We start from the raw sequence: 72,089 nt of genomic DNA on the forward strand, positions 1-72,089 counted from the left end.
AATGAGCTCCATGGACCAGAAGATTTATTCAAAAGCCTAGAAAATGTATTACAAGTAGAGTCAGACTCCTGCAGGGAGAGGGGCACAAATAATGGGTTACCAGTGAAGCTAGTCAGTCTAGGGGTATATATACTAGTATGCTACAAGCCTGCTCTATATTTACCTATGTCACCACCTGATTAATTCCCTCATTGTTCTTGCCCAACAATGAACCTGAACTTTCTCTGTTCCTTGTTGTTGCAGGACCTCTCTTGGTTTCACATGCCTCCTGCTCTGAGTCCCAAAATACTTTATTATTTCTGCATGATTGGTTTCTGTGATTAGGCTTGCTCAAACTGCTGTGTCTGCCCCTTCATATATTCCACCTGCCTTTGTTTCCCAATGGACCCCTTTCCTGTCTACCTGTGTGTCAAGCTAACTTCTCTCAAGGGGGTTAAAATAGGTGAGGGAAAGCAAAATACCTTGACCTCACTCTTCTCTCTCCCTTCTATCTCTCACCAGGATTCTTCATTTGGGCTGAACGCAAGTAAAAGACAAAGGGCAATATGTAGTCTATGTAGTTTAGCCTCCTGGAGCACAGAATGAGATGGAGAATAGTAGAAAGTGGATGTAGAAGAGCAGAGGAAGTTATTCAGGTCAGCCTACTACTTTTGTATCTCGATATATATAGTTGTGCATCACCAGGTGGAAAATTTGTGCCCCTGAGACAGAGGTCACAAGTAGTAGGCTGGATAATGGTCTCCAAAGGCTATCAGGACCTAATTCCTAGAAACGTAAATGTTACTTTATTTAGAAAAGGGGTCTTTGCAGATGTGATTAAGTTAAGAATCTTATCCTGGATTATTGGATAAGTCCAAATGCTATCACAAGTGTCCTTATAAGAGAGAGGTAGAGGAAAATTGATGCATATACAGAGGAGAAAATGATGTGCTGCCGTAAGTCAAAGAATGCTGGCAGCCACCAGAAACTGGAAGAAACAAGGAACAGATAATCCTTTAGAGCCTCTAAAGGGAGTAAAGTCTTTCTAATAACTTAATTTGGACCCAGTGATACTTATTTTGGTCCTCTGTCCCCAAGAACTATGAAAGAATAAATTTATTTTGTTTTAGGCCAGTCAGTTTATGGTAATTTGTTATGGCAACCACAGGAAATGGTTTCATTTTGGGCTCAATCCCCAATAGGGGATGTGCAGGAGGCAGCCAATCAATGGTTCTATCTCATCATTGCTGTTTCTATCTCTCTCTCCCTCTCCCTTTGTCTCTCTGGAATGAAAACGTATTTAAAAATATAAAAATAAAAAATAAATAAAAATCCTCTCTTACAGTGCTCAGAGAGGTAGCTGTCAGTGTGGTTGAAGGTAGTCTCCAAAGCACATGTCAATATTTTGATTGGGAAATCACCTTCACTAAGAGTCGTTACAACAAAGGCAGTTAGTAAGGCAGAGAGAAAATACAATATATCAACTGATGGGTATTCAGGCAATGGATGCTATTGGTTTCCATCGGTATAAGATAGCAGCCATGTTCTCTAGATGCCATAAGCAATTAGCTAACAAGTAAGGATTCAATACACCTATAATTCATCCCTCCCAGATTATTAGAATGTTATGAAAATATTTAAATAAGTATTCTATTTTTCACTTTAACATTTTTTTAGTGTTTTTAAAGTGAATTTAATGCTGATCAGTAGATACTGAGCAGAGAGAACTAAAAATAATGGTTTATGCTAAGGTTACCAGCTGTCCAATATTATAAGATAGGTTATGCTTTCTAGCATAATTTTGGTTAGGTCAGCAAAGCTACTCTGATGCAAGTTATAAGTGTGGAAACACCTTGGGATAGAATTTTAAAAATCAAACAAACGAACAAACAAACAGAGAGGTTACTAAGAATTCAAGAGTTTATTTACAGGTGAAATAGCTGTGGAGGTAAAGGGATGGAGAAGACTGAGGAAAAGAGAAGATTTAGAAATAACATGGAGAATAGGAATGTGTTAAAGAGATAGCTGTTGGTAATTTGAAAAATATTAACAAAATATTAGGTACCATGAAAAAAAAACTGCACAAAGCAGATAAATCACAAGTAATTTAGAATATTATAAAAGAATGTCAATTCTAGCATTGCCAGGAAAAGCTGAAAAGGCAAGTCTAATGATTTCTGGAATGCCAGGAATTAAAAAGAGCAGAGAGTAAAAGGACAAAATTTATTATCAGTTTTCTGAGAAGAGTGAAGACAGGGTTAATACAGAATTTTTTTCCAGGTAAGGGGCACCAGGCTAGTAACCCTGATTTTACTACCAAATAGATATAGCGTAGGAGTGATAGAACAGGATTCAACCCTAGAGACCTACTCTAGGAGTGGGATGATAGCTCTTTAGAGTTAAGGGAATAGTTGATGGGATGCAAATTATGATGGCTTTTTTTTGTGTGTGATATAAAAACTATACTGGGACCACCAAATGGGATTTAAATTGAGCCAGCACTGCTTAGAGTTATTTTACTATTTAAAAAACAGATGTGAAGTCTAAGTTAGAAATGTTCCCTTTCACATATGAGGAAAAACATATAAAAACATGTAACATAATAATGTTAAAAATACATAAAATATATATATAATTATCTAATGTATATGTTATATTTCCAAAATTGTTCTTAATCATTAAAGAGCTGTGCCCAAGTCATCTAAAATAGGTCTTTTTTTTTCCTTATTCAGGAATTTTATTACTAATTGGGTATATTCAGGTACCTTAAATTTGACTCTTGCAATTTTTTTCTCATACTAAAAAATGCATCTGATTGTGGTTGCTTTTATTCCTTTCTAAATAAAATGTTTGTTTACATTAATACTGACTAAATTATAACTTGCTTTCTTTTGCACAAATCTGTCACCATGTAATAAGAGGCTTGCCAATTCCAGTAATGTGTAAAGTGCTGTATTATTATTTTATACTAGTACCCTGGTGCACGGATTCGTGCACATTGAAAGGAAATTAATTACAAGGTGGCTGGCAGAGCGGGACTGGGAAAGACGGGCCAGACATGCCCTGGAGCCAACCTCTCATGGTCCCTCCCCTGCCAGCCACATCTGGGGCAGTGCTGTGGCTCGAAGAGTGTCTGTGGAGTGAGCGGGGTCCCTCTGGCAGGTTGGGGTCCCTCAGCCTGGCCTGTGGGGATCGGGCTGAAACCAGCTCTCCAACATCTCCTTGAGGGGTCCTGGATTGCGAGAGGGCAGTTCTTGGGTAATGGGCCCAGGAATCAGGCTTCCTCCTCTCTGGTTCCAGGGTGTGTCACCCGAGAACTGCTGTTGCCAAGTCACCACAGCTCGGCAGCTCCTGCATTTGAGCGTCTGCCCCCTGGTGGTCCATGCACATCACAGCTACCAATTGGGGCATCTGCCCCCTGGTGGTCATTGCACATCATAGCTACTGGTCAGATGGTCAGACGGTCGTTTAGCCTTTTATGTATATAGATATGTAAAGAATTCTAGGATTTGAGTGGAAGCAATAATAACAAAAATAACAGTAAGAATTGAGAGGTGATTTTACATTGCAAATAACCTTTTAAAAAGTCACCATATGAAATTCAAGTTGATAATACTTAGCAAAAATAAAGAGCACAAGAACAATGATAATTTTCACTTGAATTTTTGAGAAAATATAAAACCATTTAGTATCTTATATTTTTAAGGTATCAACTAACTATTCTGTAAAAAGCTAATTTAAGAAGACAGCTTAAAATTGAGGTAGAAGAACAAAGTTGGAGAAATCACACTATCTGATATCAAACTATATTACAAGGCCATAGTAATTGAAAGAGCATGGTGCTGGCATAAAAACAGACATAGAGTTCAATGGAACAGAAGTAAACCCATGCCTTTATGGTCAATTAATGCTTAACAAAGGAGGCAAGAACATAAGATAGTCTATTCAATAAATGGTGTTGGGAAAATTGGACAGATATGTGCCCCCAAAATTAATAAAATTAGAACACTGTCTTATACCATACATAAGAATAAACTCAAAATGGATTAAAGACTTAAAATGTTAGACTCAAAACCATAAAAATCCTAGAGGAAAACATAGGCAGTAAAATCTGAGATATTTCTCATAGCAATATTTTTTTTCCTGATATATCACCTCGGGCAAGAGAAACAAAAGAAAAAATAAGCAAATGGGATTATATCAAACTAAAAAATAATTCGCACAGCAAGGAGAACCATCAACAAAATGAAAAGACAACCCACTGAATCGGAGAACATATTCACCAATGATACATATGATAAGGGATTAATATAAAAATTTATAAAGAACTTATAAAACTTAACACAATAAAAAAAATCCATTTTAAAAATGAGCAGAGCCTGAGTAGACACTTCTCCAAAGAGGACATACAGCTGGCCAATAGACATGAAAAATGCTCAATGTCACTAGTCATAAGAAAAATGCAAATTAAAACCACAATGAGGTGTCATCTCATTCCTATCATAATGGCTATCATCAATAAAAACAAATAAGTGTCAGTGAAGATGTGGAGAAAAGGGAACCCTTGTGCAATGTTGGCAGGAATGCAGATTGGTGTAGCCACTGTGAAAAGCAGTATAGAGTTACCTAAAAGAATTAAAAATAGAATTGCCTTATAGCCCAGTAATTCCAATTCTGGGAATGTATCTAAAGAAATCCAAAACATTCATTTGAAAGAATATATGCACACCTATGTTCATTGCAGCATTATTTACAATAGCTAAGATTTGGAAGCAGCCCAAGTGTCCATCAGTAGTTAAGTAGATTTTTTTTTAAAGCTGTGGTACATATATAAAGTAGAATACTACTCAACTATAATAAAGAAGGAAATCTTACCCTTTGCAATCGCATGAATGGACCTGGAGAGTATTATGGTAAGTGAAACAAGCCAGTCAGAGAAAGACAAGTATCATATGATTTCACTCATATGTGGAATCTAATAAACAAACTAACAAACAAAATAAAAACAGACTCATAGATACAGAAAACAGGCTTTTTCTTAAGAGTATAATAGCTACATTAAGATACATCCTTGCCCGTTAAACTTACAGAACTCATGAGTATTCACTCAAACAGCTATCAGAGAGGAAGGGGAGAAGGGGGCTGGGTGAAAAGGTGAATGGATCAAGAAAAAACAACACATAGACACAGGAAACTGTATGGTGCTTACCAGAGTGAAATAGAGGTAGGGGAAGGTAGAAGAGGGTTAAGAGGTGATAAATGGTAATGAAAGGAGACTTGGCATGGTGAACACATAATACAATATATAGATGGTGTATTATAGAATTGTACACCTGAAACTTACATAATTTTATTAAACAACTAGAGGCCCGATACACGAAATTTGTGCAAGGGACTCGGCCCTCAAAGCCACTGCGGCTTGCCTCAACCCTTGCAGCCCCCTTCTTTGTCCAGAAGGTCATCCGGAATGACGTCCCGAAGATCATTCAGCTGTCCAGTCTAATTAGCATATTATGTTTTTATTATTATAGATGTCTCCCCAATAAATTCAATTAAAATTTTAAGAATTAATTTTTAAAAAAGAAGACAGCCTGAAAGAGAACCATGCTCTAATTTTATGTTTTTATGTATGCAAAAGACAGTCAAAAAGTATTTGGGTAAGATTAGTGTACTAGTGGTTGCCCAACAAAATGATTATTTGGCTAATGGCTAATACATTCCTTAAATTTGTAATTAAAACTTCAAAGACATTTTGACAGTGGATAGTCAATGACAAGCATACTCACAGCATAATTAACAATGAAATAGTTATGAGTTATTATAGCATTACTAATGGCCTGTTAGATCACTTTATATTTATTCTCTACAATGCCTTCCATAGCATCATGAAAAAGCAGATAGTTATTGAAAAAACAAAAATTTAATGCTGAAAATGATCCCATGCCTTACTGGCTTTTTGCTTATTTCTTATATAACAAAATAGTCTTTGCATCAGATATTTACATGGCTGTCTCCTGAATCATTTGGATTTCAACCTAAAAGTTGCTTTCTTTGACTACCAATCAATGGAGTCTCCCATTACTATTTTATTTTCATTTTAGCACATTTATTAGTTCGTAAGGCTGACATAACAAAATACAACCGACTGGGTGGCTTAAGCAACGGAAATTTGTTTTTTCACAGTTGTAGAGGTTTTAAGTCCAAGATCAAGCAAGGTGCCAGATAGTTTCCTCTAAGGCCTCTCTCCTTGGCTTGCACATGGTCACTCTCTTGCTGCCCCTTCACATAGTCATCCCTCTGTGGACAAGCATGGTGCCAATCTGTGTGTCCTAATTTCCTCTTCTTATAAGGACACCAGTCAGATTGGATTTTATTAGAGTCTACTTTACCACTTTAATGGCGCCATCTCCTAATTCTGAGATACAATCCCATTCTGAGTTATTATAGCATTACTAATGGCATGTTAGATCAACATGCGAATAGTGGTATCAAGGTATCAGCCTTAAGGTATCAACATGCGAATAGTGGCAGGAGGAGGAGGAGCACAATTCAACCCAAAGCAGAACTTAAAAATATGTAAAATTATAGAGGCCTGGTGCATGAAATTCGCGCACTTGGGGGGGGGGGGGCGGTCCCTCAGCCCAGCCTACATCTCTCGGAGGTGGGAGAGGCTCCTGCCACCGCCTGTGCGCTCACCAGTTGTGAGCCCAGCTTCTGGCTGAGAGGTGCTCCCTGCTGTGGGAGCACACTGACCACCAGGGGGCAGCTCCTGCATTGAGCATCTGCCCCCTGGTGGTCAGTGCACGTCATAGCAACATCGGGCCAAAACCGGCTCTCTGACATCCCCCAAGGGGTCCTGGATTGCAAGAGTGTGCAGGCCAGGCTGAGGGACCCTACCGTTGCACGATCAGGGCCAGGGAGGGACACGGGAAGTTGCCCAGCCGGGGAGGGACCGCAGGAGGGCTACAGGGTGTGTCCGGCCCGTCTCACTCAGTCCTGATCAGCCAGACCCCAGCAGCAAGCTAACCTTCCAGTCGGAGCATCTACCCCCTGGTGGTCAGTCCATGTCATAGTGAGTGGTTGAGTGGCCTTAGCATATCATTAGCATATTATGCTTTGATTGGTTGAACGGCTGACCAGAAGACTAGACACTTAGCATATTAGGCTTTTATTATATAGGATATTTATTTTCTTTCCTCTCTCATTAGAATGTAAGCTCTATAACACAACTCAACAATTGCTCATGTCTGTGTCCTCAGCACTTAGATCAGAAGCTGGCACACAGTGGCCACTCTGTATGTATTTATAGAATGAAGAAACAGGTAAGTGTATGATAAAGACATCTATACTAATAAAAGAGAAATATGTAAATTGACCATCACTTCGCAATGCCCACAGCCAATCAGGAGTGCATATGCAAATTAACCCAACAAATATGGCGGAGCCCTCGCCCCCCCCGCCCCGGCCACTCTGGGCCTCTGGGCAGCGCGCCTCCTCAGGGCCTCCCTGCCGCGCTCCTCACCTATCAACCATCCTTGCAGTCTCCCTATGGCCCAGCCCTCGGCCTCAGAGGCAACCCTCTGGTGCCTGAGGTCATAGCTCCCAGTGTCTGGCATCTCCCTCTACCCCACCCCTGCCCCGCTGTTCTGGTAAACAAAACCCTAGCATTGGAGCAGCTCCACAGACGTGGACGCGTGTGGGAGCTTGCTCGGTGCACGGTTAGTGCACCCCGGGAGCCCCGGGCCAGCCAAGGGGCGATGGTGGCAGCTGTGGTGGCAGCGGCAGGCAGCTCAGCTTTGTTTTGAATAGATGAAAGAGGCCATCTACACAGTGACCCAAATTATCAGATCTCCCTCCTCCCTATCTCTAAATCAAGATGGGAGGGGCAATGGGCATGGAGGGAGGGTTGGCAGGCAGGAGGTGGAGGGTGGAGGAGGAAGAGGATGAGGAAGGGGGCCAGTTGCATCCCACTTTCACAATGGGAAACTGAAACGCACTAGCGTACCCAACCTCTCCAGTCCTCCCCGCCTGCCTCGCTCCTGCCACTTCTTCCCCTCCGCACCTCCCCGGGTGCGCCAGCGCTGCACAGAGGAACTCTCTGGAGGAAGTGGCGCTGGAGCACACAGGGCTTGCCACCGCCGCCGCCATTGCACAGGCTGCCAGAGCGAGCCTGCCGCATGCAGGCAGCCAGGAAAAGGAAGGCCTATTCTTGCATGAATCTTCATGCATCAGGCTTCTAGTTTAATTATAAAATCTTTCGTATCTATACTATTATTATAACTTCAATAATTTGATATTCAAGAGTCATGAAAAGAAAGCATTTCCTTTTTTTTTTTTAAATCAAAGGATGCTAGTAGAAGTTATTTTCCATATATATCCAAGACTCTTAATTTATAATAAAAAGATACCTTATGTTTATTAGTTACATCTTGGACACAGAAAGCAGTAAAAATCTATGCCATAACCTTTAAGACAGATAATGTGGCAAATATTTCAATCTATTCAAAAGGAATGAGTATCCTTGGGAAAGTTGAGGCAGAAAAAAAGAAAATTACTTTTCTCTACTAATAGTGATTACCACATCTGTGAGCTAAGAAAACTAATTCATGATAGTGACAGAGGTAGCTAGTTGCTTCTTAATACCTACTTTTCTATTCTTCTTTATTAACAGCATCCCATGTTTTAGGTGAGAACATTGGTCACCCATCTAAATGACTACATTTTCAGCATCATTTGCTTCTGAATTAATGGCCATTTGATTTTGTTCTGGCCAATGAGATAAAAGAGAAAATGTTCAGTGATACATCAGAAAAGTCTCCTTAAAAAACAAAAGAGGGTTGAGCTTTTTTTTTCTTCTTCTTTCTTCCTTCATCTCCTTGCCTGAAAAATGATTATGAAAGTCAAGTTCTAACAGCTACCTTGGACCACATTATAGGAATAGTGAAGTTATTGGTGGGAAGGCGAGTCTGCATCCTTCATGATTTCGTGGAGTTGCTATAGCAGCACTGGATCTTTTTAGTTTTAAATTAATAAATGTGTGAGAGAAACTTGTTTAAACTATTATTTGGGGATTTTCAGTTACTTTACTAATATAATGATCACCATTCCTTTGTATAATATTCATTAAAAGAGTGTATAATCTGCAACTGGTTACTGTTTATGAACCTTATCAATTCTTGCCTTGCCTAAAGGTTTTTTCTTAAAGACACCCCTTTTATGACTGTAACATAGTAGCATAGACTTTCCTAAAATTCCTAGTTATATCACACTGTACAAAACTAATCAAGTTTAGCATTTAACATTTTTTGTCCTTGAGGATACTCTGATGCACACTCACAGCATCATGAACTAACCCTTCTAGTAGTATTTATCATGTTCTATTTACAATTGGCAGTTAATTTTCCTGCCTGCCTCACTATATTGGGGGTAGTTTTGTTTACCATTGTGTCCCTAGAAATTGCACAGGTCCCGGCCAAGTACTAAATGTTCATTTAAAGACTAACTAGGATGGCTAACATTTTATCTATTCATTTACTTTCCTTACATATCTACTCCAGGAGAGTGGATTATTACAATTCCTATAGATGAAGTTGGACTTTATTACTGACTAGAGGCCCAGTGCACAAATTCATGCACAGGTGGGGTCCCTTGGCCTGGCCAGCGATCTGGACCAATCAGGGCAATTTTGCCCAGTCCTGATCGGGCCAATAGGGTGGGCCAGCCATGGGGGGGAGGGAGGGACCGCAGGAGGTTGGCTGGCTAGCTGGGGGAGGGACTATGGGAGGTTGGTCAGCCATGGGAGGTTGGCCGTGGGAGCACACTGACCACCAGGGGGCAGCTCCTGCATTGAGCATCTGCCCCCTGGCAGTCAGTGTGTATCACAGTGACCAGTCGACTGTTCAGTTGTTAGGTCGCGTAGGCTTGTATATATATAGATACTGTAACTTTTACAGAATTGTAGTGCTTTAGCAAGTGGTTCTCAAAGTGTGGTCATGTATCAACATCAGCAGCATTATAGCACTAATGGAACTGCATTATATGGTCATGTTCTAATGGAATTGCATTATATAGTCATGTTCTAATGAAACATGCATTATATAGTTATATAGTCATGGGAAGACAGTGTGACATAGCATTTAAGAACAAACTTTGAAATGAAAAGGTCTAAGATAAAAATTCCAGTTTTAATACTATATCAGTGAATTAATAATTCTATTTTATAGAAGTACAAGAGGCCCGATGCACAAAGATTTGTGAAAGAATGGGCTTTCCTTCCCCTGGCTGCCAGCACCACCTTTGCTCTGGCTGGAGCTGCCTTTCTGCCTTCCCATGCTGCCCAGAGGCCGGGAGCAGCTGGGGCAGCGCTCGGCGCCTGCATATGCAAATTAACCTTCCATCTTTGTTGGGTTAATTTGCATAGTCACTCCTGATTGGCTGGTGGGTGTCACGAAGGTATGGTCAACTTGCATCTTACTCTTTTATTAGTGTAGATTATTAGGATTAAATAATTTAACAATTAAATAAAAAATAGATGCATTATATTATAAAAGTGCTAAGTTCTTAATATGGCACATAGAAGATGCACAATAATTATTAGCTATATTAAGTATAGTTTGCTACTAGGAGTTTGACATAGAACTGAGTGACATACTTATTTCATCATCCTATTTAGTACAGGCTGCTATTTTTTCTTGATTTGTTATTTTACCACTTTTTTTTTTATCAATTGTGTTTTCTATGATGTACTGAGTTAAGTAGGAAAATTTGGCAACAGCCTTAACTTCCTATTTATGGGTGAAAATCAATAATCCATTGTGGGTTTTTCTTATAATACAAACTGACATTGACTTTGCAAAGTAGTATATCTGCTTTTCTGCCTAATTTCTGTTTGTATCAAACAAGATTATAGTTAAACTTTATATTTCAGACCTTACATTTTGAACACATATAATTACTATAAATTTTTTTTTTTCTAATGAATATTTTTTCTGGAAATTAGGCATTCATTTTTACTATGAAGATAAATTCATAATAAATTCAAGTCTATAAAGGAATTTTTACTTTTTATTCCTCAAAGATAAAGAAAATATAGCTCTTAGTAAAGTGGCACGTTAAATCTCATCTCAAACATTGTATTAAGTGAATATCAGTCATTGAGAGCTGAATCTGTTTAATATAACTCTCTCAAGTGAGACAAAAAATAGGGACATAGAAGAAAACTGCTAAATTTAGCATGACATGTGAATAAATATCTGTATCTAATTTGTACTTGCTTTTGTGCATTCATTTTACCCTTCAATGATACTGTAATCCTATATTTAGGGAATCCAATCATATGATGAAACATCCAAAATTAATTTGCACTACTTTTCACTAAAATTAGTAAATAAATATGAACCACAATAACAGTTTTATATCAAATTGCCACCATGATTATATGGGAATTAAATTTGTTAAAAAATGTAGATTGAACTTTGTTCTTATTGGTTTACATTTAAAGATTCTTTGATCTGCGATAACAGAAATATTTATTAACATGTTGCATTTTAAAGTGACACTGCCTTTCATTAATCAAGTGTCTGTGTGGTTGATTAATTTGTACAAGGTTTAAATTGCTATGAAAATTTATCATTCACAACCATGATCTCCATTTACATATATGTTAATTATGGTAAATGTAATCTTTTTCTGAATCCTCTGGGCTGCATACTAAAAAGACAAAGTGATCAGAGTGACTACTTTTTCTATTACAAAGTGAACTCTTACTGTTGTAGTTGTCAAAGCTAGGCTAAACACATTACAGTATTTTGTGCTAAAGGCAAGTCCAAACTCTAAAGATGGTATTTCCTTCTCAAGTAATTTCCTTATTTACACAAACAGAATTACTATGTTTATTTACCATAGTATTCAGTAATATTTCCACATGTTGCCAGATTTTTATTCGTTCTGAAGCATTCTCTTATATTAACTCTATTATTAAGAAGAGTAAGATATAATTTTAATATATCTGTATGTCAGAATAACTTGAAGTTAGCATGAAAAGTCTTTGCAATACAATTAAATTTCATTAATTGTTAGAAACAGAAACCTTTGAGGTTATAGCATTTTAGGACTACTTGGGAAGATTCTGTACAAAAAAAAAAAAAAAAAAGGTAACATATGAAAGTCACTGTAAAAGAGATTAGATTGATCTTTGGTTATTTTAGAAAAAATGCTTGTTCCTTGAAAAAAACTGAGTTGTTCATAGTTTTAAAATCATTTTCTAGCTAAGCATCTAAATAGTCAAGATAAATGCAAATGTTACCATCCATGACACTGAATTCCTATTGTACATTCTTTTCTATAGGGTCAATCCCAGAGTATTGTGTGAAGCTGGAAACATAGGAGGTGTGGGTCTGGCCTTACACAGCCCCACTATTGGTCATTTCCTTAGGAATGTTTTTGTAAGTTTTCCCAAAATCCAGAGCATGCTATCCAAAAATTATTTTATTATTTTTTAAGAGGTGTTTTACATTTGTCCCCCTATAGTGACCTTCTCTCTTAACAATTATTGATTTAGAGAAAATTATAATATAACTGAAAATGATATAGTGACCAATGTTTTACAGTGAATGTGATAGGCCTTGCTAGGCAAGTATTGGAAAATTTAATTATTCCTATTAAATGCCTATAATTTTATGCTTAAATTGTTAGTATTTACATAATATATTCACTTCAAGAGAAGCCTCATTTCTTAGTCACAACTTAATAAAATTAAAATATCCATCTTGGAAACCTTTGCAAGCATAGCACCTCTGACTACCTGACAAGGCTATTTCTAAAGACACTTATTTGGCAATTTTTTAAATAATCAGCCTAATCACAGGAGAAACAAACTAATATGGCACCTGTTGTAATGGATGAATGTTGTACCTTTCATCCCCTGATCTCAGACCTTGCAAAGCCTTTTTCAAGGTAGCATCATTTCCCTCACCATGGAAATGCATCCACCCCTAAGCTGGAAATAGCAAAAGCATAGGGCAGAAGATGAGGAATATATTATCCAACTAAAATTACAGAGAAATTTTAAGTAGGCAGAATATAATTGCCCAATTTGGAAATTAGCCAGGACACAGGGTTTAACATCATCTTTACTCTTTTGAAAAGTGCCATGGGATTTTTAAAAACTGCTGGTGGTCAAGACCTTGGTTTTACCCTCATCCATTAGACGACACCTCCAGCAGTGCAGTGCCCCCTCATACCATGCTGGGGCATCAGTTCAGTACTGACTCAGTGAAAATTGTGCCACCTACTGAATCATCCACAGCTCATCTTAGAGTGCCCTGGCTTTTAGATTTTCTCTGGAGAGCTGTTATAAAAGATGGGACCAGGCTCAATGATGCTTAATTTATGAGATTTCAAGGTTTTCAATAGTTAAGATCTCTGGTTTTATTTTCAATTTAAACCAAAAGATTTTTTAGGATTTTTCCATACTTATGGCCTATAATGATGGTCTTATTACATTCTACATTATACACACCTCTCCTTGAACACGAGGGAATAAAGACAATAACACACATCCCTACATAAATACGTACTTACATACATGGATACATTCAATGAAAAGTAGATTCCCCCATTTGTAATATAGTTGATTCTTTTAAAATGAAAAACATATAACTCTTTTAATTAAAAAATTCCATGTAAATTATATTCCACAGAAGCTTATTTTTCTATCTGGAGTTTTAAGAACCGAGAAACAAACATTTTAAAAAGTGAATGCAAAACCTTGAAGGAAGTGAACTTTACTGGCCAAAATATTAAAGGGAATTTTTGTTAAAAACAAATGCCATTATCCAATCTTTCCAAATAAAACCTTGCCATCTTCAAAAGAATCTCAATACAGCTTGACTATTCCAAAAATAACTGAAAGAGAATCAAGATTTTTATACAAGATTCAGATGTGTTTAAACGTAAGTGGTAAAACACTGCTACTTTCTGGTCTTTATGCTTCATTTTACTAATTTTCTCAATCTGCATTAAAGTGTGTACACAGTATATAATTTGGAGGGGGGGCCTTGCTATCTTTAGAAACCTTGGTCTTCAAAATGATTTTCAGAAATTCTTTTCTGGCTGCTAAAAGTATCAGTATCTTGGAATTGAGAAACTGTTTCTGAAAGTTTTCTTGAGGTGTTACTTCTGGAAATGACATTGAGTAAATCCTGTTGTTGGTGAGTGAGAAGAGATAGTTGGAAATGGTTATAAAGAATAGACTGAGACAATAAAGCTGATGCTGCAAAATAGATTCCAACATATCCCTGTGTTTTCACTCACACTAGCTAGTGTCAAGGATTCTCAAGTTAGCACACAAACCACATGACACTCATATGGTCTTCTACTTTCCTTTTCGGATCTAATCAGTTTTCAACTTTCTCTTTCACCTATTTTTCCTCTTAATAATCTATAATGGGCAAACCTTGTTAAATATAAAATCTTTCTCAAACCACCTACAGTATTTTCCAGAATTCCCCTACCTTGTTCTGCAGTGACTTGATCATTCTTTGTTAATAAATTAATCACTCAAATATCGAAGGGTTGGAGATCAGGGAAACAGAAACTATTCCAGGGAACTTAAATATAATTTGGGGAATTGCTACTGCTGTGATATCGTTAATATGCCTCCTTAAGTGACTAGTTTGCTACCAGATGGAAAAATCACTTTTTTTCATTATCAACAAGAAAATCACAGATGACAGATATTTTTCCATTGTTAAAAATGAAAATCTGAGACACAAAAACTCTATTGGTGCTCCTAGCTGATCCATGAAAAAAGTTTGTGTAAGTTGTAGGCTATTATGGCTTTGATATAATGTTTCATGTTGAGATGACCATAACTTCCTATACAGTTGAGTTTATTTAATTTACAATCAAGTAAGATTATGCATATGATGGGTTTTGATAGTCATTACTTCAGCCTCTTCCTCTTAAATTACAAAAATAAATCTATATAACAAAGAAACAGATAAAGGACATATAATTTGCTACACCCAATGTAAACGAAGTATTTTCCTCAGTAATATTATTATACTCCTAGAACCAAGCCATCAAAATTTTATAGGAATTCCTAATCATAAAATCTGACAGATTAAATATTGTTTTCAAGTTAAATGTTGAATATACACATTAGTCATTCAAGCTGTATTAAAGGCTCATGAATGATTTGATTTTAAAATGAAAACTTGCCAAATTAATAAATTCCTATATAGATAGTGGGTTAAATGGTGGCCCCCTAAAAGATATGTACACTCAAATTCCAAGAAACTGTAAATATTACCTTATTTGGAAAAGGGATCTTTACAGAAGTATTGAGATGAAGAGATCATCCTGGAGGACTTAGGTGAGCCCTAAATCTAATGACAAAGTGTCCTTAACAGAGGAGAGACACAAGGCAGAAGAGGAAGAAGCAAAGATACAGAAGCAGAGATTAGAGTGGTGTGGCTATAAACTAAGCAACGCCAAGGTTTACAGTCAGCCACAGAAGTTAGGTGGGAGGCATGGAATGGATTCCCTCCCACAGCCTCTGAAGGAGCATGGCTGACACCTTGATTTCAGGCTACTAGCAACTAGATCTGTGAGAGAATGAATGTCTGTTGTTTTAAACCACCCAATTTGTTGTAATTTGTCAGGGGTGCCTCAGGAAGTGAATACTATATAATCTGTATTGAAATACACATTGTGGTAATGGTGATAGTAGCATAGGGAGAAAACAAACAGAAATCAACTACTGAAACTATCAAACAGAGGAGTGACAGTATGAAAAGTTTATTTCATGTGTGTAAGATAATTTTATCAGAGTCCAGTGTATTAAATTGCCTAATTCTCCTACTATAGCTTACATCCAAACAGAAGAGTTAATTATTTACCTCTACTTTTGTCAAAGTAAGTACAGGGGTGAATTATATTTAAAAAATTTTATAAGCTGGACCACAATTATCCCAAAGGCACTGAGACAAAAATGAGATATGTTCCAACAATGGAAAGCAAATAACAAAACCTAAAAACCCATGTGTTTGGACTGTGGCGTGAGAGGATTGGAATGCCTAGAAAAGAGACCTAAGAAATGGGCAAGAACCAAACCATCCAGATCTCAGTTCCTGAAGAGATAACAGCGGCCTATCCTAAGCTAGTGAAGCAGTAAGCTATTATGGGTCACAGTCCATATTTTGTTGATTTTTATATCCTCAAATCCTAACAATGTCCCTAGCACATAGTTCATATTGTTATATAATCTGAATGGGCAAATTTATTTCACAAATAAGATTTCAGAGTATTTACTTGACAACAATTTTTGAGCATCCTCAAAAACCTATTCAGTGCTATTTCTTCCCACTATATGGTAAGTTACTTAAGAACCTTTTACTACTATATCCTGGCAAGTAGTAACAAATGCTAAAGAAATAATGTTGAATGAACAAATGAAACACCCAATTATTTTTCAGTGGAAGAGTGGGTGCTCTTTTGGTAATATCTAGGAGAGTATCAGGAAACATGGAAAGGTCTGGGCTATATCATATGCAGCTGGTGTAGTTAGTACTGGCTTTAATGGCATCCTAACTATCTTGTTCTTTATATAGTGTATTTGGCTCTAAGGATAGATTTTCCTTGGCCTGCTCATTTTACCAGGCCTCATATCTCCACCAAGCTTAGGATATTGGCTGCCTTTATCCCTAATTACGACACTAAAATTTCATATGATTGACAAACTAATTAATAGTTTGTCAATCATATGAAATAGTTATAAATACTCCCTCAAGGCATTATTCTAGGCAATACTCGATTAGTCTAATTCTAGCAACTGTATGCTCATCAATGAAATAAACTTACATTGTAATGTATTTTATTTATACTTTTCACTAACTAAAACTTTCAATTTGTTGAAGTAAATGTTTTATAATAATGGCATTACATAAGGAAGACCAGAATTTCTAGAGCATGACCAAAATTTCTCTTTTTTTATTTTTTGGCAAAAGGAAATCATTCCTTTATAATTCAAAGATTCAAAGTTACAGAATTCACAGATAGAACTGTTATATTTGAAATTCAGTAACATTTAGACAACAAAATAATTTTTCACATTTGTATAAGTTGTTGAGGTTTATTTCAGTTGAAAATTGATTCAGCCTTGTTTATTATAGTCTCTCTAATGTAAATATTAAAAAAATTTGAAAGATATGTATATAATATTTGTATACATGTATACACACATGTATGCTTAAAGAAATACTTAAAATACTACACAGAACTTGTTTTCCATATTATAGCATGAAACAGTCCTTTCCCAACCACCAGAAAATCCTATCCTTTTGTAGACAAAACACTTATTAGAATTAGAAATGTTCATACAAGAGTACCATCTATTTATTCCTGTATATCATGAATTATATTCAAGCTTAAATTCAAGCTTTAAGATAACAATAGTGTAAACTCTAGTGTGGGACAAAAGAAGGGAAAAATCCCAGTGGTTCCCAGAGGTAGTTAGGGAAAAAGAAAGAAAGATAGGAGAATAAGGGAATCAAAGGAAAAAAGAATGAAGATTCTGGATGGGTAAATCTCCTCTTTACTTAGCTTTTCAAAAGGTTTGTGATAAACAGCTTTTGTGTAAATGGATTTGATGGCTCTGGGCTGAAGGTGACTGACAGCTGAATCTAGGCCCCCTAGAGAGTGTCACCGGGGATTGCCATTGTTGCAGACTGTTTCTTCAGACTGACCCAGAAGAATCATTATCTTAAGGGGACTGACAACAGCCACCCCTGGGCAGCCTGGGAGCTAGAAGTAAGCAACTTAGCCTCTCTCTTGAGCAGTAATTACAAGGGTAAGGAGAACAAGGGGTGTTGAGCGTAAGTCCTTCTCCAATTTCCAATAAATAAATAAATAAATAAAGTATATAGGTCCCAAATATTTTTTCCAAGCAAACATGTCTGAGAACCCCCTTCATCCTTTGTTTCTTGGAAAAATAAACAGACTTTTTGTATCCTTCTTAGGAAATGCTTAACTGAAGAGGGTTTAATAGGCAAATGGTTCAAAGTCTTTCTGCTTTAGTCAAGTTTATGGGTTTGCTAAGGGACTATCGTTACTAGACAACTAAAATCTGGGTGTGCTGCTTTAATATGCAAAACAAATTCCTTCCATACCATGTTGCTCAATGACAAGTTAACAGAGGTATTTCACCAGGCGGCCTAGACAGTAGGCAGTCATTTTCGTCCTCTACGCGTCTAGAAAGGCGCCACACGTCCCCGCAGGAGAGTAACGCTGTTACCATCACCAGACTAGATACTTGAAAAATAAGGAAGCTGACAAACCTATCAAGACCTTATAACCACAATTAAGCCATTTTTTAAAATGCCGCACCTCAATAGCCCCAGCCTCCGTCCATCTCCGCCTCCTTTTCCAGCAGAGGGCGGGACTTCCTGCCCCAGTGGAACCAATCAGAGAAGGGGATGGAAACTACAGGCCACTTCTAAGGGAATGGGTTCTGTTGGCTCTGCTCCTGTTTGGCAGAATGCTTTTCTAAATTAAAGAGGCAGATTAAACAATCATTTAAAAAAATACGTCTTATTCTGCCTCAATGAAAATCAGCAAGTTTTCAGTTGTGCATGACTTAATTTGGAGAATAATCTTAAAACTATATGATAGAGTTTTTCCTGCCTATTCATTTGATTCTCCTTTTCTACTCAGTCTGCTTGGGTTTGTATTTAACTTTTCCTTACTCTTTTCTGTCTCTTGCTCATATATCCTTATTTCTACGTCAAAATACTCTAGAAAGTAATTTCCATGAGGCTAGGGACTCAGCATAATGTCTGGCATCGTAAAAAAAAAAATTAAAGTTAAGAAAAGCAATATATTTGCTAAATTTTGATCCCTGCTTTGAAATTAATTGTTCTTAATTTCCTCTCATTTTTTTTTTTTGCCTAATAACTTAATTTTAATATTTTTTTCTTTAAAAATAGTTAAGTTGTCTAGGAATGTTTAGGTTGTCTATGGTTATATTTATATGTGATAGTGTGCAGACATATTTCCCTTTTATTTTAGATTTGTAGATGAAATTGAGGCAAGATTGTGAAAGAAAGATTCTTGAACTTGGGACTAGACTCTTGATTCCGTCATGTTCAAGCCTGGCAAATTATTTAACATCTCTGAACCTCAGAGGACTCACCTATATTCATTTTCTAACAGGATGGTTTATGAGAATTTAATGAGATAACTTGCAAAAGTTCCTGCTCATAGTAGATATTCAGTAAACAATGCCTTGGGCAAAGGAAAACATTTCTGATAGTAAAATATTTTCAAGGTAATGAAGATTAAGAACCTAACTGGGGCCCTAGCTGGTTTGGCTCAGAGGATAAAGCGTTGGCCTGCAGACTGAAGGGTCCCAGGTTCTGTTCCAGTCAGGGGCACATGCTGGGTTGTGGGCTCCATCCCCAGGAGAGGGGGGTGGGGGGAGGCAGCCAATCAATGATTCTCTCTCATCATTGATGTTTCTGTCCCTCTCTCTCTCTTTCTCTATCTCCCTTCCTCTCTGAAATCAATAAAAATATATTAAAAGGAAAAAAAAGAACCTAACTGGGAAGCAAAAATCGGCTGCTCCAATAGTAAGTATCAGGGCTTGGGATATGATTCCAGGAACATGACTTAACTATGTCTATTATCATCATTTTCCCCACCTTAAAAGACCCTGTGTACTGTTAAAAATAAACAACAGGCCCAAAAGAAAGCCACTGATAAGCCTTACACCACCAAGCCAAGACTTATCCATTACAGTTTGGCTGTCCCAGAAATGGGATTTTAAATCAGTCAGTCAGGAATCGCCTGATAGGCCCTGCATGCCCTAAAGGCAAGTAACCTTGCAATAACCAACCAACTTTTTTGTCTAGTAAAACTTCCTTGTTCCTGCTCCTGTGTGATAACAAAAGTCTTTCTTTTTTTTTTTTTAATATATTTTTATTTATTTCAGAGAAAAAGGGAGAGGGAAAGAGAGATAGAAACATCAATGATGAGAGACAATCATTTATTGGCTGCCTCCTGAACACCCCCCAGTAGGGATTGAGCCAGCAACCCAGGCATATGCCCTTGACTGGAATCGCACCTGGGACCCTTCAGGCCACTGAGCCAAACCAGCGAGAGCAAAAAGTCTTTCATTTTACATAACTCCTCAAAGCACCTTTCTAGGTGCTAGATTGGATGCTGCACAATTGGAATATGTTTTTGTTCAAATAAATTATTAAAAATTTAATATGCCTCCATTTATCTTTTAACTGTACATTAGACAGATAGTATAAAACACCATGCTGTTAAAGAATGTTGTATAATTCAACTTTTATTATTCTATTTTGGATGGTAAAATGCTGTTTTAGACAATAGAATGAGTTGGTATGCAAAACATTATTGTGTTAATTAAACATAGGATTGTGTGAAATCATTAGGTTAATTTTTCCTGAACATTCTGTCGTCTTTATATTAGAGTTACTATTAACAACACAGCTTGACAAATGCTTCTATTACTTGATTTGTCTGTGGTGCTATTTTCGGTGAAGAGAAATTATTAGAAATACACTGTTTAATAGGAATGGTATTCAGGAGCTTTTAATATAGCTTTAGATAGAGCAGACCTGCTTGGGAATGTTTCTCTGAAGTCTGAAAATAATGGCCATGTTCAGTTCTTGGTCTAGCAAAAAATATCTGGGCCAGGCAACCCCAAGAAGGTTACAAATTCCAACTCAGTAGGAGACTGACCTCTTCTTCAGAAAGATCATACTGCTGTCGAAGTCCTATTCCCCCACTGAACACATAACTGAGCTGCAGATAAAAGTTGAGGTATCACTGTTGGAGGTTGAGGAAGGAAGAAGAATTTATGTAAAAGGAAAAGATGGTCTAGTAACAACTACCTAATGAGGGGAAAAAACAACAGTAAAGTGATTAAATCAAATCTGCTATAGATTTGCCTTGTAAATTGTTGAAATTGTTTATCTGTTTTCTTGCCTTTGGTACCCTTAGAAAGCTTTTTATGCTGTTACATTTATTTACTTACCTGAAATAAGGATGTAAGTGGAATTATTCTCTTCAGTTAAAACAATTTATTTTAAAAACCTCAAGCAATAATTTCTGGGTGTATAATATATGAAGAATTTAAATTCTTTATACCTCTCTCTTTCAACTTACAAATGCCACTAAAGGAACAATAGGTAAACTGGGTGGGGCCAAAAGAGGAGAATGTAAGCAAAAAACACTGTAATCTTAGGACATACCTTTTCTGAATGATTACTCCTTTTTCATTCTCCCCCTCATGTTTGTTTGCGTATTCGCTTGCTTATTTCCACTTGGGGAAACAATGTTTGCCAAGGTAAGGTTTGAGAAGAGAATTCCTAAGGATAACTCGGATTAAGTAAAGGGGGCTCTTCTCCATTCCTAAGGGAGAAGAGAGCTGATTATGTAATAATTATTAAAATTAGCAGCCAAGCCTGGCCTGTGTGGCTCGGTGGTTGAGTATCAACCCATGACCCAGGAGGTCACAGTTCAATTCCCGATCAGGGCACATGCCCAGATTGCTGGCTTGATCCCCAGTAGGGGGCATGCAGGAGGCAGCCGATGGATGAATCTCATCATTGATGTTTCTATCGTTCCCTCTCCCTTCCTCTCTCTGAAATCAATAAAAACATTAAAAAAATTAGCAGCCAAGAATGCCAAATAGGGTCAGAAAAGTATAGAGATAAGGACTCTGTACATGGAACCAGAAGGCATGGATGTCAAACTTAGGTGCATCACATACTAGTGTGTGACCTTGGACAATTCATTTCCCGTCTCCTAGGATCTCAATTTCTTTATATTTATAGTGGATAATATCTCTTTTTTAATACCTCACTGGACTGTTATTGAAACCAAATAAAATATATGTGTAGAAGAACACACACATATACACACAATAGACATACAAAATCTCACATGGTGGTTTTCATAATGTTTCAATAGAAAGAAGTTTTAGAGGAGCTGCTGGAGCCAACCTATAGGCAGTCTGTGTTTTTCCCAATCCAGGACAGCAGCTCTACTTTCACCTCTATCATATGCTGTTGACACTTACAATTATGTCTCATTGATTTTAAATATTCTATTGCTAAGGACAGAGTCATGTACCCACAACAGGTCTGTACAGTCTTCTATCATGATAGTGTCAACTGCAGTGTGTTTAACACTATGTAAAAAGCATTGAAAACATTAAAGACACAGGCAAGGATGTTATTAAGAAGTGGGCCAGTGACCATATTTTAATACCTTTCAAACTTTTTGGTCTCAAGACTAGTTTATACTCTTAAAATGTATTGATGACCCCCAAAAGTTTAGCTAGAAAATTGCCCCAAACACTGAAACACACAAGCACACATTCCATTAACCACCAGAGTGATGATGTCATCACATGCCTCTGGAAAGTTCACTGAGCACTCATGAGACACTCACAGTGAAATAAACAACAGTGTCTCAGTTTTATTGTGAAAATTAGTCTGACCTCATGAGACCCCTGAAAAGGGGGACCCAGGGGACCCAAGACCACACTTTGAGAACCACTGACTTATTATTTTGAAAGAGACACTAAGGTACTGAAGTATACATTAAGTCAGTTGTGTATTTTTTTCCATCTCTGCTTCAGGCTCCAAGGAAATTGGAATGATGAAAGAGATTTACTTCAAGGAGATTTCATAAAATGCTTTCAGTAATACCTTCACTCTTTAAACCTGTGTTTTACGACCTTTAAAAAAGTTATGTTGAGCTTCTTTTTTAAAAATATATTTTTATCGATTTCAGAGAGGAAGGGAGAAAGAGAGATAGAAACATCAATGATGAGAGAGAATCATTGATTGGCTGCCTCCTGCACACCCCCCCCCCCAACCACTGGGGATCAAGACCACAACCCAGGCATGTGCCCTTGACCAGAATCGAACCTGGGACCCTTCAGTCCACAGGACTACACTATATCCACTGAGCCAAGCCAGCTAGGGCTTGGGCTTCTTTTATTGAAGCACTAGAGGCCCAGTGCATGAAATTTGTGCACGGGGGGGTGTGTGTGTCCCTCAGCCCAGCCTACACCCTGTGCAATCTGGGACCTCTCAAAGGATGTCTGACTGCCCGTTTAGGCCTGATCCCACCAGGATCGCCTGCTTGCCTGCCTGCCTGCCTGATTGCCCCTAACTGCTTCTGCCTGCCAGCCTGATCACCCCCTAACCACTCCCTTGCCAGCCTGGTCACCCCTAATTGCCCTCTCCTGCCAGCCTGGTCACCCCCAACTGCCCTCCCCTGCAGGCTTGGTCACCCCCAACTGCCCTCCCCTGCAGACCCAGTCACCACTAACTGCCTTCCGCTGCCAGCCCGATTGCCCCTAACTGCCCTCCCCTGCAGACCTGGGTCCACCCTAACTGCCCTCCCCTGCAGGTCTGGTCCCTCCCAACTGCCCTCCCCTGCTGGCCTGATCGCCCACAACTTCCCTCCCCTGCCAGCATCTTGTGGTGGCCATCTTGTGTCCACATGGGGGTGGCCATCTTTGACCACATGGGTGTGGCCATCTTGTATGTTGGAGTGATGGTCAATTTGCATACTACCTCTTTATTAGATAGGATAGCAGCCACTCTTCTCTCCCATGAAGCAGAAATCAACCACCAATTTCAGTTAAAATGAAATTTGGAACTTTCATTTAGCCATTGACAAAATGTTTTAATTTGATTACTTTTTTTTTTACATGTGTGTATTCTGAAAAATTAGTCTCTGTCAGTCAGTAAAGTGACATTTCAGAAAGGTTAGAGATACAGGGCATTATCACAAGGAAGGGCACACCTTCCTTTGATAGAGTGGCTCCATTTTAATTCATGCTTGAGCAAAGCATTGTAGTCCTCAATTTCTTTAAACAACTCATTATAGTGTAGTAATTATAATGCTTACTTAACATCAAATAATATATTTTAATTGGGCACAATTGGCTCTTTTGTCTTGAAAAAAATTTTTTAAATAACGTGCCCATTTATAAGCAAAGACAAAAGCTTGTCAGTTCCCAAATGTACTTTCCCTGCTTCAGTTGGAGGACATCTGTAGCCTGAATAGTTTTTAGTGCCTCCCAATAGGTCTCCTCTCAGCTGCTCTGTGTTTTTACATCTCTCAAGAGGGGTTAATTCTTTACAGCTGTATCCTGCCTTCCAAGAATCTCACATGTGCAAATTATTAATCTTTTTCTAGTGCTACAGTAACTCCCCAGGCCATAAACACCCCCTACCTAAAACTGGCCCTTTTCCAAGAAAAACTTTGGTATTCTTTCCTGAAAAGATCATTTGGTCTCTTTTGGTTTACATTGTTATTTAGAACAATTGTTGAGATACAGAAATTTACTTCCAAACAATTGTTTAGAAATAGAAATTTAATCTTCAAGTTTAAAACTCTATCCACTGTTGTGTAACTTAAGCCTGAATTTTACATTCCATTTGCTTTATTTATTTTTTTTAAATATATTTTTATTGATATTTTACAGAGAGGAAGGGAGAGGGATAGAGAGCTAGAAACATCGATGAGAGAGAAACATCGATCAGCTGCCTCCTGCACACCTCCCACTGGGGATGTGCCCGCAACCAAGGTACATGCCCTTGACCGGAATCGAACCCGGGACCCTTCAGTCCGCAGGCCGACGCTCTATCCACTGAGCCAAACCGGTTTTGGCTCCATTTGCTTTAAAAATCATGCTGCTTATAATTTTCACAAGAGTACTTTCCAATATTTTAAAAATTTTAGTAAGTATTATGCTAATTATATCAAATAGGATATTTTAATAGAAGAAAATAGTGTGTAGACTTTCTGTCAGGGTAAATTACTTCAATTGTAACCTGTGTGCATTTATTATTGCAATACACTGTATGTCATGTATGTTTTGGTATATAAACATTTTAATGTCCCTTTGTAAGGGAGAAAAGAAACAGAATATTATGGTGAGACAATCTACATTAATATACAAATATGTTGGCCAGTCCTAGCCAACTTCTCAATTTTAATATAAAACATACTTTATGCTTGTTTTTATATCCTTCATTATAAGCAGTAAGACTCACTGTAAGTTGGCCACTGCTTGCCCATTTCTTTCCACCTCCATGATGTACATTTTGTTTTCCTTTCCATCTTTTAGTTACTGGTTGAATACTCTTATGACATCTCCTGCCTTCAAAATAAATCATTTATTTTAGAAGTTAGATATGTCATAATAAAGCATTAAGAAACTCCAGAAACTGCATTTCTCAATGATTACATGCCTCTAGTGGTGTTTCGAGGCACAAGGCACAAGACCAGTGATTTTTACCACCTGACAAGTGCAATAATCCCCCAGAACTGCAAGGCCTGAAGCATCTTATTGCTTTTATGAAACAGAATTTATAAATAAAAATAAGGAAAACAGCCAGGGCCATGCATTTCCTGAGCTTCACTGACATTGATATGACAGCCAATCAGAAATTTCCATTTATGCCAGGACTGCCAAACCAATAATTTTAGCAATAAAGCCTACTCTAAAAAGTATTAAAATGGTTTTCCTCTAATATGTATTTAAACACAAAGGAAGTTTAAAGGTAGGTTTGTTATAATTCAGACATACAATCATTTTAATATATACAGAAAACCTCCCTGTAGACCAATTAAAAGGAGCTTCCAAACAATACTGACTTTTAATTCACATATATTATAATTCAAGCAAGTTACATTTTAACATTTTTAGATAAGCTGTATAAAGTAAGAAAAAAGGGATTAGGACAATGGTGGGATTTGAATTGTATTTTGTATTATTTCAACTGCATTTTAACAGGCTTTATGATGGAAAGGGGGAGTAAGAATGTAGAAGGGACACACTTGTGTAGATTATTTTTTCATTACATGCAATTATTTTAGTTTAAAAATGTCTTTAGCTTGTCATGTTAACTAAGAATGCATTCACTATTGTACATATCTAAAGCTGGAGTTAAACTGAGAATTTTGCAAAGGACAGATACAAAGAAGTGATTTTTCCTTCTCTCTGTATATAAAAATAGAACTTTCAGAAATGTCATGGCTGACACATTTAGCTGCTGGACATTGAAAATCCTCTTTCTGACTCACAACCTGTGACTGGAACTCTGTCAGAGTAATCAAGAGATGTTATACTATAGAGCACCAACAGTAGGGGACTCTGCTATTTGGCCTTGGTTTTAAATTTCGATCATAACATGAGTAATTGTTTCTTATACTCCTCATCTTTAAAACACAGAAAAAGAATTAATTGTGTAAGGTATTTGTGCAGCTAATTATCTAACATTACCAGTATTTTATGAGCATGTGGAATCCTGAGACAGTATAACATAGAGAGAAACATAATGGAATAAATATTGGATTATTATTCTAAGATTGTATTGCAATTAGTGATGAACAGAAAGAAATACAATGAACCTTGAAAAAACACAACCATACTTCAGAAATTGAAAGACAATTATCGGATACTATTTGTCTCCTTTAATCTCATGTATAAAGCCCCTCTTTTTTTCAAGAAAGATTAAGGAAACTAAGGCAGACAATATATTTTTCTCCAGTATTCTATAAAAATTCAGAAAAGCTGGGTACCCAGGTTTTTATTGTGTTTATGAGTGTTTCCACCAGTGCATACTTTAAGAAAGATTTTATCATGATTCTCAATTTTGTGAAAACAGAAAGTGACGGAATGGAAATTAGCATAAACATTCATAAAATGCATGAAATCAGGTGAGATAAATTCTTAATAAGGATTCACAAAATTTTTCCTGGTATTTTAAAATTGTCATAGGGTATGTTTTATTTTAAAATATAATTTTTTAAATATATTTTTATTGATTTCAGAGAGGAAGGAAGAGGAAGAGAGAGATAGAAACATCAATGATGAGAGAGAATCATTGATCGGCTGCCTCCATCACGCCATCTACTGGGGATCAAGCCCGCAACGCACGCATGTGCCTTTGACCTGAATGGAACCTGGGATCCTTCAGTCCACAGGCAGACATTCTATCCACTGAGCCAAACAGCTAGGGCTAAAAAATATTTTTCATTGATTTTTAGAGAGGTGGGGGGAGAAGGGGAGAGAGGGAAACATCTATTTGTTGTTCCACCCACTCCTGCACTCATTGGTTGATTTTGTACGTGCCTGACCGGGGATTAAACCCTCAACATTAGCGTATCACAACAACACTCAACCCATTGAGCAACCTGGCCAGGGCAAGGTGTGTCTTTTTTACCTACCCTTACTTTTGAAAAGAGTAATCTTTAATCTTTTCAAGGTGAATAAATTACCTCTAAGATATTTAGACCCACTGGTGTAGGCGATTTCAATACTGCTGATTATTTAGGGAAAGATATTCTAATTTATATAGGTAATTGATTTAGGATCCAAGTGTAATATTTTTATACTTGTTGGAAAGAGCATCTTTAATGAAACTACAGAATCTAGTCATATTTGTTCAAATGAAACAAAGGCAGGTTCATTTTCTCCCACATCCATATGTCTCAAGTCTGGTTGGCTACAAGACAAGCTAGGAAGTAAATGATGGGTGATTTGGTAGAAAGAACTATGGGTTTAGAGTTAGATTCAAATTCTGCTTCTGACAGTTACTAGCTGAGTGACCTTGGGCAAGTTACTTAATCTTTATGAGTCTAAATTTTCTCATCTTATAATGGGGGAAGATACCTAGCAGCTCATAAACTATGAGGTTTAACAAATCCAGTAATAACATGAGGTTAGCACAGTTTCTGGCCCCCAAAAGATACTCAATAAATTACTCTTCCCTTCCATGATTCAATTTCAAAATTCATTTGTTGTGCTTCCTTGCCCAAATTGTAAGTGCCTTATTTTTTCTGTGTCCACATTTCCCAGGGATCTTATCTGTTGCCTATAAGTCCAAGTTCATCCAAATGAGCAGTTCCCCATTTTCCAATTTCCCTTACATGTATCTGTCCACTGGAGCCTAACTAAGAGGTCACCAGATTGATTCCTGGTCAGGGCACATGCCTGGGTTTAACATATTTTAAAAAGGGAAGAGAGAAGTAAAACTTTGTGGTGTTAGACCTGCCCATGCCCCACCCCCTCCCTAGTGTGATTGCACTTTTCAAGTGGTAGTGGCTGTGTTCCCAGAAGGAACCCAGTTGACCACAGTCGCAGATTCCTGGATCTTTCAGTTCTAACCTGCCTGGGGCTGTGGGAAGGATTGACACAAGTGTCTGCTCTGCCGCTGAGAAGGGAGGTGATCACTTGCCCCCAAGAACAACTTGGTGCCTCAACTGTCTACCCAGGGTTTTGCTCCCAAGAGCCAACATATTCCTTTTTTTATTCATTTTTTAAATCCTTACCCAAGGATATTTTCCCATTGCTCTTCCGAAAGAGAGTGGAAAGGAGGGGAGAAGGAGGTGAGAAACATTGATGTGAGAGAGGCACATGTATTGGTTGCCTCCCCAAAGCGCCCCACTGGGAGCAGGGAATGAACCTGCAACCCAGGTACATGCCCTTGACCAGATATGGAACCCAAGACCCTTTGGTGTGCAGGCCAACATTCCAACCACTGAACCATACCAGCAAAGGCTCCATTTTTAAATGATGGAAATTCTCCCAATTTGAGAAGATGGGAAAACAGAACTTTTGCACACTGACAATGGGGAGTTAAGTGAAATCTGTGGTTTCTGGAAGGTATTTGCGTGCTTGTGACAGTGACAGCAGTTTTGAAACAGAAACGGAGGCCACAGCTTCCAGCCCAGCCTCTCCTGTCTCCTCACATGTATATGTCTGAGTTTTGTGTAAGATCTGATGGGGGAAATTAACAAAGAGAATCTTTCAGTCTCAAAATAAAAATATCATGCCAATGCAAATTCTTATTCCCAAACCCCAGAAAGGCAACATGGCCCACAGGGCGAGAAGGAGAGGCGCGAGGAAGCCCAATCCATGGCGCCTCTGGGGGCAGCGCTCAAAGAAAAAACAAAGCAAAATAAAACAGTTTGTATAGCTTCCCCAAATATGAGTCTACCCTCCCACCAACCCTCACCACACTCCAGAGTTATTTATACTTTGGAATTATATGCCTTGAGTTTATGTTTCTAGTGACATTTCATTATTTTAGGAAAATTTAGAACAATGCAATATCTCAAAGTACTCAAATACATAACATAGCCCTTTGGGTTCACATAAAAATGCTTCAGATTAGTTTATGTATATGAATAATTCACTTGGTAAAATTTAAACTTTTAGAAATCAAACATTAATAAGTATAGACATAATCCTTTGGGGAACAGCAACATCTCATGTCTGTGTTACAAAAATAAAAAAATAACTCTTTTGTTGATGTAGGTTTCTATATTTAGGGAATCCCTAGACTCTAAAATCTAAATGCTGATTAGCAGTTTATGAACAAAGTTGAGGTAATTTTGGCATTTTTACCTTAGAGTAAATCATGAGTCAAGTTTAAATTCTAGTGGGCAAAATTCTTATATTATTATACATAGCTTGGTATCAGTTGTTAAATCCAAATCCTCTTGAGGTTTCTCATTTGAATATTTGAATTTTAATGTGGCACACCTACATTTTAAACACTAAATTCAAACCCACCCTGGCCATGTACTAATTGAACAGAACTGTCCATTCCAATTGTGAGTAATGGGATTAGGGTGCTTACAAATACAGTCCATTGATTAGGTCACATGGTATCATTTGAAGGCTGTGAAAAATTCTTATCTCTGGTTTTGCCTTTCCCTTGGGGTGCCCAGTCTTCTCTGTGACCCCAACTCGCTTCAAGATTTTAAATTTGCTGCTAACTAAGGTGGATGCATCTCCTGACCTTGCTGATGGGAATAGAACAGAAGTCTCTCAAGTGCTGTAGGAACTAATTAATATGCATATTATTCCAGGAAAGAATCATTATTTCATAGATATCTTTGTAAGAGACTATGGCTACCATGGTGGTTAATTACTAAGGCCATACCCATTGCTAATAAAGAAAGAAATTCTTTACTTAGATATATTTTATTTTTATAACTTAAAATACTTAATATAAATTTGTAAATGTGTAAATCTGAATATATGTAGTTTTTATACTATTCTTAAATTGCCTTTCTCTGATTGATAAGTGGTATATCAAAAATAAGCTCAGAAATTGCAAAACTTCCTTAAGACTTTTGATAATTAAGGGGAAAAATATAGTCATATTACTTAAGTTAATGTCACAAATGTTTTTTTGGGAGATTATGAAGAACAAAATACCACACTGTATCAGGCATAAGAAATACCATGATAAATAAAGCATGACTTCTCTCTGAAATTTAATCCCTCTATTGACCTTATTCATCTAGGTTAGGAGCGTAGTTCTCATGGCACAGGCCAAACCTGAAACTGACAACCCAGTGTCAGAAGGTTACTAACAGCTAGTAGGTGGCTATCCAGGCCAAGCAGGCAATGTAAGAGTACAGCTAGGGATGAATGCAGGCTTAAACTTTCAGTTCAAGAACAGGCCCAGGACTTAGACATTGATACGTGGCATGCTTTTGAGCAGGGAAACTGGACTAGAACAAGAAAAAGAATGAGTTACTAGATCTGGAACATGAAGTGGAAATATGAACCAGAGATAAGTCAAACACCCAGTTCCTTGACTTGAAAACTGCCTCAAGTTGGTTCCCAACTCACACATGGGGTGAAAGCCTTTTTGGTTTGAGGTGTTTGAACACTCATCAAATGATTACTAAGCTATGCAGACACACATGGGTTGACCCATTGGACTAAAAATTAAAATTAAAATAATAAAATACTGATAGGGACTTCTATAAGGGAAACTGATTCCACAGATTAATTCCAAATAAGATACTGAAATAAACAAATGAACAAACAGATAAAATCCAAAAACTAAACAGAAAATCTAGAACAACAGTTCTCAGGAAAAAGAAATCATAACCTATAGTTGCTATAATATCTAATCTAAAATACCTGTTTTTTAACAAACATAAATAAATGAGAAAACCATGTAGAAAAACAGGAGAGTGTAACTCAGACACAGGAAAACAAAACAACATCAAACAATAAACTGTCTTTGAGAGGGCCTGGATCTTCAGCAGACAAAGATTTCAAAGAAGCTATTGTAAATATTTCAAATAGTTAAAGGGAAAAAATTTCAAGACAGTCTGATGATAATAAATCATGACATAAAATATCTTAAAAATAGAAACTATTAAAAAGAAACAAGTGGAATTTCTAAGAGTTGAAGAGTATAGTAACAAAAGTAAAAAAATTCACAAGATGAAATCAGTAACATACATAAGATAAACAGATGGTAGAAAAAAGAATTAATGAATGTAAACATAGATCAATACAAAATATTAAGAATCAATAGAAATGATCCAATAAAGAAAACTATTGAAGAAAAATGAGTAGCATCTCAGAGACCTGTAGGACAACCTCAAGTGTGCCAACATTTGTGTAATAAGAATCTCACAAAGAGGAAAGAGAGAAAAAGGTAGGAAACATATCTGAAGAATAGTGGCCAGCCCTGGCCAGTTTGGCTCAATTGGTTGAGTGTCCTCCCATGCATCAAAAGGTCACTGGTTTGATTCCTGGTCAGGGCACATACCCAGTTTGTGAGTTTGACCCCCAGTTGGGGTGCTTGCAGGAGGTAACCAATCCATGTTTCTCTCTCACATCAATCTCTCTCTCTCTCTCCGATTCCCTTCCTCTCTCTCTAAAATCAATTGAAAACATATTAAAATAAAATGTGAAGAATAATGGCCAAAATCCTTCTCAATTTGATAAACAGTATATAGAGCTAAGAATCTCAGCGCATTCCAATCAAAGTAAAGACAAAGGGATTCATGCCCGGACACATCATAGTCAACTATTGAAGCCCACTGCCAAAGAGACAGTCTGCAAAGCATATGAGAACAACAATAAGATTAATGGCTGATTTCTCATCAGAAAAACTGGAGGCAAAAAGGTAGTGCAATGACATTCAAAATGTTGGAAAAAGAAAGAATTAGTTGCCAGTATACCTACCTTAGGAGAAATACTAAAGGAAATTCTTCAGGTGAAAGGAAATTATATCAGACAGTAACTCGAATCTATAGGAAGAAATAAAGAGTGCTAAAAATATATGGGTATATATTAAAAAGCTATTAATATGTTCTTATTCTTGTTTAACTTTTTAAAAAATATGATTGCATAAAGCAATAGTTACAACACTCTACTGTTGGATTTGTAGCTTATGTAGGTGCAATGTATATGACAGTAATAGCACAAAAGAGGTGGGAGAAAGTGAAGCTATCCTGGAACAAGTTGCTATATTTTACTGAAATTAAGCTGGTGTTAAAATAGATTTTGATAAACTAAGTTACATGTTGTGTATTTCAAAGAGCAGCCACTAAAAATATATCTTTAAAACAGATTCAAATATCAACAGAGGAATTAAAATCATAGCTAAAATATATTTAAGACAAAGTAGGCATAAAAGGAAGAAGAGAAGAATAAAACTATATGACATTAAGAAAAAGCATATAGCTGTGACATACATAAATCCAATTACATCAGTAATCACATTAATTGGGAATGGATTAAATATCCCAAAGAGATTGGCAGATGTAATAATAATGCAAGAATCAACTAGCTGCTTTCTATGAGAGATTCACTTTAGATATAAAGACGTAAATATGTTGAAAGTAAAAAGATTATATAAGACATACCATGTGAACAATAATCATAACAAAGAAGTAGCTATATTAATATTAGACAAAATAGAACTTCAGAAAAGAAATATTGTGAAAAAACAAAGCAGAAATCCTATCTAATAAAGAGGGAATATGCTAATTGACCCTCATGCTGTCACAAAGATGGTGGTGCCCACAGCCAATAAGAGGGGAATATGCTAATTGACTGCCACACCCTCAAAGATGGTGGCACCCAGTCCCCTCAGCCCTGCTGGGGGTGAAAGGCATGCAGCAAGGCCGGGCCTACCCCCAGTCCCCTCAGCCCCCAGCCCCCAGGGCCAGGCTCAGGCAAGCCTCAGATATTGGCTGCCCAGGCACCCAGGGCTGCCTGAGGCAGCAGCAGAGGTATGATGGGGTGTCGCCTTCCCCTGATTGCCGGGTCGCCTCCCGCCCCTGAGGGCTCCCAGACTGTGAGAGGGGGCAGGCCGGGATGAGGGATGCCCCCCTTCAGTGCATGAATTTTCATGCACTGGGCCTCTAGTTTTATAATAATAAAAAGGTCAATACTTATAACAGTTAACACTTATAACTATAAACAATTCTAACAACTAACAACAGAGATCCAAAATATATTAAGCAGAATCTGACAGAATTGAAGGAAAAAATAATTCAAAAATTGTGATTGGGAAAAAAATGGGGATGGAGATTTCACCCTAGTGTTAAATTTTCCAACTGTTCTCATTAAATTATATGAAAATTAGACAGAAAATTAGTAAGATATAGAATACTTTGAGTACTTTTATCTACCTAACTGACGAACTGACCATTTTAGAACATTATATCCAAATAACAGAACACATAATCTTTTCAAACACACACAAAACTTTTTCCAAGATAGACCATATATTAGGCCATAAAAAAATCTCAATATATTTTAGTTTTATTTATTTTATATTTTAAATTGATTTCAGAGATGGAGGAAGGGAGAGAGAGAAACATTGATGTGAGAGAGACATATTGATCAGTTGCCCTCTATAGGCAACCTAGCTATGTGTCCTGACCAGGAATCATCCAGTCTACCACTATATCTAATGCACAGGAGAAACACAAAACATATTTACTGAATAAAATGGATGGGGTAAAAGTAGATAATTTTGGGGGGTGTAGAGAATGGATTGGAGAGAGAAATAGCTTGAGGAAATGGATCAGTTAAAAAATGGTCCAGCCGAAACCGGTTTGGCTCAGTGGATAGAGTGTCGGCCTGAGGACTGAAGGGTCCCAGGTTCGATTCCAGTCAAGGGCATGTACCTTGGTTGCTGGCACATCCCCAGTAAAGGGTGTGCAGGAGGCAGCTGATCGATGTTTCTCTCTCATCGATGTTTCTAACTCTCTATCCCTCTCCCTTCCTCTCTGTAAAAAAGCAATAAAGTATATTTAAAAAAATAATAAAATAAAAAAAAATAAAAATAAAATAAAATTAAAAAAAAAATGGTCCAGATGAGAGTTAAGGAGGCACCAATTTTTAAATTTTAACCATCAAACAAAACATGTGTTATGAAACTTTAAAAGTTAATTAATTTTTAGTAGTCTTGAACTTGACAAAAAAGACTTAATAGTACAAAATATAAAGTAAATGTAATAGTTGCCACAGCAATGGTAGGTGTGACTCTGAAGCACATCACTGTGCTTTGTTCTGAGCTGAGGATGTCAAATCATCTCTGTCTCAAGTGCCAAATACCATTGATTAGTGGCAGCTACCAGGAGTGTGGTGTTTAGGACTCTGAAACCAGAACCTAGTTGTGTAGAGAAGATTGCCACCATCAATTATTAATGTCTGTCATGGTTACAGGAAGGTATTTTGACACCATGAGGTTATAGGATTTCCCAAACCTGTCATTAGCCCTTATTGTATTCAACACTATGAATGCCTTGAAGACATAAATTGCATCTTATCTAAATTGTAGATAACACAAAACTAGGAAGAATATAAGTATGTTGGGCAGCAATCACATCAAAATGAATTTATAGCTGGCAGCATTGCTCTGACAAATTTTAAAAAATTTTATTGATTTTAGAGAAAGAGGAAGAGAAAGAGAGAGAAACATCGATTTGCTGTTCCACTTACTTATGCATTCATTGGTTTATTCTTGTATGTGCCTTGACTCCAAAGACTGAACCAGCAACCTTGGCATATCAGGATGATGCTCTAACCAACTGAGCCACCTGAGCAGAAGCTCAGACAAAATTAAATGTAACTGAAATAAATGTAGAATCACACACTTAAGTCAGACAAAGTCCTGGATGTTGGAAAAGAAAAATACTTAAGCATTTGATTTATCAACAAACACAGTAGGAGTAAATAGCATGATAAAGCAAGAAGCACAATATCTGACTAAAGGAAGTAATGGTTCTGGTTCACTTAATGATGATCTATTTTTTCTTAAATTTTGGCGTCCACTCTAAAAAAACCTTGGGAGGACACATGAAACCATATTCTTTTGGAAAAGTTGATGCAGCTTGAATAAAAAATGGAGCATTAGAGCATTATCATGTAGATGTATTTAATTTATCCTATATCTAAATTCTAGAGCAACATTGGACACATGGATAGGCAAAAGACAAGGAGACTGAGGTTTAATCCCAGGGATTAGCAGAGTCTAAAAATAGAATTGGCCACCTTGAAATAACCAATCATTAGAGGTGCTCACTACATACTAGAAACACATTTGCCAGGAATGCATTATATCCTGGCTTCTGTCCATATTTAATACCAAGGTCTGTATCTGACACTGGCTGATTGCATTTTTCATGAGTTCAACTATATAATGAGATGCTAGAGATCTAGCTCTGGTACTGGTTTTGCCACTGAAAAACAATAGTCAGAATGATTGTTTTAAATATGAATTAGATTATATAATTTCTCTGCTCAAAGCCCTCCAATGGCTTCTCATTTCATTCAGCGAAAAATCCAAACCCTTCCAATGCCTTCAAGGCTCTACACCTTCTGGTCTCCTTTTCATCTCCAATCACATCTTCTACTTCTCCCTGCTCCATCTCCTACTTGTCTCAGAATGAATACTCACACTGACTTCCACACTATTCCTTATCTAGCCCAGACACAGTCTAACCACAGAGCTTTTCTTATAACTAAGCTGTATTTAAAATTTTTAATTGTTTGATAGCATTCAAAAAGTGTACATTTTTTACCTAAAATTTTAGATGTATGGCCTTCCTTGAAGTATTAAAAAAGTTGAGAATGATGGATGCACATTTCTAGATAGCAACATCAGCCAAAGCAGCATAGCAGCTTTTTCCTTTAAGTGGGACATGCAGAACTTTCCAGTTCACCACAGGTCCCAACCAGGTTGAATCACTTATTTATTACTGGCTTTACCTCACAAACATTTGACACTGCTACATTAACAGTGCTTCTTAAATTTTAGAGTGTGTGGAGTCATCTGGAGAATTTATTAGATTAAAAACCACAGACACAGCTTCTAGGGCAATGGAGACTAAGGAGAAAATTAAAAAATGCAACTATCCTAATTAATAAAGAGGTAATATGTAAATTGACCATCACTCCAACACACAGATGGCCACCCCCATGTGAACACAAGATGGCCACCACAAGATGGCCAGCAGGAGAGGGTAGTTGGGAGAGACCAGGCCTGCAAGGGAGAGCAGTTGGAGGTGATCAGGCCTGCAGGGGAGAGCAGTTAGGGGTGACCGGACTGGCAGGGGAGGGAGGTTGGGGGGCACCCAGGCCTGCAGGGGAGGGAAATTGGGGGCAACAAGGCCTGCAATGGAGGGCAGTTGCGGGGGGGGGGGGGACCGGGCCTGCAGGGAGTGCAGTTGGGGGGAACCAGGCCTGCAGGGGAGGGCAGTTAAGGGCAATTGGGCTGGCAGGGGAGCAGTTAGGCATTGATCAGGCTGGCAGTTGAGTGGTTAGGGGGTGATCAGGCTTGCAGGCAGAAGTGGTTAGGGGCAATCAGACAGGCAGGCAGGCGAGTGGTTGGGAGCCAGCAGTCCTGGATTGTGAGAGGGATGGCCGACTGCCCATTTAGGCCCGATCCTTGTCAGACATCCCTTGAGGGGTCTCAGATTGGAGAGGGTGCAGGTTGGGCTGAGGGACACATACACCCCGCTGTGCACAAATTTCATGCTCCAGGCCTCTAGTATCAAAATAAAAAGCTTCTGCACAGCAAAAAGAAACCATCAACAAAACAACAAGAAAGCCCACTGCATGGGAGAACATATTTGCCAATGATATTTCTGATAAGGGTTTAATCTCCAAAATTTACAGAGAACTCATACAACTTAACAAAAGGAAGATAAACGATCTAATAAAAAAAATGGGCAAAGGATCTAAATAGATGCTTTTGGAAAGAGGACATACAGAAGGCCGAGAGACATATGAAAACATGCTCAAAGTCACTAATCATCCAAGAGATGCAAATCAAAACATCAATGAGATACCATCTCACACCTGTCAGAATAGCTATCATCAACAAACAACAAGTGCTGGTGAGGATGTGGAGAAAAAGGAACCCTCCTGCACTACTGGTGGGACTGCAGAGTGGTGCAGCCACTGTGGAAGACAGTATGGCGTTTCCTCAAAAAGTTAAAAATGGAACTCCCCTTTGACCCAGTAATCCCACTTCTAGGACTATATCCCAAGAAACCAGAAATACCAATCAGAAAGGATATACATGCACCCCTATGTTCATAGCAGCACAATTTACAATAGCTAAGATTTGGAAACAACCTAAGTACCCATCAGCAGATGAGTGGATTAGAAAACTATGGTACATCTACACAATGGAATACTACGCTGATGTAAAAAAAAAGAAACTTTTACCATTTGCAGCAGCATGGATGGAACTGGAGAGAATTGTGCTAAGTGCAATAAGCCAGTTGGAGAAAGATAAATATCACATGATTGTATTCATATGTGGGATATAATGATCAATGTTATTTGATGAACGAGAATAGATCCAGAGACAAATGGTGGGGTGGGGGCTGAGAGAGCAACCAAAGGACTTGTATGCATGCATATTAGCATAACCAATGGACACAGACACTGGGGCAGTGGGGGTTTGCCCGGGATAAGAATGGCGGGGGAGTGGTATAGGCTTTGTACCACTTCAAAACACGTGGCAATTCCAGATATTCTGATTAAAGTCTGATTGGGGGCCCCAACATTTTTATTTTTTTTGTTAATCCTTACCTGAGGATATATTTGCATAGATTTTTTAGAGAGTGGGAAGAAGGGCTAAAGAGAAAGAGAAACATCAATGTGAGAGAGATATATCAATTGGTTGCCTCCCCTATGCACCCCAAAAGGGGCCAGGATTGAACCTGCAACCCAGGTACATACCCTTGACCAGGAATCAAACCTGAGACCCATTGGTTTGTGGGCCAACATTCTAACCACTGGGTAACACAGGCCAGGGTGCCAAAATGTCCATTTCTAACAAGCTCCCAGGGATAATGATGCTCTGGTCTAAGGACCAAACTTGAAGTGGCACTATATTAACAACATTTTCACTTATAGTAGTTTCTAGTTTTTTCTTACCAGAATTATTTAGTTTTAAAATTAATAATCAACCTGGCCAACGTGGTTCAGTGGTTGAGCATTGACCAGGAGGTCACAGTTCGATTTCTGGTCAGGGCACATGCCCAGGTTGTGGATTCAATCCCCAGTGGGGGGTATGCAGGAGGCAGCCAATCAATGATTCTTTCTCATCGTTGATGTTTCTCTCTCTCTCTCTCTCTCTCTCTCTCTCTCTCTCTCTCTCTCCTGTCTTTTCTGAAATAAATAAAAATATTTTTTAGAAAGATTAGTAATCAGGAACTGGTGTTTTAAAATATTATTATTAAATCCTCATTATTATGGTGCTTACTTGTATATAAATGTTAACAATTAAGCTGCTAAATTGCCTTATATCTTCAAGGCCATACATTTTTTGTTCTTCTTTATTCTCTAATGATGCTTCATCAGTCTTCTGATTTTACCCTGAGTTACAGTATTATGTGTTGGTCTTCCAGAATAAACAAAATAGTCATTAGCATTTCAATAACATTTTTTACCCAACTTATTTTGAAAATGCCATCTGGTACTAAATATTAATAACTTCATAGTAACAGAGAAACCAAGATTTGTGGCTGCAAGGTTATAATCATCATCAAATAGTACTTATGGAGCAGGAGGCCCAGCTTTTAGAAAAAGCTGGTACTAAAGTTAAAACTCACTATAAACATGAAGCAGAGCTGGTTACACAACTGAGGTATGAAGAGGATTGGATCACTTGATGAAGTTCACAAATCGGATAGATATGGGATAGTTTTTCCAACTACCCTTCCCTTTGAAAACTGTAAATCACTTAATTAACAAAATAATATTTAAAAGTGGATTAGAGGCAGAAATACTTCTGATTCTAGCAAATGGAATAGTTTCTTCTCTTATAGGCTTTGTACCACTCACCATGGGCCTGACCCTCGCAGGGAAGGCACTGTGGCTAGTGAACTCCCCTGCGATCCTCACAGGTAGCTGTGGAGCATCTACCAGAGATGCTGTGAAGGTGAGTGTCTTCAGGAGCCATATACTTCAATGGTGGTAGATGCTTGCAGGAGTGACCCGGAAAGACCTAAGGACTGCTTCATATCCCAGTGGATTGTATAATCTCTGAGATCTCAGCCGCAAGTTTCAGGAGTCAGATAGTTCCTGGCATTCAGGAACACTGGCTGCTGTCCTGGACTGCAATCCTAGGGACTCATTGTAACTCTGTAGTGGGACTGGATATGGCTTAAAAATGAAGACTACTTCTGAGAGAACTTCTCTCCTGTCAAATGATGGCAGAGGAATAACCCTATCAAACTCTATGGGGAAAATTCAACAAATTGGTCAGTAAATAATTATCTGCTGAGTGTGTACTCTGTGCCAGACACTGATCTAGGCATAAAAGATCTAGCAGTGAACAAAGTATTTATGACCCTGCTTTCAAAAAACATACATTATATTTGGGGAGACGGGCAAGGTAGACAATACATATGTAAAAGAGTAATTATGCTAAATTCATTTACTAATACGTGTCTTTGAACAAGTAAAATAGAGTAAAGTGGTAGGGAGTGACAAAGGTGGGGGTGTGTGTGCTTTATTTGGGACGGTCAGAGAAGACCTCTTTAAGAAGGACATGTGCTTCAAATAGAGAAATAGCATGTGAAAAGATACTGAGATATTAACTTATTTAAACTTTTTAATTTTTTAAATATGTCTTTATTAATTTTAGAGAGCAGAAGGGGACAGGGTAGAGAGATAGGAATCAACTAGTATGAGAGAGAAACATTGATTGGCTGCCTTCTGCACTCCCCATGAGCCTGCAACCCAGGCATGTGCCCGGGTTGGGAATCGAACTGGTAACTTCTTGGTTCATGGGTCAACACTCAAGCACTGAGCCACACCAGCCAGGCTGAACTTTCTAAAAGAGCAAAAGAAGATTGAAAATGTAGGGACATGAGGTTGGAGAAGGAGGTAGAGCCAAAATCATTAAGCAAGCAAGTTACATAATTTAATTTCTATTTTAGAAAGTGCCGTGTTGGGAATTAATTGTAAGGGGCAAGCATGCAGGGGTGGGCAAACTTTTTGACTCGAGGGCCACAATGGGTTCTTAAACTGGACCAGAGGGCCGGAACAAAAGCATGGATAGAGTGTTTGTGTGAACTAATATAAATTCAAAGTAAAGGAGCGGAGGGAAGAGCAAGAGAACCCTCCGCTCTTTCGGCTCCGCGGGCCGGATAGAACAGCCGAACGGGCCGGATCCGGCCTGCGGGCTGTAGTTTGCCCATGGCTGGGTTAGGGGGACCCATTAGGACCTGTTTTTGTGGTGCAGGCTGGTGATGATTTGACATGGAATTTAATTTTAGGGGCATAGTTGGTAAGAAGTGGTAGGTACAACACAACCTATTAATGAATTGGGAATGGGATGGTAGCAAAAGACAGAAATCAAGAATGGCTTCTAGATTGTTGACCTGAGCAACTGAGTGGAGGGTGGGTGGTACTTTTTCACTCTGCATTTATTGAGCTATCGAAGGGCTAAAAAGGGCTCCAGATTGTATTTAGATGGATGCCTTCTATCAAGAATTCTGGTTTGGCCACACTATGTTGAGATGCCTAGTACATGCTCAAGTGGAAATATTGTGGAAGCAATTAAAATATAAATCTGGAACTCGGGAGATAGGGCTGAACTTGAAGTATAAACTTGAAAGTCATCAGCGTATAGAAGGTAAAGATATAACATCTGTTGTATGACCCACTGGATAAAAGAGCCATGATAAAATGGCCCTTTCAGTTTCAAGGCACCTAGCCAATGTTAATGCAGAACAGGACTCAGGATTCCAGAGTTGGGATGAGGGAGCAGACATTAGGGGACTGATCTTTTAACTCCAGGAAACCAGCAGAATCATTTTTAGGTAGCAGGCCTTTGCATTGCTGGCAGGTATATAAACAGGCCGAACTTGTGGGCTTTCTTTGGTAAGGGAAAGAATGGATATACAGAAAAAGTTATACTTTTTGCTTGGATATACAGAAAAAGTTAAACTTTCATATTCATTTCTGTTGAAAATGATGTCAAGTGGGTGCATAAAAATATTAGATTCACCCTGAAGAAGGTAAATCTTTGTTAGTATTTAACTTCTAAACTTCCATGAGCTTTGAAATAAAGATGGTGTAATAATATACCTTAGGACTTAGTGCAATTGCAAATACTGGGCAAAGAAGACAGATACCTAGGTTCAAATTCCCATTCTCCATTTACTAGCTTAGGCAGGCAATTTAGCCAGTTTCCTCAACTGTAAAATGGGTTACCTAATTTGTTGTTGGAAAGATTAAAGTATATGATCTGTAGTATCAGACACTAGAAGTCTCCTAATAATGACTTTAATTATAGTTATTATTTTTAAAAATGACAGGTAGACATTAGAGCTTGAGATCAATTTATGGGAATGGCGGGTCTTAGTATAGAATGACTGCAGCTTAGATGAATAACATCATAACACATGATATTTTTTCTCTTTTGTAACTTTGAGCTGATTCTACAATATGTATAAATTGCTACTCAGCTACAGGATTCTAAAGCAGTACTATTTGGACCCTGAGGCAGAGGCCCAAAGAAATGAACACAGCCCCTCAATGAGTAAAGAGAAGCTGGGAACCATATGTGGCAGAGTTAATCATGTGTTCTTGGCCCAGTGGCTTAACTTCTCTGATCTAGAGTTTCCTCATCTTTAAAATGATGACATCTGTGGCTATACCTTCATAAAATTTCTAAAGCACCAAGCACAGTTAAAAAATAAAAATAAAAGTTCTTCCTCCTCTACTCCCTCCCATTTAAAAAATTTGAATCCATGGACACAGATGTTAATGACAAAATACTAGGAAAATCTTAAGCCTTTCACATCTGCCCCTCCCACCACCCCCCCCATTACCCACCACTCCCACCCCCACTCCCAAACACTATGAACTGCAGCAAGCTCTTTGCTGGCATTGGGTCCTGTAAAAAGACCTGGACACGGGTGTGGGCTTCTTCCCTTTCCCTCAGTCTGGCTTGCTTGGCTGAACCTTCTACATTCCTTGTGTAGTTCAAAACCAAATGAATAATTAAACTCTTAATCCCAGTAACTGATTTTCAGCAAGTGAATTTCTCATGTGAACTGTGAGAGAATTTCGTTGAAGTGGCTACTGCATGCCAATCTATTATTTTATGGAGCCTAGAGATTTTCACAAACCCTATAAATATTCCTTTTTGAGGGAACAGTATATTCCAGTAGGTAGAGGGTTACCTTAATAGCCTAAGTGGTGTGACTTCCAGATTGGTCTCAGGAGCCCACTCAGCCTCAAAGCCCCTAAGCTCCGGAGGTGTTCCTTGGGCAATAGCTATACCTCCAAATACACAATGAACATTGACTGCTAGGTAGGCTGTTACATAACAGTAAAAGGAGATGACAGTTGCTACATGCCCTGATTTTTTTTAAGACTGCTAGAAAGAACTGTGCTTGCAAGTATCATTTCAACCGCATTGTGTGAAATTTCCCTGTTAAAATTCTTTGCTTTTGTTTTCAAATATTCGCTGTTTGAGAAATGCCCTGTTACAATTTAGATTTTCCCCAGTACCTAACACATTAATTTGCCATCACTCAGTAAGATCTTAAAGGAAACTGAGGTAGGAGGGAAGAAGGTAAAAATAAATTTATTTTCACTAACCAGAGTATCTAGAAGCTGGGTGCCTGGAAAAGCCTAGTTATCATGTTATGAGAGAATAAGCATGAAGGATACTGAGATGTGCCGAACACAGAATTTCCTACTTTATGGTTTGGTCTTTGGACAGCTTTGGTGCAGAGGAGTAATAGTATCCCGACTGAGCCAATGTGTGGATTAAAAAACAAAACAAAACAAAAAGGGGCTTAATTTGAATCAGAGAACCTCACACCCTGTAGGAGAACAGGCAAACATTCACTAACGTTGAAATGTGATCACTGTCCTTTCTGTCTACCTGAAGTTGAGAGGTAAATAGTGATAGTTTATGGCCTTCAAAGAATTCAGAAATGACTCGTGCTTATATGGTCCCTTGATGAAGGTAGCACAGCAGAACAGTGGAGAGGAGTATAAAATGGAGCTGGAATAGGTGGGCATTTATTTGGAAAAAAATGAAACTGGATCTCTAACTCATACTCAAAAATTAGTTAGCATGGATTATAGACCTAAATGTGAAAGGTAAAACAGAAAAGGTTTTAGGAGACAATATAGGATCCTTTTCACCCCAGTGTAAGTAAAGTTCAAGACAAAAACAAAACAAACAAAACTGCAACCACAAAGGAAAATATTTATAAATTTCACCATAATAAAATTGAAAACTTCCTTTCAAAAGCCAAAAAGAGAGAGTGGGAGAGGGGAAGGGCTAGAAGGAGGAGGGGAAAAAAGTAAACTCAAAACAAGAGTTGATAAGTATATGGAGCCACAAAAACTTCATATACTGTTAATGGGGATATAAATTGGTGCAAACATTTTAGAAAAAGTTGGTATTATCAGTAACCTTGATGACATTCATTCCTGTGAGCCAGCTGTTCTGCTCTGGTATCATCCTTAGAGTACCAAATGCTTATGTGCACCAGGATATACCCTATATAATGAAAGCCTAATATGCAAATTGACCAGCGGAATGACCAGTTGCTATGACATGCACTGACCACTAGGGAGAAGACACTCAATGTAGGACCTTCCCCCAGCCTGCAGGCGGGTGCCAGCAGCCCCCCCTCCCCCCTATTGCCCTGCTGGTCACTCCACAGAGGGAGGTGACCTGTGGCGGTAGTGGGGGACGGGGCCACTGAGCAGGTGGTGCCAGGCCGGCCAAGGCAGGTACCAGCAGGGGTCTCCCAATTGCTCTGCCAGTCACCCCACAGATTGGCTCTGATCGCCATCCAGACCTAGAGACCCTACATGTGCAGAATTTCATTCATCTGGCCTGTAGTCTATATATATAACAGCTTAAGCAATCCGCGGACTAGCTGACCAGCTGACTGGCCAACTGTCTGGTAGCTATGATGCCCACTGACCACCAGGGGGCAGATGCTCAACATAGGAGTGGAAACCACAGGCATGAAAACATGGAACCAACTAATGAATCTCAGAGGGAAGGGGGAGGGTGGGAAGAGATTAACCAAAGATCTTATATGCATACTAGAGGCCCCATGCATGGATTCATGCACATTGGAAGTAAATTAATTAGAAGGTGGCTGGTAGGGTCGGACACACCCTAGAGCCAACCTCCCAGGGTCCCTTCCCAGCCAGCTGCACCTGGGGTGGTGCCGTGGCTCATAGGGCATCTGTGGAGTGAGCCAGGTTTGTCCTGGCCTATGGGGATTGGACTGAAACTGGCTCTTTGACATCCCCTGAAGGGTCCCAGAGTACAGGAGGGCACTCTGCAAAGTTGCTATCACTCAGCAGCTCCTGTGTTGAGCGTCTGCCCACTGGTGGTCAGTGTGCATCATACTTACTGGTTGATCTGCCAGTCACTTAGCTTTTTATATTTATAGACTGAAGGCCCAGTGCAGGGATTCGTGCACCGGTGGTGTTCCTCGACCTGGCTTGTGGGGATCGGGCTGAAACCAGCTCTCCAACATCCCTTGAGGGGTCCCAGATTGTGAGAGGGAGCAGGCCAGGCCAAGGGACCACACCGGTGCACAAATCCATGCACCAGGCCTCTAGTCTATATAATGAAGAGGTAATATGCAAATTGTCCATTACGGACATCACAATAACAACCATTCAACAGGCTGCATGCACAGCAGAGGGACTTGCATGAGGCTTGCTTCCCTGCCCCTGGTGCTGGGCCAGGGAAGTGAGGCTGCATCACCCGCCCGGCGCCAGAGTCCTCTTTTTCTCCTTGGTGCACGCGCCTGACAAACACACCCATGACACCGTGCCCTGTCCAAGGGCACTCTGCCCAGGGATGTCACCAACCCCCCCTGAAGTGTGTGTGTGGGGGGGCAAGGGGTGATACCCGCACAGTAGAAGGCTGGTTTTTGGGGTGTGGTTGGCAGGCACCAACCCCTGGGGATTGGCCCTAAACTGGCAGTTGGACAACCCCTGAGGGCTCCTGGATTGGAGAGGGTGCAGGTTGGGCTGAGGGACCCTCCCCCATGCATGAATTTCACCGGGCCTCTAGTATATAATAATGTTCTTAGCAACAGTGCTTATAAAAGGGCAAAACTTAAAATAATACAAATGTTCATTGATGGAAGAATAAACAAACTATGATACAGTAATATGATGAAACACAATTCAGCAATGAAAAGTGAATGAATTACAGTTACCTACAACATGATTAACACTGCAAACAATGGTGAGTAAGAGAAGGTAGATATCAAAGAATACATGCCAATTAATTCCTATTATATAACATTCAAAAGTTGACAAAATGTGGAGGTCTCTCAGAACAAGGGCATAGTTTTATTGTAGCCTCATTAGCCACCTATACACAGGAATGGTCTCCTTCATCTCTCACTCTCCTAACATTTTACTAGTGGGATTTTTACTGTAGGCAGGAAATTATTCTGTCCTGTGAAAACTTCATGAGTTGGCTGCTGGACTCCACACTTCTAGATGACTCTGTCAAACTTACAATCTGCTACTTTTCTGTCTTTGTACCCACCCCACCCTATTGAGCTCTGATTATTTCATCTCTCACTTAGTAAAATAATGCATATCATACTTCTATATATATATATTTAGTGGTAGCTGACCTCTATGATTCTCTATTCACTCATCAAATACTTATTGGATACCAAATATTACCTTGTTGAACCAAGAAGGAAAACAAATTAAAAATCCCTGTTTTTATTGATTTTCCATCCTACTGATGAATAAATAAACAAGGGGTTATGTTAATGAATGTTATATGAAGAAAATTATAACAGGGTAAAAGAGATAATGAGTTCACTGGTAAAGGTTAATATGTAGTTTAAATAGAGTAGTCCATGGTTTGTGTTCCTGGCTGGCAAGTTGATCGTGGTCATTGGTTCCTCTGCAAGTGACCTCTCCGCAATACACCTTCTGCTTCCTCACAGCATGGTGTCTGGGTTTCAAAAGCAAGTATCCCAAGACAATTGGAAAACGAAGCTGCCACTGTCATTTACACTGTGTTCTATGGCTCAAATAATTACAGAGCTCAAGGGAGAAAATGTAGACTGCATTTATCAGTAAGTGGAGTATCAAAGAATTTTGGGACCAAACTTCCACATGGGCAGAAGCAAATATGAAATGTTGGAGATAGACCGGATGATGACACAATGTTTAATAAAGAAATATGTGAAGCAGTCACTAGAACTGCCGTGATCTGTAGTTTGTCTTGAAGCACAAAGAGGATGGATTCATGCACAGTTTTCTTGGTGCAGGATACCTCCACTGTTCAACAATCATATAAAGAAATGCATCCCTGGCTGGTGTTGTCCAGTGGTTACGGTCTTGGCCCATGCACCGAAAGGTGGACAGTTCAACTCCAGGCCAAGGGCACATGCCTGGGTTGCAGGTTCGATTCCAATGGATGTGTCTCTTTCAGATCAATATTTATCTCTCCCACTTCCTCCCTCTCTTCGACTCTCTAAAAATCAATGGAGAAATATCCTCTTGATGGATTTACAATAAAAAAAAGACATACAATTTTTCTGGTAATTGGAAAAGGTCCTGACCCTTTTGATACATCCCAGAAAAAAAATTTTAGGTTTTAAGGTTGAGTGTTACCCAATTTCAGAGAAAGCAAATACAACCCCCCTCCAGTTTTAAAGGAAGACTAGATATGTCTAGTAGTAACAGCTGTGAAAATGTGCCATAATAATAAGGCTGATTGCACACTCAAAATTACCAGGGGCTGCAAAATATGTAAATAAATAAATAAGTTGTTCAAAAATGTCTTAAAATGCTTCCAATTTACAAAATTGCTCAAATGTGCTTAGTCTATATATGGAGAAAAACTTAGACAATTAAGCTTTGGTAGTCATGTTTCTGATACTGGAGTAGCTTATAAAAATTGCAGAATGTCTTCAGGAATAGAACTGATTGTGAGTTATTCTGAAGTCTGTTTGATCTTTAGTTTATATCACCAGAAGAAAGAAAGAAAAGGGAAGGAATTACCTTTCCCTGAGTGCCAGGCACTGGACTGAGTGCTTTTGATCTGTGCTCTCATTTATCCCTCAAACAACCCTCTGTGGCAGGTAGTATCAGCCCTAGTTTTACAGCTGATCAAATTGATGCTCAGGGAGATTAAATAACAATGTAGTTTTCACATAATTTGAACCCATAGTTGTTTGACTACCAAGTCTTTACTCATTTCAACACATTAAACTGCCTCTGGAGTCAGAGGCTGTTCACAGCAAAGACTTGAAAACCTGGTGGTGTTCAAAGAAGAATTAAAGGAAGAATTGCTAAGTGTTTAAAATGTGGCCCTCTAAAGATTAAATATTTTTCACTTTGTTTGCTTTTTAGGATCATGAACACTTCATCCTTCTACCAAAAAAAAAAAAAAAAGTGTATAGGGATGAGTTGATGTTAACATTTTCCCGCTATCTTTGAGAGAAGCACAAACTCATGCTTTGAGTGGGCATGCTTTAGCTGCAAAGGGCTTGATAAACAGGTATGTTGGAATTTCCATTGCAGATATAGGCCAGTGGGGGAGGAAAGGAAGCTAGAAGAGGAAGCTGCGAGGATCACGGGTTGGGTGAAATGATCCAATTTCAGTGCTGACCTTTGAGAGAAGCCAACAGTCCTCTATTGTTTCCAAAGGACCCTTGGTGAACTGGAGATGATACAGATTGGTGTCATACATTATCCAGCTGGCAAGAAATGGAGGCAATGGCTATGTTCAGCCAAATTGGGACCAGCATTATATTTTGGTGTTGTTAGTTATTGAGAGAGGGAACCAAGGCATTGGATAGGGTCAAGGGACAGAGTCCAGCCTTTCCTACTCTGACAAAAGATAGGAAGGAAACCAAAGACTCAAAAACATGCACTGAGATTTAGGGCTGAACTCTAATTCTACAGGGAAACTGGAATTTTAAACTGGAAACTTAAGGCAGAAGCCTCGGCATACAAATTGGGAACACAGCAGCCTCAGGAAAAGGCTGTATGTAACAGGATAGATAAATGACTGCCGAGTGCCCGCCCAGTGCAGGCTCATCAGTTACTATACAGTGAATTCCGAAATCTGGTGGCTGGTGAGGCTGAGCTCAAAGAATCCTCTGCTTCCTCTGCTTTGCATTAATTTATGAGTTTAAAACAACATAAGATCCTGTAGTGCAGGTGAAGGTAGCAACAGAATGGGCATAGCAGTAAGTATTTTATTTACTCATTCCTTCACTTTTTCATTTATTAAATAATACTTATTCCAGGCCTTTATATGTATAGGTACAGTGAATTTCACTATTATATAACATTTTAAAATTTGAACTAGTAAATATTATAAAAATTGCTGTGTAAACCATACATGATTATGTGTCCCAAAATGTATTTCTCATCAATCAACAAGGGTACAATCAGAAAGTGCCTAGAATGCAATAATTATCTGATTAAGATATCCATTCCAATAGTTTTCTCCATCAATAATTCCTTATCTCTCCTATATTTTCAATCTTTCCCTTTATATTCTCTCTTTTTTTTCCAATCATGAAAAAATTGTTCAAGTGTCTATGAAACAAAATAATTCTCCTTTGATCCTTATTAATATTAAACTAATGCCCAGTATGTGCTGGACACAGTTCTAAATACAGTAACTGATAGCAGTTATATGGTAACTAATGTTAAATCTTCACTTTAGAGATAAGGACACTGAGGCACAGAAAGGATAAACCTATTGTTCAAGGTCACACAGACGATGGGAGGTTAAGCAGAGATTTAAACCCAAGCAATCTGGCTCCAGAGTTAGTGCTGTTTTCCCCATGCCATGCTCCTCTCCTGGAGTCCTCTTCACCTTTCATTCCACTTCTCTTCCTTTCTCAGTCACTTGTCATTAAGGCTGTCCACTGTATCAGATTTCACTTCCTACCTTTATTCGACTTCATGCATGTACCTCTCCAGATTTGTTTGGCCCCTGCTGCCTCCTGGGTCCCTGTCTACTTGCTTGGTTCTCGGTGGAGAACTGCCATATCCACAGCTGTCTCCTTGCCCACCTTCTATGGTGGACTCCCTGAGTGCAAGGGCTAGGCCTTGGCATGGCCCCAATCACACTTTCCCAGGAAAGAGGCACAGTTGTTCCAGGGCCAAGGTCTGAGCTGACGGGATCCACAAAGATGTGGGCTCCTTCCACACGCAGGACTCAGAGGCAGAGCTGTGTGGTAGTGACTGCCCGGAAGGGCTGCGTGCCACAACTCTGGAGTAGGAAGGAGTTAACTCCCCATAAGGTATAACTTTGACCAAGAAAAGACAGGGGCTGGAGGATGGGTCAGGAAGAAATCTAGCAGGTACATTTCTCTTTCCTTTTTTGAATCTGTTGGACTGTTTCGCAGTGTGGGTGGTTCCATATTGCCTATCCAGACGCCAAGCAACTGGCTGGATTTTCTCAAAACTCTGTAAAAGGCTAATAGAGTACCTCTTTGTATTTGCTTGTCCTCAAGCTTGCTTCCTGTTCCTTTTCCTCACATTGCTACCTCCTGATGAAACATTAGCTGCAGGCTTTGTTTTCTATGGGCACCGAGACACTAGGTTTCTTCCCTTGCCATAGGCTTACATCTCCACATCTCCACTCAAAGTGTAGTCACTGAGGTTACCAGTGATCAATCACCGCATTGCTAAGTTGAATGACCATTTTTCATTCCTTATATTGTTGAACTCTCCACTGCATTTAATCCCTTTGACCATTGTCCACCCAGGAGTTATGATAATTTGTCCCCCTGGTTCTCTTCTCACCTAGTCAATGCTATCTTTGATGCCATTCATGCGCTCTCTTTCCATAGCCACACTTAAAATGTTGGAGTTATGCAGGATTCTCCTTTGACCCCCTTTTTTTTACACCCATGGCTAGTTATTCCATCTATTCTCATGGTTTCAGCTAGAGAGTCCAAATACTTTTATTTAGCACTGAAATTCCTCCTGAACTTTAGACCCTAGATTTCTATCCCCATTTGAATATCCTACAAACACAGGCCATTTATGGGTAAACCTAAACTTACACCCTCAAATCTATATCTGTGTTAGATATCTTTCATTTATACTTCAAGATGCACTATCCACTCCTAGGTGCCCAGATTTGTTGGCTGGAAAGTGGACCTATATGGACTACCATAATTGCTTCCTTGCTGTCCAGTTCTGGTTGAGTCCAGACATTTGGCAAGCACCGTTGATTCAAGTTGTTTTCCTGAGCAGGATGCAAGGGTGATTTCTTTCCTGGGTCCTTGCCAGATGGATTGGAAGAACGAAGCCATGGACAAAAGATGGTAGATGAAAAGGGTGGAAATTTATTGGAAGCAAATACAGACTCCCACGTAGGGAAGGGGTTCCAAGGGGGTAATCCACTAAGCCCCTTTTTCTAAGATTTATAAATGCTGTAGTTCTTTGTTTCTTCATGCTCCCTTCTAATTGGACCACTTTCCCACTTTATGATCCTATGCTCTTCTAATTGGTCACTCTTTTTGTGGAATATCAGCTTCAAAGCCTAAACTCCACGTGGTGCCCCTCCTCTGCCTCTCCCCCTCATCTTGTAACATTTCTCTATCTCCTATGAAAATTTTTCTTCCTCTTTCAGCCATTTGTAGGCATTTCTCTATCCTCTGTGAAAGTTTGTTTCCTTTTTTTCCCCATACTTTGTTGCTTTTCCTTATCATCTGTGAATGGATGTCTTCCTCTCCCCTTATACTGTGGCACCTTTTTTATTCTCTGTGAATGTATGCCTTCTGGCAGCTCTAAGCCCTCACCTGTGAATTTCTCCCCCATGGACCCTCTTTATTCCTAAAACTCCCTAAACCTGCCTATTTTATCCCTACATCTCCTTTCACAGTGAGTGGGGCATGAGATGAAGAAGGAGACTGAAATCTGTGTACATATTTTTTAGATATATCTTTATTGATTTCAGAGAGGAAGGGAGAAGGAAAGAGAGATAGAAACATCAATGATGAGAGAGAATCATTGATTGGCTGCTTCCCTACACATCCCCTACTGGGGATCAAGTCCGAAACCCAAGCATGTACCCTTGACCAGAATCAAACCTGGGACCTTTCAGTCCGCAGGCTGGCACTCTATTCATTGAGCCAAACCCTAGGGCTGTGTACTAGTACGTATTGTTTTAGCATTCTTCCTTAGGGGTCAGTGTGAGTTGACTGCATTCTTTGATATAAGGTCACAGCTCTTGTTAGCCCTCTCTGCACAGCTATTTTGGACTCTTTGTCTATATGCTGTAGACCCATCACATTATATTGTAATTATAACCTCTATTGCTTTAACAAAACTCCTTTTGAGTAGGGATCTTGTCTTATGTATTTCCCTATCTCTAATAACTATCTTAGTTCTGTATAGAAAATAGTATATTCTCAATATGTATATATGTGTTCAAATCTATATCAAATGAAAAAGAAAGAGTAATAAGATTTTGCCCTACCCTCACAGAATTGAATATTTGAGCAGTTAGGACTAGCAAGTGGAGACAAGAAATTATTAGGAATTAATATAAAAAGCCAATTTATTCAACACTTCAAGAAACTGACTTCTCAGAATGTAGAGCTTTATATGCTCTCAGAGGTCAGCAGGATTTTATAAACTGAGAAAAAAGTACTAGTTATTGAAGGCTTAGCTTCCAAATCAGCTTGCAACAAGTTTCATACAACCAAAACTCAAAATAAAAATCTCCAATAAAGAAATAGCAATAGCAGCAAAACAAAAACAAAACAAAAAACACACCAAAAAACAACAAAAAACAAACAAAACGTTATCAACCTTTTTCTTCCCAGTGCCTGCATTGTTACTTAAAAGTAAGTGAAATTGACATTCTTTAGTATTCATTCTAAGCAAGGAGATGACTGGCTATTTCCAAGGTTGACTTAAATGTCACTTGGAGTTCTCTCTGCAGGTATTGAACTAGCCTGACCTACAGCTTTGGTTTTAAAAGATTATGGAAATTGGCTGTGTGTGTGTGTGTGTGTGTGTGTGTGTAAGGTGGACAGAGGGAAGCTGCAGACTGTATTTCAGAACTTTCAAGATTGGAAGCAGAAATCCCATCAACACACATAGCTTTTGTGTTTTAGTGTGTTAAAAGCCAATTAACATTAGCCCTGTGATATAGTTTCAGCTCATACTGTTTTCTACAAAGTACCCCAAAATTGTCCCTGTTGACATAGTTGGAGAACACTGGTTTTAGGATACAGTTACTCCTCCTCCTTAAAGCTGCCATTGATTAATTCATTAGAATAAATGAGTATGTCACAAACACACTATCTTTCTAGTTTAATTGTACCATTCTCTGCCTCTCAACTCACCAGGGTTTCCTACTTAGACCTGCTGTTTCTGATAGCTCATCAGTGAGGTGAAATATGTAAGCATGCTGAAAATGAATGAAGTAATACTCATTATATTAATTTTATGTACAGCACAGAATACAATGTGAACAAACATCAAAGTAGGGTAATATAAACCTTTTTTCATGCAGTATTTGTATTAATATCACTGAACTATCAGCCATGTTCTGTCTGCCTTAAACTTCTCCTAACTTTTCCAGCCATAGACTCCCCAAACCTGCATCTGTTCACTGGAATGCCTTCTGCATACTTATGTATATACCTTCTGGCCTTAGCACCTTAGCACATATGCACCACCTTTAGGCTGGAGGGTCCACAAACATAATTTCCCAAAAGTCCAAGTCCCCAGATCTTATGTCATCATGACTGGTTGACAGAGTCCATTTGTACAAATGATGCCCTTGTGGACTTTATAATCATCAGAATTAAAGAGAGAGGAACTGAGGTGGGGGTTCTCCTGGGGCAGAGTAAATCAGCTTAGAGGTGTGAACATGCTTTTAAGATGATTTTAAATTTAAGTAACTTAAAGAATAGAGTCAATGTATAATTAGATGGTTCAGACAGAAAGTTAATATATTTTTTGAATTTAGACAGATATATCGATTGCAGAACATTTTATGGTAAAAGGTACTCATTCATTTATTGAACAAACACTAAATATACCTGGTATGCCAGACATAAGCTTAGGTGCCAGGGAGGCAATAATGAAAATTTTAAGTGATGATTTTTGGAAAATTAATGATTTTTGGAAAATTAATGTGGGGAAGACCAAATCAGTGCTGAAAGTACCCAGAATCTGTACTTGTAGCTCTTGGGCATTTGTGAAGAGTTTCAAATAAGAATATGTGTTCCTGACTGCTGGGGAGAGTCTGTGACTTGTGGTAAGGGTTGAGGATCTTTTGTTTTTGTTGTTAGTCCTCATCCAAGGATATTTTTCTATTGATTTTTTTTTTTTGAGAGAGAGTGGAAGGGAGGAGGAAGGACAGAGAGAGAGAAACATTGATGTGAGACACATCAATTGGTTGCCTCCTGCATGCACCCCGACCAGAGTTCCACTATAGGGCCCAATGTAAAACTTGTCTGGATCCATCAAGTTTATGAGACAGTCTTGAGTTGGTGGAAGATAGGTTAAATCAGAAGTCAAACTTGTTTCACTGCAAATGAAAATATGGAGGTCTGTTCTTATTCATTTGAGGGACAAACCATTTGGAAAAAAAAATGTTCTATGCCATTATTTATATTTCTAAGTTTACTTTGTTTTTGCTTTTATTATTTTTCTCCAGTTACATTTGCTAGCATTTTGTCTCAAATTCATCATTATGATTATGTACATTGACAACTTTTATCACAGAAGATGGCATTGACAGTGATTGAGAACAGAATGCTGGTAGGATTGATGACAATGGAACTTGAGACCTAGAATTACTACAAAAATTTTTCTTTATAATTGCGGATTCTTCCTGCAGGTATCCTATATAATAAGAGCTTAATATGCTAAGTATCTGGTCGTCTGGTTGGCCATTCAACCAATCAAAGTGTAATATGCTAATGATATGCTAAGGCCGCTCAACAGCTTGCTATGATATGCACTGACCACCAGGGGGCAGACAGTCAACTGGTCGACCAGTTGCTATGACATGCAATGACCACCAGGGGGCAGATGCTCCAACTAGTAGGTTAGCTTTCTGCTGGGGTCTGGCTGATCAGAACTGTGCAAGACGGGAATCATGCACTGGTGGGGTCCCTTGGCCTGGCCTGCACCTTCTCGCAATCAGGACCCCTCGGAGGATGTTGGAGAGCCAGTTTTGGCCTGACAGCAGAACGACCAGTCACTATGATGCGCACCGACCACCAGGAGGCAGACACTCAATGCAGGAGCTGCCCCCTGGTGGTCAGTGCGCTCCCACAGGGGGAGCACCACTCAGCCACAAGCCAGGCTCATGGCTGGTGAGCGCAGCAATGGTGGCGGGAGCCTCTCCTGCCTCCGTGGCAGTTGGACATCCCTCGAGGGTTCCCGGACTGCGAGAGGGTGCAGGCCGGGCAGAGGGAATCCCCCTGGGTGCACAAATTTTGTGCACTGGGCCTCTATACTAAATATTTGGTTTTTTACCCATGTTGACTTTAAAATTTGTCCCAGAAAGATCCACACAATGAAGGCCTCGGTATTCAGGATGTACTCCTGGATGTTATTTTGCAGGTAACTCTTTAGAGCATTTCTTTTACCTCTCCTATGTCAGCCTATTGACTACACAAGAGTTGTTTAGGTGTTTTGTTACATATATTTTCTACACACATCCATCTTGATGGAATTGTGTTTTGATAAGTGGTACTTCAATCCTGGTAGACTGGCTACATTCCAGAAATATACTGTTGGTGATTCAGTCTTGCCATTTAGTGTGAAGAATGTGACACCTCTCCTTCAAACACATTGCAGATTCAATAGCATCAGGGTTTGGATAACAAAGTGCCAACGGTAGAGTATCATTTCAGCATGTCTACGTGTGTGTGTGTGTGTGTGTGTGTGTGTGTGTGTGTGTGTGTGTGATGGAGAGAGAAAGAGAGGGAGAGAGAACTGTAAAGGGTAGAGTTTATAATATTTTTATAAGATAGAATAGAAATAATTTAATATATATACTCAGAATATATTTGATAACTAATGACACCCTTTCTCATAAAACTGCAGGTCCATATTTCAGTTTCAGGAATAGACATACTATTTCCTTTCAGCTATAGCAAAGGATATTTCAGGTAAGACAGTATTTTACCTTACAATCACAAAAGTCCTTTAGAACTAACCTTCTGCCACTTCAACAACCCTTAAGTGCTGACTGTTAACTCGTTTTTCTTTTCCTTTGATGTGACTGTGACAAGAAACAAATTCATGGAAGTAGAATTATCTGTGATGGTGGGCCATTGATAACTGACCTTGGAAAAATTAATACTCTAAGTGAGTCGTAATAGTCACTACAACCAGATGTGTGCCAGAGTTGCAATTAGGAATATATACTTTTTTCTGTTGCTAATTTGTAATATTTCAAAAACAGAAGTTGTTTCAAAGATTGTTAGATTTGTTGTTGTCAATGTTGTTTATTTGTTTGTACAGAAATATGTGGTTTCAGTACTTTTGATATTGATTACAAATTTTTAATTTGGACAACTAGAACTGTGCACACATGTGTCCAATGCATACATGAGTTTGTGTGTGTCTTTAATGCATTACATGATATCAATGAGGCTTAGAGATAATCCTTTCTAGTAACTAGTATGTGGCTACTTCAATATTTACTTCTGCTTATTTTTGGGATGCTTGGTGTAATTTTTCTAAGACAGATGTGTACCTTTCTAATGCTATTCTCATGAAAGAAAAGGAGTTTATACTTTCTAACCCTTTGCCTTCTCTACTTCACATTTTTGATTAAACTCCCATTGGCCATATTCTCCAATCTCCCCACTCTCACAATGTATAAATATGCTGCTCACCTCTTTCTTCAGATACTATATACTTACTTTTGCTCCACTTATGATTTAAATGCCCCACTCTCTTTTCCCAATAGATTTTATGTTGGTTTCCCTTTAAATATTAGTAGGGGCTATACCACCCTGAAACACAGAGTGAACATATAAATTTAGTCAAATTTGGGTCAGTTAAATCAAATATCTAGTTTATATTTAATTTATGGGTTCACTAAATTTACTTATTTGATAATTTAGCCATAGATCCTATATTATATCTATAATAATAAAAGGATAATATGTTAATTAGACTGGATGTCATTCCAGACATCCTTCCTGACGAAGCTAGGGCCTGAGGGAAGCCAGTCGGGTCCTGGGTGCCTGCAGGCAGCCTGAGGGAAGCCAGCGTGGGTCCCAGGTGCCGGAGGGAAGCCAGTGCCAGCAGCCAGGGGAAGGAAGGCCTACTCTTGCACGAATTTCGTGCATCAGGCCTCTAGTGTGTGTGTGTGTGTGTGTGTGTGTGTGTGTGTGTGTATATATATGTAAAAAAAATATATATAAATATAACTTATATCTTATATATGTATCTTATATCTTAAATATATTTGCATTTGTTGGCTCATTCATTCACACATTCAGCTGGTCATTCAATCCACACTCACTATTGTATCAAGATCACAAAGCTAAGTATGACATGACCTTGCTATTGACGAACTTAAACTTTAATGGCATGTTGGTTTGAATGATGAACTCTTATTGGCTAATAATAGTAGTAATACTAGCTAATATTTCTTGACCATTATTTACTAGAGGCCTGGTGCATGAAATTCATGCATGGGGGGGGGGGTGTCCCTCAGCCCAGCCTGCACCATCTCCAATCTGGGACCCCTCGAGGGATGTCCAACTGCCCGTTTAGATCTGATCCCGATGGGATCAGGCCTAAACGGGCAGTTGGACATCCCTCTCACAATCCAGGACTGCTGACTCCCAACTGCTTGCCTGCCTGCCTTCCTGATTGTCCCTAACTGCTTCTGCCTGCCAGCCTGATCACCCCCTAACCACTCCCCTGCCAGCCTGATTGATGTCTAACTGCTCCCCTGCCAGGCTGTTTGCCCCCAACTTCCCTCATCTGCCTGCCTGGTCACCCCTAACTGCCCTCCCTTGCAGGCTTGATTGCCCCCAACTGCCCTCTCTTGCAGACCTGGTCCCTCCCAACTGCCCTCCCCTGCTGGCCTGATTGCCCTCCCTTGCAGGCCTGGTCCCTCCCAACTGCCCTCCCCTGCTGGCCTGGTCCCTCCCAACTGCCCTCCCCTGCTGGCCATCTTGTAGCGGCCATCTTGTGTCCACATGGGGGCAGGATCTTTGACCACATGGGGGCAGCCATCTTGTGTGTTGGAGTGATGGCCAATCTGCATATTACTCTTTTATTGGATAGGATAGAGGCCTGGTGCATGGGTGGGGGCCAGCTGGTTTGCTCTGAAGGGTGTCCCAGATCAGGGTTGGGGTTCCCTTCGGGTGTGGGGCAGCCTGGGCGAGGGACCTGTGGTGGCTTGCAGGCTGGCCACACCCCCCGGTGACCCAAGCAGCAGCCCTGGTATCTGGGATTTATTTATCTTCTAAAATTGAGACTTTGTAGCCTGGAGTGGAGCCAAGCCTTCTGCTCCCTCCGTGGCAGCAGCCATTTCTGTTGGGATTTATTTATCTTCTATAATTGAAACTTTGTAGCCTTAAGCAGAGGCCTGGGCCGGCCAGGATGTGCGGAAAGCTTGGCTTCCTCCATCGCCGGGGAAACCCTAGCCTCCTGCTCTCTCCAGCTCTGTGGCTGCCGCCATTTCTGTTGGGATTTATTTATCTTCTATAATTGAAACTTTGTAGCCTTAAGAGGAGGCCTGGGCCGGCCAGGGTGTGTGGAAAGCTTGGCTTCCTCCATCGCCGGGGAAACCCAAGCCTCCCTCCTGCTCTCTCCGTGGCTGCAGCCATCTTGGTTGGGGTTAATTTGCATACTCGCTCCTGATTGGCTAGTGGGCGTGGCCTGTGGGTGTAGCAGAGCAATGATTAATTTGCATATTACTCTTTTATTAGATAGGATGTGCCTGGCACTGTAGTAAGTGTTTTATATGCATTATCTCATTTCATATTTTTGGCAAGCTCATAAGACATGAATTACTTGGCTTTATTTTAAGATAAGGGATCTGAGGTCCAGAGAAATTGAGTAATCCATGCTAAGTCACATAGTTAATGAGTGATAGAGCCAGAAATTGAATTAAGCATCCTAAATCTTAGGGGTTCATCCTTAGTCACTATATCCACATACCTTGGGAGGACCAGCCAGGGTGCCATGTGTGTAATTCTCTGCCATAGCTCTTGGCCATTTAGAGTTCTCACATGTATGTTGATTCTGGAAAAGGAGAAATAGATCCATAGGGTACTGAGTGGGAGGGATAGATAAGGTAATTTGAGATTAAATATTTCTTAAATGACATTTCTAATTTGCAGACAATTAATAATATACTATTTTCTCCTAATTTTATGTACTTAATTTTACTTCAATTTTTTAGAAATGTAAAATTTATTTTTACTATGAACTCAAATATTGAAATTTGATATATACAGAGATCAGGCAGTAATCAAAATTTAGTTTTTAGAAATATGACATGGTTTACAGAAATATTTTATAACTTTATCTGTAATGACAGAGATTCCATTCCCACAGTTCTTTTTTTTCTTTAGGAATCTTATCTTTGAATTCCTATAATGTTATTGTAACACTCAAATGGCATCTGATAGGGCATTTACCAATACATATGTAAATATGTGAATGTATACATATAACATAAACTATTTTAAAAAAAGAATGAGCCATATTTTAGTTTTTCTCTTCTCTGGATAGTTTTAAATAAGATTTTTTTTTTCATTTAAAGAAAATTCAAAGTTTGGGTCCAGATTGGTCATAAAGGTCTGAAGGAGAACATTTGCCCTTGGTGATTTCCTGGTTTTCTTTAAGATTGTGCACATACACATACTCTAAGTTGCTATTACTAGTATACTTAAAATGCACATTGTTTGAAAGGTTGAGAAGTTTCTGATCTTTTGGTGTACAGGTAAGATAAGGCATCTGTGAATTTGACCTCTTAAATTTGGGAAGTTTTAAAACTATCTTATTATTGTATATTTTTGTAACATTATCATAGAGAAAAAAAGCTTAAGTTTGGTTAACATTTGTTTTTTTTTGGTTTTCTTATAGCATTTTTCTTCAGCCTTATTAGAGTCCTGATTAGATGATTAAATGAATTTTAATATCACTATAGTACAGAAAATCATTCCAACTATGTTATATAATATTTGGAAAAAATCTGCCTAGGTTTCTATTAAGACTTAAATGAAATTCACACTGCAATCAGTCAATAAATATTTTAGTTTCTATATCTATCTATACCTATCTATATATTTATATATTTGTGTATATATATGTATATATACACACACACTTATACACACACACACACACACACACACACACACACACACACATATATATATATGAGGCCCAATGCATGAAATTTGTGCAAGAGTAGGCCTTCCTTTCCCTGGCTGCCGGTACCAGCTTCCCTCTAGCACCTGGGACCTGGGCTTCCCTCGTAGCCCCGGTTTCTTCTAGAAGGTTGTCCAGTCTAATTAGCATATTACACTTTTATTAGCTATATATATAAAACCCTAATATGCAAATAGACCGAATGGTGGAACAACCCAATAATCGGTCACTATGATGTGCGCTGACCACCGTGCACACGGAATGTGGCGGGCATTGGCAGCAGGCAGCAGAGCATGGAACATGGCAGCCATCAGCAGCAGCAGAATGGTGGAGCAGGTGAGCGGGTGCGCCAGACCAAGGTGGGGCACCAGTCGCTGTCATCGGGGCGTGCCTCTGGTGCTTACTGAATATTCTTTGCTCCCATGCCCTGTGGTCCCGCCGGGCTCTTGCACCTGCTGCTGGCACTGGTCCTGCTCATACCCACTGCTGGAGCCACCGCTCACATCCACTTCCAGAGCCCAGCACCAGCCCCAATCACTCAGTGCTTTCAGCCAGTGTGAGCAGCGGCTGCTGGCCCCGCACCTCCCCCTGCTCCTGAGGGATGATCAGGGCTGGCAGCTGCCTCTTGCACCCATTGCTGGTGATGGCTCCACCTGTACCCACAGCCAGTGCCAGAGCCACCGCTCACACCCAGTGCTGGTGCCTGGTGCTGGCCCCAATTGCCCCTCAGGGCTTCTCCACCTTACCCTGCTCATGAAGGGCAATTGGGGCAGCAACTACCACTCGCACCCGCTTCTGGCACCGGCCCCAATTGCTCCTCACCTTTATGGTCACTTGTTTTCTGAACCTGCTCTGTGTGAGTCTCGCACAAACATTTGCATGTCAAAAGTTGACTGACACTTTCTATACATTTTAGTGTCAAAGATAAACCCATCAATGAACAGAAAGCCTTTCTCAAATAATAGTGTGTTTGTTTACTGGTGTCTACTGTCTGCTTTGAGAGTATTAGATCATCAAAAAAATATTAAAAACCCAATTTTAGTCATGGGAATAAATAAAACCACCATGACGTATCTATACTAGGGTAATATGCTAATTAGACTGGGAGACCTCTGGGAGACCTTCCAGACATCCTTCTGGACAAAGCCATGGTGGCGGAGCCAAGGCAGAGGCAGTTAGGGGCAATCAGGCCAGGAGGGGAGGGCAGTTGGGAGTGATCAGGCAGGGGGGGCAGTTAGGGGAGAGTAGGCCAGCAGGGGGGGGGCAGTTGGGGGCAAGCAGGCTGGAGGGGGGGCAGTTGGACATGAGAAGGCCAGTGGGGGGGTTGGGGGCAAGCAGGCTGGCAGGAAGAGTGGTTAGGGGTGATCAGGCAGGCAGGCAGGTGAGTGGTTAGGAGCCAGAAGTCCCAGATTGCAAGAGGGATGTCTGACTGCCCCCGAGGGGTCCCAATTGGAGAGGGTGCAGGCTGGGCTGAGAAATAACCACCCCCCCCCGTGCACGAATTTTGTGCACCGGGCCTCTAGTTGTTTTATAAGTCTCAACCAATATTTTGGTGATACTGGTAGTTGAATAAACTATTAGATTGAAAACTGAAGTGTCAAACTTGGTGTGATCTATTAATATGATTGTTGATGTACATTCATTAGTCTTATATGCATATAAAATTTTATACAAAGTGTAAAATCATTGTTATCAAAAATCAAGTGTTTGTTGGATAATTAAAAAAAATTTGGTAGAATCCATTGTGAGATATTCAGAATTGCTTTTTGGTTTTTTTGTTGTTGTTGTTTTGTTTTGTTTTTTGAGTAATACAGACACATTTAGAAAGATCAGATCAATTTCCTCTAGCCTTATATTAACCTACTAGAGGCTGGTGCATGAAAATTCATGCACTGGAGAGGGAGTCCCTCAGCCCGGCCTGCCCCCGCTCACAGTCCGGGAGCCCTCAGGGCTGGGAGGTGACCCGGTGATCAGGAGAAGGCGATGCTTCATCACACCTCTGCTGCTGCCACTGCTGGCAGCACAAGCCTCTGCCGGCCCTGGTTACCTGAGCCTCAGGCAGCCCTGGGCAGCTGGGCAGCAGCCATCCGAGGCTTGCCTGAGCCTCGGGCCAGCCCTGGGTGGCTGGGAGGCTGAAGGGACTGGGGGACTCTGGAGGCCTTGCCACACACCTGCTGCCACAAAGGAGCTGAGGGGACTGGGCACCGGCATCTTGTGGCTGTGGGCGCTTCCATCTTTGATGGCGGAGCAGTCAATTAGCATATTCCCTCCTTATTGGCTGTGGGCACCGCCATCTTTGCAACAGTGTGAGGGTCAATTAGCATATTCCCTCTTTATTAGATACGATCCTTTATGCATGTCATAGTTTTCAAAATATTTTTATCTTATGGAGGAGAACAAAGATCACTGGGCAAGAAATTAATAATGGAGGACTTTGACTAGATCATATTTCAAGTTTTTCTTGTTGCAAAATACTCTTTAAAAAGTCACTCCTAATGTAACCTTGTGCAACAGACAAGACAGATATTTTCCCCTATTTTAAAAACAAGAAATCTGGTGTTTAGAGAGGTTGTCAGATAGAGGGCCTCTCATAAGATTTGTATACTAAAGTCTGATTTGGCGAATCTGCTGGATTATCCCCTGAATACTTTAATAATTACACCTGAAATGTAGTTAATAGTTTTAAAAAAATAATTGAAAAGCTATATGTTTACTCACATGATTTATTAGATGTCTCTATAATTAACAAGGGGTGGTTATATTTGGAGAAGATTTTGTACTTTGTCTTGGAAAATCAATCATGTTGAGGCAATGGTAACTAAAGCAAGAGCTAAACTTAAAAACTTAGCCATTGCCCAGAAGCAGTGTTAATCTCTTTTACTTTATCCCACCAAACAGATTCAAGTAAGAACATATATTGGTGTTGATAAGTACTTAGCTGGACTAAATGCGTGGAAGAGTGATGCTATGTCCTGCTTCCTTGTGTATATATGTCTAACACCTAATTCCTCTGAAGGAAGAGGGACATCTTAATTTTTGTTTATCTTCTCTGATGTTTATTATTTTGATCCTGTCCATTTTACAAAAATGTTCTACTTATAACTTTCTAACTTCTCACAATCCCCTTTATTAGTACTCAATGTTATAATGTAAACTTTATGAAGGCAGGGACTTTGTCTCTTTAGATCATTGATGGACCCCTAGTGCCTAAACACTGTCTGACGCATACGTAGGTACTCAATAAATATTAGTTAGATAAAAGTGTGGAAAAATTACCTTCAAATAAATTCTCATTACAAAAAGAAAACAGGAAAAAAGAAACTCCTAGTCTTTTACACCCTAGTTACTGCATAAACATTTATGAGCAGAAGTAACATATCTGAGAAACTTATTTTATTGGTTTACTAAAGAAAAAATGGATAAGAAATACGTGAAGCTGGACTTTTTTGTTGTTGTTATTTCAACATGTCACTTGGGAATGAGAGTATTTAAAATAAAAAAGAAAGAATTTACTTTAGGTAACCATAATGTTGTTCCCCAGAAAGTCTGTCTCTTCCTTGTATTTCCCATTGTTCCATTGCTATATTGTTTGCAGATGAGGTAAATGTAGACTTAACTTTTATTTTCTTTTTCCAACTTCTCAGCTTTACTGGTTATTCTTTTCTCTCCCTTTCCACCTCCAACTCCCACTCGTGCTTCCTTTTTTCTGATTGTGTGCCTTCCCCTCCAAACAATCAAAATGAATTTGACGTGAATGATGAAAAATATAACTAAGGGGGTGAGGGAGGGTCAGGTACCTGGGGACCTGAACCCAGGTCACCATCTTTACACTGCAGTCTGTGTTTCTGGATTTACACAGGTGAAATGTTGACCTAGAAGTACAGTGTATGGAACAAAGTACTACAGCTTTAAGCTGTGGAGGTTTATCAAAAAAGAGCAGAAACAAAGGCAAGCAGATGGCTAAAGATGAAGGTCACATCAGATTGAGAAGTTTGTCAAAATGTGATGACATAGGTAATCTGTAAACTGTTATTGCGCCTAGCTGGAGGTGCTGAAAAACATTTTGAAATTACAAAAAACACTGGAGTCACCAGCACAGAGGCAGGAATGATAGCCTGGAGTGGTTCTGGTCTATGGATGAATGCCAGATGTGGAAAGCGACATATCTGGAATTAATGATATTAAACATGCTTTTCTTTTATGCTCAATAATAACTCTATTATGATTGATACAAACCGCAGACACTTTATCTAGTACAAATGGAATCGTCTGTCATTGACTATATTAAATCATCAATTTCTGCATGATGAGGATCGTTTAGGGTAACTAATCATCTGTCTCGTTCTGAAGTCTTTAAGGCTGATCAGATAACGTTTTGAATACTGCCTGAGCAACCATGACAATCTAACCTTCCATGTAAGGATTGAGAGGGGCCCATTATGCCTTCAAAGCCTGTGGAAATATCACAGCTCTTTCTCTACATAATACCCTGCTGTAAATAAATCACTCTCCACCGCAAACTTTATTGATCACAAGCACTTCCATGCTTGTGTCTAGTGAAGTCTCTACAGAATAAAATGCTGCTTTATATTTTGTCTTGTCAAAATATTAAACGGCTCTGTCAAGCGGAGTCAGGCTAGCCGTGATGGTGTAATTCTGCTCTAGCCCTTCTCATTCCCTCCTTCTATCTCAGCTGCCAAGCTTACAACGCAGGATTTTTTTTTTTATAAACTTTCCAATTATAGTCTCATAAGATTATGAAGCCTTAAGATAAAGTGTCCTAATTTAGAGCGGTGGAGTACTGAGCTACTAGGAAAGCGACTGTTTGATAAAATGGCATTTCTCACAAGGAAAAAGATAACCTGGCTTATTTATATACACAACTTTAATGGGCAATGGGGCTTAGGCTAAAAAAAAAAATCTCTTTAATTTTGTTTTTCAAAAAGGAGGGTGGGGTGGAATCTAAATTAATTTGCACTAAAGTGCTCATCATTCATATTTACAACATCATGTGTTATGATCTAAACCAGCTTGGGGGGTGTGGATTGAGTTAACACCGAAGTTCGTCATGAGCACCACACATGTTTCCAAACAGCACAGATAGGTTATCCAGTGACTAAGTGGTACCGCATACTGTAATATGTTTGTGGCAACACCCAGAAACAACAAGCAGATTAAAAGTGTAATTTACTGCCTGCTAAAGCTGAATTTCCTGGGCAGCATATGGTTTTAATGCAATCTGAAAGTAGTTTCATCCTTTGTCCCTTATAAAGGGGTAGATTTTGCTCTCAATAAGGAATAGAAAAAGACTGAACTCACTTAGAGAAGAGTTTAAGATTTAGTGTACTGGGCCATTAGTGCTGCTTGGAGGACACTGGGTTTGATCTTTATTCCCTTTAGAAAGATCATTAACTCTTTTAGACATTTAGCAAATAGCCCCTTCAAGGCTTGGAAGTTTACGTACCACCATAAGAGCATTTTGCTCCTGTCTTGCCCGATTCCCAACCAGATATTTATTGAAGCGTCTGTTCGGTCATTTTTAAAAAGAAGTTAAGCTGTAAGATGGATTGATAATGCTAGACAGTGAATTTATTTTGGAGTCATAAAAATTGGATGCCTCAAAAACGGAAAGCGTTGGTCTAGCTGCGGACCTCTGTGCACACCTCCGTTCCTGCCTAGGAGAGATTCTAACGAAGAGAGAACGAATTTTAGCTTAGGGACAGGGTTAAACCCATGGGCATATTTCAAAGAAGCAAGTAAACAGCTTTTTACTTTTTTGATGGTAATAAATTTGAACCATCAACCCCCTTTCGCTTAATTCAAGTCCTAATTCATCTCCGTAGTCCCCTCACAAGTATTTTTTCAAGCACTATAATGGGCAGTAAACCTCAAAGATAGTAGAATTCATCAGCTCTTTTAAAAAAAAAACACACACACAAAAAACAATAGGGAGGTCATTAAATTCTACTGAATTGTATAGTCTCCTTCTAAGTAACTATATCCATGGTTTTCCTTGGGAGTAAAATAAAATGTGCAATTGTATTTGCAAATGTATTGTTGCAGGTATTTTGCTTAAAGTTGGAGCCACTTTACCCTTATTCAGTAAACATTTACTAAATCTTTCCACATATTAGAAACAGGCTCCGACCTTGAGAGGCTCACGGTTTATGGAGGGAGATACACTTGTAAACAAGCAACAACAGCGGCACTATGAGACAGCTATGATGTGGGTACTTACCGTGTTAGCCTTCGTTTTGTATTTAACTACGAGATGCATGTTAGTTATTTCTCACATAGCAGTTTAATTGGCATCTGTAGTTTATGCCTGCTAACGTTCTGATAACAGCTTGGCTGCGATTCTTCACTCAGAGATAGACCTTGGTCACCCAGCCAGGAAGAGACAGAGTTAGGTTTACACACTCAGGCATGATGGCTCCAGAGCATGTTCCAAACTCTAGGCTCATTCTTTTGCAGTCTACCCAACATAGAAGGCAAACTGTGCAGGTGAGATATTGAAGGTAAAAAGAGCCAAGCCAGTCCCCTGAGATTCATCACTGGGACTTTCCTCAGCTGGTATGCTTGGGACTAGCCAAGGGCCACCATGGTGAAGAAAGAACCTGCCAGAGAATTAAGCCAAATGCAGAAGAAAGAAGAGTTGGAAAGTGGAGAGAGAATGATATATTGGAGAGACTGAATGAGCTGGTGGTATCATTTGATCCAATGGATCCATTCTTCAAATATTTATCCCTGGACTTTAGTCATAAGAGCCATACTTTTTCAAAGGCTCAATTCAGAGAAAGTCGAGCACCTCCTCTAAAGGCTTTCAGAGGACCCTGAAGTTTGATGGGTAGCGAAGACAGATTGGGAGAAGGAGCCTTCAGGGGGAAGTCAGCATTTATGATCTTCAAAATAGGACTTTAATTTCTTTAATAGGGATCTAGCTAACAATTGTACACTATAATTTCTATCAAAACATTTAAAAATCTATTATCTAAATATTTACTTCCTTTTTATTTAGTAAAACAACTTCTAGTTTCTGAGTTTCCTCTGATTTGCACAGCGGACACGTAGAGAAGTCCTATAAATCTCTCTTCAGCATATGAAGGTCTCATTTAATATCCTGGGAGGTATCTCTTTTCAGCCAACAGAAAAAGCAGTTCTTATACCATACTTGAAAGTGTTAATGCTGTTTCCTCAAGTACCTAGCATACTCCTGGGGAGTAGCTTACACTGTGGGAGAATCTAGGTCAATATGCATGACTGAAAATAGCTTAACAGTGAATTCAGTATGAATTGAAAAATAATGAGATGAGATCCTAGCCATGAGATACCCTGACTAGACTGATATTGGGTCTAAAAATCAAGCAACCTAGGTCTTGGAATAGGTGTTGTGGTTAGCATAGTTTTTTTCCCCCCTGGCCTTGTTGAATTGTTTTAAAGAAGCATTGGATGCTTAGATCCAACTTTGGCCAAAGAGGCTGCCAAAAAGACAAAGAATTCTGCTCCATATAGAGGCCAGACCACAGTTTAGAAGGGAAATAAAAACTTCTAGTTAATTGATATTATATATCTAGGTAATTTTAAGTTTTTGTTCAGGATTTCACTACTACCCCCTGAAGATATTACATTTCCTCAGGTTAATAATTTGACTATATAAAGGAAATTTTAAACCTCTAACTGTTCTAAAATTTGGTAAACAGATTATATAGAGAAGTGAACAAAATATTCTCTTTTATTTTTGGAAAATAAAGACTTCAGGTTGATTTATTTGTCAAAATTTTAAACAGAAAATATTGATTGCTATCACATTCCTGGTTTTTGTTATAGAAAAATAATTTACTGATAACATAAATAAATTCATAAAGTAAGATTATTCTCTTAAGTAGAAAATAGTTGTTTATATAACAGAAAACTTAAAATAATTTTTTTTCACTAATGCAAGGTATGATTAAGTAGTTGGCAATAATATCAGCAATAAATCCTGTTCTATCCTTATGCCAGCTAGATAGTGTCTCTGAAAAGGAAAATCATCTTATTTTCTCATAGCCTTAAGCTACTCAATTATTTTCCAATTAAAATGAACAAATAACTGTTAAATGTCTGATCAATTTGCCAGACCCCACTGCAAGCTATTGTATGATATACAAAGGTATGATATTTAAGACTTGGTTGCTACCATCATGGATCTTTCAAGCTAGTTGCATCATTGGAGGTGGTCTGTGAGGGAGTGGAGCAAGGAAGCAGAAACAAATGCAATTAATATAATGTAAGGCAAAAGAAAATAAGCACTAAATAGAGGCACAAGTGCTGGGGAGACCAGGAAAGAGTAACTGATTTTACTAAGAGGCTCAAATATGGCCTCATGAAAATAATATCACTTTGAATGTACAAGTTGAGAATGTACAAATAGAGTAGGCATTTCAAGTTCAAAAGACAGCATAATCAAAGGTATAGAAGCATAGAAGTACATGTTATAATTAAGACTACTGAATTAATCTAGTATGTTGGGAGTTGAGGAAGTTTGAACTGGGTAGTGAAATACAGGTTGAGTACAGATTGTTGAGTTCTTCAATGGTAGTCTGAGTATTTTTCCATTGGCAATGGGGAGGCATTGACAGGCAGTCATGCTTTAGTCTGGAACTTTAGAAGATTAATGTTAATGATATAATAGTAGCTAACATTTATTGAGTGCTTATCATGTGCCATGCACTGTTACACATGTACAATTTATAGTAACTCATTTAATCCTCAACATAGTTCCATATGTAATTTCATTACTATCCTTCTTTTCAGTAAGGCATGGTGGAGGTTAAGCAATTTGATATTGGTCATATAGCAAGGAAGGAACAGAGCGAGGTTTTTGTCCAGGCATGATAGCTTCAAAGAACATGCTCCTGACCACTATGCTACTGTCTCTCGATCTAGCCATTATAGAGGATGCAGTGGCTAAGTGAAATATTGAACATAGAAAAGCCATTCAATGATGAAGGCCTAAATGGGAAACTAACAGTGGAAATAAAAATGAAAAGATAAATTTGAGAAACACCCCCAAGGAAGAAGTAACCAATCTGGGCAATCAGTTGGACATCAGAAGTGAAATAAAGAGAGGAAATGAAAATGACTTCGTCATTTCAAAATGGAAGAGGGTGATGAATGCCAATAACAAAAGGACTTCAGGGTGTGCAGGTTGGGAGGGGGTTGATGATATGTTTGGTTGCTAATAAACTACATGGAAGGTGCCTGTGGTTCATTTCTGTAGATATGTCAAGTAGGCATGTGTAGATGGAAGTCTGATACCAGGAGAGGAATCAAGGTTGAACAAGAATTATAGAAGTTTGCAGCCTAACCAGCATGGCTCAGTGGTTGAGTGTCGACCTATGAACCAGGAAGTCACAGTTCAATTCCCCATCAGGGCACATTCCCAGGTTGTGGGCACCATCCCCAGTGGGGGGCCTGCAGGAGGCAGCTTATCAATGATTCTCTCTCATCATTGATGTTTCTCTCTCTCTCTCTCCCTCTCACTTCCTCTCTGAAATCAATAAAAATATATTAAAAAAAACAATCGAGCAATCATTAAAAATAAATACATGGATTAAAAAATAAATACATAGATAAAATATTGATACTAAGTAAATGCAAAGATAGTGCTCAGAACATTTTATGTGTTGGTTGTTCAGACAGGATTGAGATTAGAGAAGCTCTGTCCTAAAGTTGCACCACTTGATGGAATATCTGGAGTAACATGATAGTTTTGCCATATCTCCTTTCTGCCCTCTAGGGAAAAAGGTTATTATCCTCCAGGGGTTCTAATTCTAAACAAGACCTGATTAGAATGGAAATATATGATATTGCTGATACCTTATAAGGAAGGCTGGGGTGAGTAGTTCAAAGGTGAGGATGGAATGCTGTTGTTGATCAAAGCTGAAGTTACGAACAGTCTCATTTGGCCCTAGCTGGTTTGGCTCGGTGGATAGAGCATCGGCCTGCAGACCAAAAGGTCCCAGGTTTGATTCCAATCAAGGACTGGACTCGGGTTGCAGACTCAATCTCCAGTAGGGGGCATCCAGGAGGCAGCCTGTCAATGATTCTCATCATTGATGTTTTTATCTCTTTCTCCCTCTCCCTTCCTCTCTGAAATCAATAAAAATATATTTTAAAAAAAGAACAGTCTCATTTGCTGCCTCCAGATTCAAATATAGGCACTTTATACACTAATGGCACATTAAATTTAAAAATGAGGAATACTTATCACTGTATCTAGTTATTTCAATACCTATATCAATATCTAGCTATTTTATACATACTTGTATTTCTATCTATGGAAATATACATAGAAGAAAAATCCTTTTATAGAACTTATTGACAATGTCTTATACCAACTACAGGCAATATGTTGCAGGTTCTATATTAGAAAATGCTCTCCATGTTCAAGTGGATGGATCATGTTCACTGAACCAAGTTGATTTGATCAAGGCAGATACTCTACATAAAGAGTCTAGGACAATCACTGCTAAGTCACCATCCAGATGATAATTTATTTTTATGAGGAAAAAAATATCAAATTCAATGCTATTTACAGAGGTATTCTTATTTGTTAATCATTGTGAAGTAAAATTTCAAGTCAGGAAGTGAGGTTCTTCATCACATTTTGATTAGTAACTGCTTTTTATAATTAAACTAGAGGCTTGGTACATGAAATTTGTGCATGAGGCGGGGGGTCCCCTCAACCCAGCCTGCACCCTCTCCAATCTAGGACCCCTTGGGGGATGTCTGACTGCCGGGATCGGGCCTAAACCGGCAGTCGGACATCACTCTCACAATCCTAGACCACTGGCTCCTAATTGCTCACCTGCCTGCCTGCTTGGTCACCCTTAACTGACCCCTCCCTGCCGGCCTGATCACCCCTAACTGCCCCTCCTGCTGGCCTGGTCGCCCCTAACTGCCCCTCCTGCTGGCCTGGTCGCTGCCTCCTCTGTGCCAGCCTGGTTGCTCCTAACTTCCCCCCCACCGCCAGCCTGGTCACCACTTATAGCCCCCCTCCTGGCCTGGTTGCCTCTAACTGTCCCCCCCCCCCCAGCTGGCCTGGTTTCCCCCAACTGCCCCCCCTCTGCCAGCATGGTCACCCCTCACTGCTTCCCCCGCCAGCCTAATCACCCCCAACTGTCCCCCCGCTGGCCTGGTCATCTCTTACTGCACCCCCCCTGCTGGCCTGGTCTCCCCTAACTGCCCCCCTCTGCTGGCTTGGTCGCCCCCATCTACCCCCCCCCCCCCGGACTGGTGGCCCCCAACTGTCCCCCCCTGCTGGCCCGGTCACCCCACGCAGCCTGCTTGTTCAGTTGTTTGGTCGTCCCTCACTAAGCCCCCTGCCGGCCGGGTTGCCCTGTGCAGCCTGCTTGTTCAGTCGTTTGGTTGCCCCTCACTAACCCCCTTGCAGGCCTGGTCATAGGCAGCCATCTTGTGAGGGTGTGAGGGTCAATTTGCATATTACCTCTTTATTATATAGGATATTTTATATACTTCTGTCTGTCTGTCTGTCTGTCTGTCTCTCTAATAAGATCAAGGCACTGGGAGAAAGTAAGAATGCTTTGTGTATTTGTGGCATGAACATAAATTTTCATATAAGGCCAATCTCTCTTTTCTTCTCATTCAGAAGACTTGTATTATCTGTTTCTAGCTTTTAAAAATATTTTTAGAAAGAATGTTTTTAGAAATGTATGCATTTTATAAAATCCGCAGTGCAATGTGTCATGAGCTTTGGCAAGAGTGGATTTGCCTGCCATAAGAAGCATTCAAAGGAGGAGAAGCATTCTGCTTCAAAATGAAGATAGGAGCTAACTCGAAGTGAGTAAAGCTCTAGGTTTAAAGTCTGCCCCCTACCACATGGACATTTTTCTTCCTGTGACCCTTTGTTCTGGTAAGACCTTCTTGATTTTAAGTCTGTGGTTTCTGATGGGTGGGAATGGTTGGAAAAGAAATCCTGGGTGATTTTCCTGTCCTTTCAAAATCCCCTTTAAACTCTGGACATGTCAGGCCACTGCTAAATCTGTCTGGCATAACATTCCTGACAGGCATAATTACTATCTTGGAGTTTGCCTTTACTAGGGCTTCTGTTTGAACTCCCTAGAAGCTGACATCCCCGTAGAGTATGAAATCCACCACACGGGCTGTCAACAAGCTGGCAGCTTACTGACTGTGGGTATTACCTGCTGGGCTGTTCTTCCATAGTGAAGGCTCCTGTCTGCTGATTTACCCCAGAAAAGAGTCTTGCAGATTATCTGGGAATGAGCATAGTGCACCCAAACGAGAGTATGATTCTAGCTCTCCTGTTTGTTCGTCTCCTATTCTTCAGTGTCTTTATGACAAAGAC

This window comes from Plecotus auritus (assembly GCF_963455305.1).
Source record: "Plecotus auritus genome assembly, chromosome: 5".
Classification (NCBI taxonomy): Eukaryota; Metazoa; Chordata; class Mammalia; order Chiroptera; family Vespertilionidae; genus Plecotus; species Plecotus auritus.